Below are 72,089 nucleotides of genomic sequence, written 5' to 3' on the forward strand. Positions count from 1 at the left end.
ATTGTGAGTTGTTGGAGAAATGACAGGAAGGGATTCTGAGTTGATAGAGAAATGACAGGAAGGGATTGTGAGTTGATAAAGAAATGACAGGAAGGGATTGTGAGTTGATAAAGAAATGACAGGAAGGGATTGTGAGTTGATAGAGAAATGACAGGAAGGGATTGTGAGTTGCTAAAGAAATGACAGGAAGGGATTGTGAGTTGATAAAGAAATGACAGGAAGGGATTGTGAGTTGATAGAGAAATGACAGGAAGCGATTGTGAGTTGATAGAGAAATGACAGGAAGGGATTGTGAGTTGATAAAGAAATGACAGGAAGGGATTGTGAGTTGATAGAGAAATGACAGGAAGGGATTGTGAGTTGATAGAGAAATGACAGGAAGGGATTGTGAGTTGATAAAGAAATGACAGGAAGGGATTCTGAGTTGATAGAGAAATGACAGGAAGGGATTGTGAGTTGATAGAGAAATGACAGGAAGGGATTGTGAGTTGCTAAAGAAATGACAGGAAGGGATTGTGAGTTGATAAAGAAATGACAGGAAGGGATTGTGAGTTGATAAAGAAATGACAGGAAGGGATTGTGAGTTGATAGAGAAATGACAGGAAGCGATTGTGAGTTGCTAAAGAAATGACAGGAAGGGATTGTGAGTTGATAGAGAAATGACAGGAAGGGATTGTGAGTTGTTGGAGAAATGACAGGAAGGGATTGTGAGTTGATAAAGAAATGACAGGAAGGGATTGTGAGTTGATAGAGAAATGACAGGAAGGGATTGTGAGTTGTTGGAGAAATGACAGGAAGGGATTGTGAGTTGATAGAGAAATGACAGGAAGGGATTGTGAGTTGATAGAGAAATGACAGGAAGGGATTGTGAGTTGTTGGAGAAATGACAGGAAGGGATTGTGAGTTGATAAAGAAATGACAGGAAGGGATTGTGAGTTGATAGAGAAATGACAGGAAGGGATTGTGAGTTGTTCGAGAAATGACAGGAAGGGATTGTGAGTTGTTGGAGAAATGACAGGAAGGGATTGTGAGTTGATAAAGAAATGACAGGAAGCGATTGTGAGTTGATAGAGAAATGACAGGAAGCGATTGTGAGTTGTTGGAGAAATGACAGGAAGGGATTGTGAGTTGATAGAGAAATGACAGGAAGCGATTGTGAGTTGATAGAGAAATGACAGGAAGGGATTGTGAGTTGATAGAGAAATGACAGGAAGCGATTCTGAGTTGATAAAGAAATGACAGGAAGGGATTCTGAGTTGATAAAGAAATGACAGGAAGGGATTCTGAGTTGATAGAGAAATGACAGGAAGGGATTCTGAGTTGATAGAGAAATGACAGGAAGGGATTGTGAGTTGATAGAGAAATGACAGGAAGGGATTGTGAGTTGATAGAGAAATGACAGGAAGCGATTGTGAGTTGATAGAGAAATGACAGGAAGCGATTGTGAGTTGATAGAGAAATGACAGGAAGGGATTGTGAGTTGTTGGAGAAATGACAGGAAGGGATTGTGAGTTGATAGAGAAATGACAGGAAGGGATTGTGAGTTGATAGAGAAATGACAGGAAGGGATTGTGAGTTGATAGAGAAATGACAGGAAGGGATTGTGAGTTGATAGAGAAATGACAGGAAGGGATTGTGAGTTGATAGAGAAATGACAGGAAGGGATTGTGAGTTGTTGGAGAAATGACAGGAAGGGATTGTGAGTTGATAAAGAAATGACAGGAAGGGATTGTGAGTTGATAGAGAAATGACAGGAAGGGATTGTGAGTTGTTGGAGAAATGACAGGAAGGGATTGTGAGTTGATAAAGAAATGACAGGAAGCGATTGTGAGTTGATAGAGAAATGACAGGAAGCGATTGTGAGTTGATAGAGAAATGACAGGAAGGGATTGTGAGTTGCTAAAGAAATGACAGGAAGGGATTGTGAGTTGATAAAGAAATGACAGGAAGGGATTGTGAGTTGATAGAGAAATGACAGGAAGCGATTGTGAGTTGCTAAAGAAATGACAGGAAGGGATTGTGAGTTGATAGAGAAATGACAGGAAGGGATTGTGAGTTGTTGGAGAAATGACAGGAAGGGATTCTGAGTTGATAGAGAAATGACAGGAAGGGATTGTGAGTTGATAAAGAAATGACAGGAAGGGATTCTGAGTTGATAGAGAAATGACAGGAAGGGATTGTGAGTTGATAGAGAAATGACAGGAAGCGATTGTGAGTTGATAGAGAAATGACAGGAAGGGATTCTGAGTTGATAAAGAAATGACAGGAAGGGATTGTGAGTTGATAAAGAAATGACAGGAAGGGATTGTGAGTTGATAGAGAAATGACAGGAAGCGATTGTGAGTTGATAGAGAAATGACAGGAAGCGATTGTGAGTTGATAGAGAAATGACAGGAAGGGATTCTTAGTTGATAAAGAAATGACAGGAAGGGATTCTGAGTTGATAGAGAAATGACAGGAAGCGATTGTGAGTTGTTGGAGAAATGACAGGAAGGGATTCTGAGTTGATAGAGAAATGACAGGAAGGGATTGTGAGTTGATAAAGAAATGACAGGAAGGGATTGTGAGTTGATAAAGAAATGACAGGAAGGGATTGTGAGTTGATAGAGAAATGACAGGAAGGGATTGTGAGTTGCTAAAGAAATGACAGGAAGGGATTGTGAGTTGATAAAGAAATGACAGGAAGGGATTGTGAGTTGATAGAGAAATGACAGGAAGCGATTGTGAGTTGATAGAGAAATGACAGGAAGGGATTGTGAGTTGATAAAGAAATGACAGGAAGGGATTGTGAGTTGATAGAGAAATGACAGGAAGGGATTGTGAGTTGATAGAGAAATGACAGGAAGGGATTGTGAGTTGATAAAGAAATGACAGGAAGGGATTGTGAGTTGCTAAAGAAATGACAGGAAGGGATTGTGAGTTGATAAAGAAATGACAGGAAGGGATTGTGAGTTGATAAAGAAATGACAGGAAGGGATTGTGAGTTGATAGAGAAATGACAGGAAGCGATTGTGAGTTGCTAAAGAAATGACAGGAAGGGATTGTGAGTTGATAAAGAAATGACAGGAAGGGATTGTGAGTTGATAAAGAAATGACAGGAAGGGATTGTGAGTTGATAGAGAAATGACAGGAAGCGATTGTGAGTTGCTAAAGAAATGACAGGAAGGGATTGTGAGTTGATAGAGAAATGACAGGAAGGGATTGTGAGTTGTTGGAGAAATGACAGGAAGGGATTGTGAGTTGATAAAGAAATGACAGGAAGGGATTGTGAGTTGATAGAGAAATGACAGGAAGGGATTGTGAGTTGTTGGAGAAATGACAGGAAGGGATTGTGAGTTGATAGAGAAATGACAGGAAGGGATTGTGAGTTGATAGAGAAATGACAGGAAGGGATTGTGAGTTGTTGGAGAAATGACAGGAAGGGATTGTGAGTTGATAAAGAAATGACAGGAAGGGATTGTGAGTTGATAGAGAAATGACAGGAAGGGATTGTGAGTTGTTGGAGAAATGACAGGAAGGGATTGTGAGTTGTTGGAGAAATGACAGGAAGGGATTGTGAGTTGATAAAGAAATGACAGGAAGCGATTGTGAGTTGATAGAGAAATGACAGGAAGCGATTGTGAGTTGTTGGAGAAATGACAGGAAGGGATTGTGAGTTGATAGAGAAATGACAGGAAGCGATTGTGAGTTGATAGAGAAATGACAGGAAGGGATTGTGAGTTGATAGAGAAATGACAGGAAGCGATTCTGAGTTGATAAAGAAATGACAGGAAGGGATTCTGAGTTGATAAAGAAATGACAGGAAGGGATTCTGAGTTGATAGAGAAATGACAGGAAGGGATTCTGAGTTGATAGAGAAATGACAGGAAGGGATTGTGAGTTGATAGAGAAATGACAGGAAGGGATTGTGAGTTGATAGAGAAATGACAGGAAGCGATTGTGAGTTGATAGAGAAATGACAGGAAGCGATTGTGAGTTGATAGAGAAATGACAGGAAGGGATTGTGAGTTGTTGGAGAAATGACAGGAAGGGATTGTGAGTTGATAGAGAAATGACAGGAAGGGATTGTGAGTTGATAGAGAAATGACAGGAAGGGATTGTGAGTTGATAGAGAAATGACAGGAAGGGATTGTGAGTTGATAGAGAAATGACAGGAAGGGATTGTGAGTTGATAGAGAAATGACAGGAAGGGATTGTGAGTTGTTGGAGAAATGACAGGAAGGGATTGTGAGTTGATAAAGAAATGACAGGAAGGGATTGTGAGTTGATAGAGAAATGACAGGAAGGGATTGTGAGTTGTTGGAGAAATGACAGGAAGGGATTGTGAGTTGATAAAGAAATGACAGGAAGCGATTGTGAGTTGATAGAGAAATGACAGGAAGGGATTGTGAGTTGCTAAAGAAATGACAGGAAGGGATTGTGAGTTGATAAAGAAATGACAGGAAGGGATTGTGAGTTGATAGAGAAATGACAGGAAGCGATTGTGAGTTGCTAAAGAAATGACAGGAAGGGATTGTGAGTTGATAGAGAAATGACAGGAAGGGATTGTGAGTTGTTGGAGAAATGACAGGAAGGGATTGTGAGTTGATAAAGAAATGACAGGAAGGGATTGTGAGTTGATAGAGAAATGACAGGAAGGGATTGTGAGTTGATAGAGAAATGACAGGAAGGGATTGTGAGTTGTTGGAGAAATGACAGGAAGGGATTGTGAGTTGATAAAGAAATGACAGGAAGGGATTCTGAGTTGATAGAGAAATGACAGGAAGGGATTGTGAGTTGTTGGAGAAATGACAGGAACGGATTGTGAGTTGATAAAGAAATGACAGGAAGGGATTGTGAGTTGATAAAGAAATGACAGGAAGGGATTGTGAGTTGATAGAGAAATGACAGGAAGGGATTGTGAGTTGATAGAGAAATGACAGGAAGCGATTGTGAGTTGCTAAAGAAATGACAGGAAGGGATTGTGAGTTGATAGAGAAATGACAGGAAGGGATTGTGAGTTGTTGGAGAAATGACAGGAAGGGATTGTGAGTTGATAGAGAAATGACAGGAAGGGATTGTGAGTTGATAGAGAAATGACAGGAAGGGATTGTGAGTTGATAGAGAAATGACAGGAAGGGATTGTGAGTTGTTGGAGAAATGACAGGAAGGGATTGTGAGTTGATAAAGAAATGACAGGAAGGGATTGTGAGTTGATAGAGAAATGACAGGAAGGGATTGTGAGTTGTTGGAGAAATGACAGGAAGGGATTGTGAGTTGATAGAGAAATGACAGGAAGCGATTGTGAGTTGATAGAGAAATGACAGGAAGGGATTGTGAGTTGATAGAGAAATGACAGGAAGCGATTCTGAGTTGATAGAGAAATGACAGGAAGGGATTGTGAGTTGATAGAGAAATGACAGGAAGCGATTCTGAGTTGATAGAGAAATGACAGGAAGGGATTCTGAGTTGATAGAGAAATGACAGGAAGGGATTCTGAGTTGATAGAGAAATGACAGGAAGGGATTGTGAGTTGATAGAGAAATGACAGGAAGGGATTGTGAGTTGATAGAGAAATGACAGGAAGGGATTCTGAGTTGATAGAGAAATGACAGGAAGGGATTCTGAGTTGATAGAGAAATGACAGGAAGGGATTGTGAGTTGATAGAGAAATGACAGGAAGGGATTCTGAGTTGATAGAGAAATGACAGGAAGGGATTGTGAGTTGATAGAGAAATGACAGGAAGGGATTGTGAGTTGATAGAGAAATGACAGGAAGCGATTGTGAGTTGATAAAGAAATGACAGGAAGGGATTGTGAGTTGATAAAGAAATGACAGGAAGGGATTCTGAGTTGATAGAGAAATGACAGGAAGCGATTGTGAGTTGATAGAGAAATGACAGGAAGGGATTGTGAGTTGATAGAGAAATGACAGGAAGGGATTGTGAGTTGTTGGAGAAATGACAGGAAGGGATTGTGAGTTGTTGGAGAAATGACAGGAAGGGATTGTGAGTTGATAGAGAAATGACAGGAAGGGATTGTGAGTTGTTGGAGAAATGACAGGAAGGGATTCTGAGTTGATAAAGAAATGACAGGAAGGGATTGTGAGTTGTTGGAGAAATGACAGGAAGGGATTGTGAGTTGATAAAGAAATGACAGGAAGGGATTGTGAGTTGATAGAGAAATGACAGGAAGGGATTGTGAGTTGATAAAGAAATGACAGGAAGGGATTCTGAGTTGATAAAGAAATGACAGGAAGGGATTGTGAGTTGTTGGAGAAATGACAGGAAGGGATTGTGAGTTGATAGAGAAATGACAGGAAGGGATTGTGAGTTGATAGAGAAATGACAGGAAGGGATTGTGAGTTGATAGAGAAATGACAGGAAGGGATTGTGAGTTGTTGGAGAAATGACAGGAAGGGATTGTGAGTTGATAAAGAAATGACAGGAAGGGATTGTGAGTTGATAGAGAAATGACAGGAAGGGATTGTGAGTTGTTGGAGAAATGACAGGAAGGGATTGTGAGTTGATAGAGAAATGACAGGAAGCGATTGTGAGTTGATAGAGAAATGACAGGAAGGGATTGTGAGTTGATAGAGAAATGACAGGAAGCGATTCTGAGTTGATAGAGAAATGACAGGAAGGGATTGTGAGTTGATAGAGAAATGACAGGAAGCGATTCTGAGTTGATAGAGAAATGACAGGAAGGGATTCTGAGTTGATAGAGAAATGACAGGAAGGGATTCTGAGTTGATAGAGAAATGACAGGAAGGGATTGTGAGTTGATAGAGAAATGACAGGAAGGGATTGTGAGTTGATAGAGAAATGACAGGAAGGGATTCTGAGTTGATAGAGAAATGACAGGAAGGGATTCTGAGTTGATAGAGAAATGACAGGAAGGGATTGTGAGTTGATAGAGAAATGACAGGAAGGGATTCTGAGTTGATAGAGAAATGACAGGAAGGGATTGTGAGTTGATAGAGAAATGACAGGAAGGGATTGTGAGTTGATAGAGAAATGACAGGAAGCGATTGTGAGTTGATAAAGAAATGACAGGAAGGGATTGTGAGTTGATAAAGAAATGACAGGAAGGGATTCTGAGTTGATAGAGAAATGACAGGAAGCGATTGTGAGTTGATAGAGAAATGACAGGAAGGGATTGTGAGTTGATAGAGAAATGACAGGAAGGGATTGTGAGTTGTTGGAGAAATGACAGGAAGGGATTGTGAGTTGTTGGAGAAATGACAGGAAGGGATTGTGAGTTGATAGAGAAATGACAGGAAGGGATTGTGAGTTGTTGGAGAAATGACAGGAAGGGATTCTGAGTTGATAAAGAAATGACAGGAAGGGATTGTGAGTTGTTGGAGAAATGACAGGAAGGGATTGTGAGTTGATAAAGAAATGACAGGAAGGGATTGTGAGTTGATAGAGAAATGACAGGAAGGGATTGTGAGTTGATAAAGAAATGACAGGAAGGGATTCTGAGTTGATAAAGAAATGACAGGAAGGGATTCTGAGTTGATAAAGAAATGACAGGAAGGGATTGTGAGTTGATAAAGAAATGACAGGAAGGGATTGTGAGTTGATAAAGAAATGACAGGAAGGGATTGTGAGTTGATAGAGAAATGACAGGAAGGGATTGTGAGTTGATAGAGAAATGACAGGAAGGGATTGTGAGTTGATAAAGAAATGACAGGAAGCGATTGTGAGTTGTTGGAGAAATGACAGGAAGGGATTCTGAGTTGATAAAGAAATGACAGGAAGGGATTCTGAGTTGATAGAGAAATGACAGGAAGGGATTGTGAGTTGTTGGAGAAATGACAGGAAGGGATTGTGAGTTGTTGGAGAAACGGGAACTTCTTATGCATTTTAAGCCTGCGTTTACACAGGCAGCCCAATTCTGATATTTTGCCCAATCATTGGCAAAACAGCTGATCTGATTTTTCAAAAGACCAATTACTGGGGAAAATCATCAGAATTGAGCTGTCTGTGTAAACGCAGTCATTGATACACACACACACACACACATACATACACACACACATATACACATTGTAAAACACAGAAGAGGAGTATGTGGGCTGTTTGTTTTGTATACAGTGTGTATGAAGTGGTGTATAGAACTCTATATTGGCCCGGCTAGTACTAGTAAGAGGGTCGGAAGTGTTGAGTTGCAAAGTGACAGAGAGAAAATGATGCTGAAGCAAAATGGTGCCCCCTATTGGCAATCTGCAACAGCGCAAGAACTAATGAAGTGGAGCCTTTTATTGACTTTTACAGACTCATAGAATGACTCTATCGTGTGGATTTGTTTGTATCTCTGATGTTCTCTTGCACAGTGAAGACTCCTCAGTGTAGTTTTGGCAGTGAATTGGTTGCATGTCCCCCTGTACAGCTAGATGGCATTCATCCCTCGTACAGCTAGATGGCATTCATCCCTCCTTTAAACTCTTTGTTTTTGTCAGTTGGAATATCCCATGACAATACCTCTATACTCACACAGACTTCAAAGTCTCTACTATAGTAGCATCCTCACAACGTTCCACCACCCAGCCCTGTGATGACCATTGTGTAGCTACAGCTGTAGGTTCCTGGGCTGCCGGCATAGCCACTTGTCACCTCCATTTTCTCTCTCTCTCTCTCCTCTCCCTCTGGTTTTCTTTCCACATCCTCCTCCTCCTCTTCTTCCTCTACCTTTCATCTTTAATATGCTCCTTTCTTCTCTTCCGCTCAGTTGTAATCTTCCTCCCCTCCACCTTCCCCAAATCCTTTACCTCAACCCTCTCCTCCACTCACATGTCTGGGAGCATGCTTCCCCCTTCCTCCCCCCTCTGTCTCTCGCTCTCTGTCACTAATATGCTGTCTCACTAACCCTAGTGTTCCCTCCCTCCCTCTCACCTCTATACAGTTAAGCATCCTCCAGATGTGTCAGCCTCTGGGGTGTGATGGTGGAAAGGAGGGAGAGAGATTGAGAGAGGGAGCGAGACAGAGAGTAAGAGAGAGAGGGAGAGAGAGGGGGGGAGAGAGAGAGGGGGGGGAGAGAGAGAAGCAGAGAGGGAGCGAGTGAAGGAGAAAACGAGAAAATAAGATGGAGTTGGAGAGGCGGTTGGCTCTCTCTTTTCTCCTCTGTTTCTGCTCATGTTTTATGGATGCTTTGTATCTCCCAGGCAACCGTATGTATCCTGTTGTTGATTTTAATCAAAGCTCCGAGCTGCTGAATAATAAAAAAAGGGGGAAATTAAAAAGTCTTCAGAAGCTTCAGAAGGAATGGAGTAATTACCCATTACACCAGACCAGCTTAATCACACTCTACACCGAGAGAGAGCTCCCAGCAGGCCTGACTAATCGCACCATGACGAATTCCACTAGCTCACACACACGCATGCATCCACAAACACAAACACAAACACAGACACACACACACCAGAGGAGGCTGGTGGGAGGAGCTTTGGGAGGATGGATTATTGTAATGGCTGGAATGGAATAAATGGAATGGTATCAAACATATGGAAATTACAATGAGCCTGTCCTCCTATATCTCCTCCCACCCGCCTCCTGTGACACACACACACACACACACACACACACACACACACACACACACACACACACACACACACACACACACACACACACACACACACACACACACACACACACACAAACACAGCATCCCGGAGAGGATGCTACTGTTTAGCCAGAGAGGAAGGAGGAAGGTGCAGTGACAGACACCTGCATGCAGGGCTATTTTTAAATGTGCACAGGAGCCGTTTGGTGCACGTGTCGAGCCACTCCTTTGCTGGTGACATCCCGAAACCCAGAGAACCAGACTGTTCCTGTAACTGTTGTGTGGAGGAGCTTAAAAGCCATGTGCATTTACAATACCACATAGGGGCTCTGAAGTGGACCCTTTTTAACTGATGTAAACACTGAGTCGGAGAGAGGGAGGTAAATAGAAAAGAGGGAGCGCTCCCCCCGTCTCTCTCCGACTTAAGGCTCCCAGTCAGTCCCAGGGAATTGTCTGTAAAAGACCTCACATGGTGGGGATGCCTGTGTTGGCTGGCCTTCAATAATAATTATAGAGTGCTGTCAGGGATAAGACGTCCACCCACTGTGTGCCTCTTCTGTTTCCTGACAAAGCTACTGAGGGACAGATACCAGGGTAGGGCAGGGGTGGTACATAGGAACACAGGATGGATTTCCATTTCTATGTGTGGATTCGCAAGTCAGTCTTTTTAATGGTTGTCAATGTGATGAGGGGGCCGACAGGAAGTGATGTCGCTGTATAGGATCATCCCTGGCTCTAATCCGTCTCACTGTCAGAAGCAGGGCCAAAGATGCAAAGCTGTTATACACACACACACACACACACACACACACACACACACACACACACACACACACACACACACACACACACACACACACACACACACACACACACACACACACACACACACACACACACACACACACACACAGTAAAAGATAGAAAGCTCTCTGCATGGGTGGCAGTGCATTGCATGAGGCTGTAGGAAACGTCTGACAGCTCCTATTGGATCACAGACAACACCTGTCTCCACTGTCTCCAGCGCCAATGTGTCTCAATCCCCATTTATACCTACAGCTAGCATGCGTCCTTCTTCCTGATCTTGCCCGTTTACACTTAAGATCCGACCAAAAATCAGTTCACAGTTTGTCTTTTAATCATGTACACCTGTCTTAAAATGTGAGCACAATCAGAATGAGGACACGATCAGCACAAAGGAGGCATGTTAGAACCAGGTATAAACGTGGCTTCATACTCTGTCGATGGGGAGCTCAGTCACACTGTCTGTTTGTTATGCTGCACATCTAACCACAGGGCTTCTGTTTCTCTGTAGGCCTGTCAATCAAAGGCTGATAATTATGCATGTGCAAAATGGAGGATATGCTATCTAGATTCCATGATGCTATCTGTTGAAAAGACCACGGTGACTTGACGGTGACTTTCTGAAGGGAACACCTGGGGTCTAAACTATATAGTTAACGCCTTTCTCTCTCGCTGTTTGATTCAGAGCAACTCTTGTAATCCGCCGTTGCTGCATTTTCCCTCCAGTTCGAGCTATGACATTGATATCACTTACACTCTGATATCTAGCTCTCTCTTTTTTGTGTCTCTCTTTCTTTTTTCACTCCCTCTTTCATACCCGCTGATGAATCGAGTCATGTCAAAAGTCAACGTCAGTCTCCCAGAGGCATTCTATCAATGAGGAGTTATTTTCATAATCTCCCAGTTTCTATGTATGAATGAGTGTGTTTGTGAGTGTGTGGATGTATGTTTGTACGGAATGTGTGTGGATTTGTCCCACTCGCGAGTGTCTAAGACCACTTTCAGCTATTCTGTCACAGCCATTTCTCAGTTGCTAGGACTGCATTGTGTAAGACACCCGTACACCCGTAAACACACACACACACACACACACACACACACACACACACACACACACACACACACACACACACACACACACACACACACACACACACACACCCCTCCACTCCCTGGCATCATGTGGTTTAGATGTATTACCGCAAAGAAGGGACAGTGTCGGCTGCATTGACGCCTAATGGCGCAAACTAAGACACATGAGGTCATATGATTACAAATTAAGTTATTTTACCAACCATCATTTTCCCTGTCTCCTCCTCCTCTCATTTTCTCTCTCTCTCTCTCGCTCTCTCTCTCTCCTTGGCGCTCTCTCTCTCTCTCTCTGCCTGCCTGGAGTTGAGAGATAAAACAGCTACATCTTAATCTGTGGCTGGCACAAACCTACAAAGCAGGCAATTAAGTTCACATTTCCTCCTCTTTCTCCCTGCTTTACTTTTGTTCTTTCTCTCCTTTTCTCTTTTTCTCAGTCCCTCTTGCTGTCACTCGTGTTAACGTCAGTGTGTGTCATGTGCGTGTCTCTACAGAGCAGCGCGAGCGTTTGGAGAGTACCTGTCCCACACACACCCTGAGAACCGAAACGGATCAGGTCAGAGTCTCTCCCTCCCTGCCACCTCTTCTTCTCCCTCCATCTTTCTGTTCGTTTGCCTCTTTTACTTGTTCCTCTTTTCTTTTGTAATAGCGTATTTCATCCTCCTTCCGTATGCCGTTGACATAATGTATATGTGAACCACTGATGGCGAATGGATGATAATGTTCCTCTATTCTCTCTCGTCTTCTGCTGTCTGTTTCTATTTCTCTCTCTCCTTCTTCTTTTACCTGCAGCCCATCTCCTGTCTGACACGTTTGTGGGCCCAGACTCTGTCTCCCCTGGAGGTGTCCGTCACCACAACAACAACCATCCATACCCCCACAGGGGCTCTCCGGCCTCCCCGGCCTCCCCTGAGTCCAGCCTGGTGAAGCATCCGCTGGACCACCTCCAGCCCCCGCCCGCCTCCATCACCACCACCAAGACCCGCCTGTCTCTGGAGCGCAGCTTCTCGGCCGAGGAGGACCAGCAGAAGTGTGTGGAGTGCGCCCTGCAGCCCGCCCGCGTCTACACCATCACTGGAGAGCACGGTATGCTGGGTAGCAACCGCGGCAGCAAGGAGAGCCTGGAGCTGGAGCTGCTGAAGGGGGCGTCGCCCCTAGTCCAGCCCTCCACCTCCCCCTCCTCCACCTCCTCCTCCTCACCCACCCAGCACCACCTCCGTCACGGTCACCGCAGCAACACTCACCGCGATGACGGGAGCCATCGTCACGGCAACCCCGTGGCCGGCGGCAGTGGCAGCAACCATCACTCTCTGACTGTTACCGGTGGGGGAGCCTCCCACCATGGTCACCATGGCAGCCACCACCACCTATCCCAGCAGCCTCTGTCGAGCTCGGTCAGCGCGCAAAACATCCGCAGCTGGGGCGAGGGGGGCAAGGGGGACTCACGGGAGGACTGCAGCCTCAATGTGGTCTTGGACTCTAGTGGGGCCCCGTCCCGTAGCCAGGGCTCCCTGGATCTAGAGAGCTCCCGCGAGGCAGGCAAGCAACACAGGCGCCTAGAGAGGATGTGCAGTGTGGACCGGATGACTGGGCTGGAGAGAGGTGAGACGGGGGAGACAGAGAGGGAGAGGCGCTGAAATCAAAGTGGGGTTGTGGGGGGGTCGATGTTATTTGGATTGTGACGTGGTCTGTATTTCTGACTCTTCGTCTCTCCGTCTCTCCTCTGCTGTCTCTCCCTGTGTGTCTCCCTCTCTCCCTCTGTGGAGTGGACTGGTGCTGTGTCCTTTAAGGTTTCCTATTGTTGCTTTACAAACATACACACTCTATGTGGCTGGCTGGCTGCTACTGTAACTTCTATTCATTATATCTCTCTCCACAGAGGACAACAACTGGTACCCAAAAGACAATATGTTCAGCTTTCAGACTGCTACTACCACCATGCAGGCGTGAGTACCCAGTCCTAATGCTCTCACACACACACACACACACACACACACACACACACACACACACACACACACACACACACACACACACACACACACACACACACACACACACACACACACACACACACACACACACACACACAACCTTAGGGTCTGGTGCTTGTGCAGGTGCTACTGCTGCTAACCCCTGAATACCTGCCTCTCTGGGGACATGCTGACATGTCACGGGGACTCAGCGTCCACACTTTACCCCTTTCTACCCCCCCCCCCCCCCCCGCTGTCTCTCTCCTTATCTCCTACCCCTCCCCCCTCTCTGACCTCACTGACCTCGCTTCTTTAATACACACATGTTGTAATAGCCGTGACCTAAAGGATGTTGATATCGTTCATTTTCTTTCTTTTTCATGCACTCCTTTCTCTGACCCGCTGCAGGATATCGTGAGTATCTTTGACCTGTTGAATCCAGCTTTCCTCCCGCTCCTAACCCTGTGTCCCCTAACTCCATGACCCTTAACCCTTCCTTGGGGTGAGTGTTTGAAGTTACAGAGGAAACTGACTTTACTGTAAGTAGAGTGAACCAGGAAGCACATACAGGTATCAATCCAGGAGCTGTGTTTGTCAATGTTACTGTATGGGAGAGTGGGGTAGGTTGAGAGGAGAGTGGGGTAGGTTGAGAGGAGAGTGGGGTAGGTTGAGAGGAGAGTGGGGTAGGTTGAGAGGAGAGTGGGGTAGGTTGAGAGGAGAGTGGGGTAGGTTGAGCCATGTTTTACATTCAGCATCACTCCGTCAAGGGAAATATAGTATTATAGTATTCAAACATAGCTTGTCTCTTAGCACATCTTACCCTGGGTACGGGGTAGGTTGAGCTGTGGGACAGGGGAAGTTTAGCCGCCTGCAAATGTCTTTACTTAATTCAATATTACTACTACCTTTTTAAATGACAGGATAGGATTGAAAGTTTTCAAATTGTGATTTACAGAACTTGCAATGGGTTTCTAGCCAGAGGGAGGGTATTTTCTGGCTCCCCACATCACGGAGCTCATAGTGTTGGAAAATCATCAACACCTTTCAACTTTAGATCTTTTCCGAAAAAATGTCCAAATGCGCCGTTTTCACATACATGTATGTGGATAACGGTATTATGCTGGAGATAGTATTATGCTGGTTGAAAGTGGTGGAGTTGCCCTTTAAGTACAGTGGGGAAAGTACTCTGTCATACTTGAGTAAAGTAACAAAAAGTAAAAGTAAATTCTATGCATCAAATTCCTTATATTAAGCAAACTACACTGCACCATTTTCTTGTTCCTTTTTTCTTTTTGGACAGACAGGGGCACACTCCTGCTCACACTCCTGATCACACTCCTGATCACACTCCTGATCACACTCCTGATCACACTCCTGCTCACACTCCTGCTCACACTCCTGATCACACTCCTGATCACACCCCTGCTCACACTCCTGCTCACACTCCTGATCACACTCCTGATCACACTCCTGATCACACTCCTGATCACACTCCTGCTCACACTCCTGCTCACACTCCTGATCACACTCCTGCTCACACTCCTGCTCACACTCCTGATCACACTCCTGATCACACTCCTGATCACACTCCTGATCACACTCCTGCTCACACTCCTGCTCACACTCCTGATCACACTCCTGATCACACTCCTGATCACACTCCTGATCACACCCCTGATCACACTCCTGATCACTCCTGCTCACACTCCTGATCACACTCCTGATCACTCCTGATCACACTCCTGATCACACTCCTGATCACACTCCTGATCACACTCCTGTTCACACTCCTGCTCACACTCCTGCTCACACTCCTGTTCACACTCCTGATCACACTCCTGATCACACTCCTGTTCACACTCCTGATCACACTCCTGTTCACACTCCTGATCACACTCCTGTTCACACTCCTGATCACACTCCTGTTCACACTCCTGATCACACTCCTGTTCACACTCCTGATCCCACTCCTGTTCACACTCCTGATCACACTCCTGATCACACTCCTGATCACACTCCTGCTCACACTCCTGATCACACTCCTGCACTCAGACATCATTTACAAACGCTGTATTTGTGTTTAATGAGCCGCCAGATCAGAGGCAGAAGGAATGACAAAGCATTATATTGATAGGTACGGGTATTGGACCGTGTTGCTGTCCTGCCTGAGCATTCTAAATGTATGGAGTAAAAAGTTCACATTTTCTTTAGGAATGTAGTGGAGTAAAAGTAAAAATGTTCAAAAATATAAATATTAAAGTAAATTAAAGGTACCTAAAAAATTACTTAAGTAGTACTTTAAAGTGTTTTTACTTGTTAAGTACATTACACCACTGGGGGATCATGGCACATACCTACAGCTAATAACCCAGACCGGCTGTAAACTGTAGACTGGTCCGACTGCAGTACTGTTCTCCCTCCCTCACCTCTGGCTAACCCACATGGTCAACTCTTCAGCTAAACCCCAGCTGGCCCTAACTTCTAACGCTAACCTTCTTAACTAACTCAAACAAAGAGACAGCATCCCAAATCCCGATGATGCAAATCTAGCCATTACAGCTATACCCCCCCCCCCCCCCCCCCCCCCCCCCAGAGCTGACTAAACCCCGTACTATAGCTAAACCCTTCCCTAGCAATACCCCCCCTCCCCCCTCTCTCACTCTCCTCGTGATAAGCCAGCATTCCCCCTCTCATCTTTTCATTCTGTACCACGTCCCAGCAGGGCTTTCCGGGGACTTGTGCAGAGAAAGAGGGGAGAGAGGGAGCTGGATTCGGCTGAAGTCATCCAGAGGTATCTACTGTGTTCCTGGCTGGTCAGTGTGTGCTGCTGTGCTCCTGTACTCTCTGACTCCCCCATCCATTATCCATAGGATAGATATAGACTCCCGGGAGGGGTAAAAATAGCATGGCGCACAAGCAGATTGAAATGACGTTACTACCACAAGTGAGAGAAAAAAGCCCACTCAGAGTGTGTTGCGCTGTGCCACAGAGGTAGATGGTGTGTGCAACACAATGCCATACATCTGCACTATCCTCTCACTGCTGCAGTGGAAGTGTGATTCAGTGTGGTAAGTCAGCCATATGTGAGGTTGTACAACGGTAAGGAACCTAGCTAGTGCAGCGCTATCGTAGCTAAAATGCTATCCAGTTTATTAGGTTTACTCCGTTCACAAAAATGTTTCTGCTACAGACAATTAGTCACGTGGTCGTGGCTCGCTATATAAAACAGGCAGACAGGCATCGAAGCATTCAGTTACTGTTCGATGTAATGTAAGAATGGGCAAAACGAGTGACCTAAGCAACTTTGATCGTGGTATGATCGTCGGCGCCAGACACTCCGGTTCCAGTATCTCAGAAACGCCCTCCTGGGGTTTTCATGTACGATAGAGTCCATTGTTTACCAAGAATGGTGCAACAAACAAAAAACATCCAGTCAGCGGCAGTCCTGTGGGTGAAAACAGCTTGTTGATGAGAGGTCGAAAGAGAAAGGCAAGAATCATACAAGCTAACAGGCGGGCCACAAACAGACAAATAACGGTGCAGTACAACAGTGGTGTGCAGAACAGCATCTCGGAACGCACAACTCGTCAGTCCTTGTCACGGATGGGCTACTGCAGCAGACAACCACACCAGCTTCCACCCCTATCAGCTAAAAACAAGAAGAATCAGCTTCAGTGGGCACGCAGATCACCAACACTGGACAATTGAAGAGTGAAAAAACATTGCCTGGTCCGACGAATCCCAGTTTCTGTTGGATCATGCTGATGGCAGAGTTGGGATTTGGCGTAAGCAGCATGAGTCCATGGCCCAATCCGGCCTGGTGTCAACGGTACAGGCCGGTGGTGGTGGTGTTATTGTGTGGGGAATGTTTTCCTCGCACACGTTAGGTCCCTTGATACCAATTGGGCAATGTTTCCTTGCCGCGAAGAATTCAGGCTGTTCTGGAGGCAAAGGGGGGTCTGACCAAGTACTGGATGGGAGTACCCAATAAACTGTCCACTGAGTGTATATGAGGCATACGTTGCTATGCTTAATGAAGCTAAAGCTAACTCCTAGAGACATGTCAGTTGACATTGGTAGGCTAAAAACCCATGAGCAACTGCATATGGGGCCTAGTTAGATAGTTAGCGACGCTAACGAGGCTAAAGCTAACTCCTGGACAGCTGACTTTGGGAGTGAACCCATTACTGGCAGAGGCTTAGCGGAGTGGCCAACAACTGGATGCATCCGATTTTCAGGGATACAACTAATTCCTTTTCCTCTGAAAACCGGATGTGGGAACTCCACTCAGGCATTTTCTTTTACGCCTGCTACGTAAGGTTAGGCAGATTCAGATGGGCAGACGAACGGACAGATGTTTTCCCACAATGCCAGGCTGGTGCAGTAGAAGGTTACTGTGGCACGAAGCATCAACTGGTTAATGGAGGAGCAACAGACCACCCTCCCCTCTGTCTGGACATAGAGAGGTATGAAGAGAGGGAGAGAAGGAGAGGTAGACAGAGCTGGAGGAGATAGGGAGACAGAGGGATAGTGAGGTAGGGAGAAAGAGATGGGGAAAAGAGAGGACGAGAGGTGCATTGGAGCAGCGTACACAGAGGGAGAGAGAAGGAGGGAGAAAAAGGGGACATAACACCAGAGGAGCATCGGAGCAGCCCTTAACGCGTGAGCAGCATAGATAGATAGATAGATAGATAGATAGATAGAGAGAGAGAGAGAGAGAGAGAGAGAGAGAGAGAGAGAGAGAGAGAGAGAGAGAGAGAGAGAGAGAGAGAGAGAGAGAGAGAGAGAGAGAGAGAGAGAGATAGATAGATAGATAGATAGATAGATAGATAGATAGATAGATAGATGTCTGAGTGTGTAGAGGGGGGTCTCTCCTTCTCTTTCATCCTCTCATTAGGGGACATGCTGCGTGTCTCTAGTCTGTAGGCATGCGGGGAAAAAGAGGATAGCTAGACTTTGTTCCACTTCATTCTATCAGCTCACACTCCCGCCATCCAACACGTGAAGATAGTGACGAGGCCTGCTCTGTTTTAGGGTTAGGGAATGTTTGAGAAATAATTGTTTTAATCACAATATAAAGCTAGTCCGACTGAGTTTTGTTTGACTCTGTGAGGGAAATGAGGTGAAGATTGGATTATCATTCATTGTTGGTGAACAATGTTTCTGGGGGGTAAAACAAGGACTCTTTCTTTCTCCCTTTCGCTCTCTCACTCCGGCCTCCCCATGTCTCACATGCATCCACCCACACGCGGTGGCTATTTCTGACCCTTTCACCAACAGACATGTTGTAGCCGCGGAGAACAATCGCATGGCGTGTTGGAGAGATGTGACATATTGTATGAGGGGGGAGTTGGCCAGAGAGATCAGCTGTTTATCTCTTAGAAAATAGCAATTATACAGAATGGAATTAATAGGGAACGACAGGCGGACCATTAGTGAAATGTCACTCAAAGCTAATGCGGTTATGAAGAGTCGGAACACTTTAAGTTGATCAATGAAGAAGGCGTCTCTGTATTTTCTGTTTTTGGATCTAGGCCACTAAAGGAAACAGGTTGAAACATCTCTATATCAGGTCAGAAACTTTTTGGATCTAGGCCACTAAAGGAAACAGGTTGAAACATCTGGTCAGAAGCATCTGGATAAGGGCAGTGGTGTTGAATATACAGCAGCAGCAGCAGCTGACAGCAGGTGACAGATACTAGAGGGTATGCAGTAGCAGTTGAATTTTCCTCTGTTACTTAAAACACTCACCTGACTGATCTAAATTATGAAACAATTCAGTCGAAAATCTTTAATATTTTTTTTTCATGTCTGTGTCACTATTTATCTTATTATGGCAGCCTATTCCCTATATAGTGCACTGCTTTCCATAGTGCTGTGTTCCTGTGTGTGTCGAAAGTAGTACACTATTTAGGGTGCCATTTCGGAGACAGCCACTCTCTTTCCCTTATTAATTCACTTCTTCCTCTAAGTGATTTTGACTGTCTCCTCTTCTTTTTCTTCTCATGCCCAATCTGCCCACAGGAACTTCCGGAAGCATCTCAGAATGGTGGGCAGCAGGAGGATGAAGGCACAGAGTGAGTCACAGTGTTACTGTGTGCTGTGTGTTCTCCCAACATGTCCGCCCTCCATCAGTGGTTTTGTGTTTTGTTGACTTTGTGTTCATGCATGCTGGGGATTATGCATGGCCTTGTGTGTGATGTGTGTATCGGGGTGTGGCATGCCGTTGTGCACCAGTGAGTGTGTGTGTGTGTTGGCACACGTTTGATGAACCTACGTGTGTGTTTATGCTGGTGTTGAGGCGTAGGTGGTCTGGATATGTGAGACGTTAAGCTAACGAATGGGAGATCTCCCCAGTCTCTCATTTGTGAGGCTGGTCATGTTGCACTGAGCCAAAACTCACCCACCCAGTGTGTCCTCTGGAGAGGAGTATGTGTGTGTGTGTGTGTGTGTGCGTGCGTGCGTGCGCACGTGTGTATACGCGTGTGTATGTGTGCTTGCTTGTGTGTGACTACAACGGCCCATGTGCGGTGTGTGTTGGGTTGGGTGTTCAGGGTGTGTGTGTTCAGGGTGTGTGTGTTCAGGATGTGTGTGCGGTGCGTGAGTGTGTGACTCTCTCTCCCCACCTGCACTAGCATTTGCCGAGCGTAGAGCGATGAGTTTCAACCGCTCCTGGAGTGACCCCACCCCTGTCAAGAATGACTCTCTACATGACCCCAGAGACAGTGAGTCAATACAGTCACACATGTTACTAAACACACTCACTCAGACACTCACAAACTGGGCACAGGCAAACACACTCATACACAAGTACAAGTATGCTAAACAGAGTTTGGGGTGGTCAATTCCAGTTAATTCCTCTTCCAATTCTCTTCCATGCTTTTCATTGAGGAACATTTTGAGTTGGAATTTGGTTTACTTTCTGAACTGACTGGAATTAAAGTGGAATTGACCCCAACCCTGATGCTGAAGCATTGAAAAGCATTTATGATCAAATACACACGTTCATACAACACGCACACACACACACACACACACACACACACACACACACACACACACACACACACACACACACACACACACACACACACACACACACACACACACACACACACACACACACACACACACACACACACACACGTTAATCAGCTGTGTCTGCTGTTGATTCTGACACTGTCTGTCTTCCTCTGACCGTGGGTCTGTCTCCAAGTTTGTGATGCTCTCTCGCTTTCTCTGTGAGTATTTGTCTCAAATGGTCTGGGAGTGTGTCAAGCTCAGGTCTGGGAGTGTGTCAAGCTCAGGTCTGGGAGTGTGTCAAGCTCAGGTCTGGGAGTGTGTCAAGCTCAGGTCTGGGAGTGTGTGTGTGTGTACGCACTCTATGTGTATGTGTCGGCATGTGTTTTTCTCTGTAGTTTTTGAATGTTTGTGTGTTTGTTTTCTGTTTTTCCATCTACTTTGTGCCACAGTGTGTCTGACAGTCTGTTGATAGAGGTTACTGTTGATGACATTTGAAATGTCTATTTGTGTCATGTATTTCTCTCCTTCTCTGACAGTCCAATGTTTTTCCTCATAATGGTTGACACAATCTGTGTCTCTACCCTGTCACCTTTCCCATTCTCCTTTTTACCTACTCATTCATTTTCTTCTCTCCTTTTTGACTAGACGATGTTCCTTTGTTTCTCATTTTCTTCCACCTATTCATCTGGAAGGTTGTTATTCTCTGTCACTTCAAGTCTGTTTCTCTTTGTGCCTCACTGTCACTTTCTATTGACATCTCTCTCCTTCCCTTACACTCTCTCTCTTACCTTTCCCCTCTCTCTCTCTCCCTCCCTTCCACTCTCTCTCCCTCCCTTCCACTCTCTCTCCCTCCCTTCCACTCTCTCTCCCTCCCTTACACTCTCTCTCCCTCCCTTACACTCTCTCTCTTACCTTTCCCCTCTCTCTCTCTCTCTCCCTCCCTTCCACTCTCTCTCCCTCCCTCCCCCTCTCCCTGTCTCTCTTTCCTTCCCTCCCTCCCCCTCTCCCTGTCTCTCTTGCTCTTCCCTTCCTCTCCCGCCCCACTCTCTTACTCCCTGTCTCCCCTCCTCTCGTCCCATCTCTCTCCCGTCTCCCTCTCTCTCTCTCTCTCTCTAACGTTGTGCCTGCTCTTTGTGTCGGGGGGTCAGGTGGGGACCTGCCAGCTTCATGTGGGACCCTGAATGAGGGGGAGCGTGAGGAGCTAGACTGGGAGGAGGAGAGGGAGATGGAGAGACTTGCCTGTGAGGGAGATGACTTCATCCCACCCAAAATCATGGTGAGGGACTAGGGTTTGCAAAATTCCGGTGTAGTCTCTCTAGACAGACAGGTTGCCTTCAACAATGTACCAATGTTCCATCAGTTTGGCAGAGAGGAAAGGGCAGAGTTGGTACGCATGCCGGATATCCGTCCAGAGCACTATCCGCTCATGTCCTGCTGTAAACATTTCCGCTAGCTAGCTAGATGGAGCTCGCAGAGGATATTTTCAATGAGTGTATTTCACAAGTGAGTAGTTTGCATGCGCCATGACGTTACCGTCACAAGCTTACCACCACTGACTGGCTGTGGTTATCTGGGACCACATTGTATCCGCCTCTGTCCTGTAATTTGTAAGCCCTGCCTACCCAAACTTGTGATTTGGTGGGAGGGTTGTCTGTCTGATAGGGCTGTTATTTCCCGAGACTAGTCTGCATGTGAACATGTTTACTGAGTTGGAATAGCAAGGTTGTTGTGATTCTTCAACACATGAATGGAAATTAGGCTCGTGAATAAACCAAAAAATAACCTACAGAAATAAATGGGCTATTTTTAGATCCTTAACTGACTGAAATAAAGTGGAATTGACTCCAATCCTGTTGAATGGCAGTAAAGAGCCGTAGATATAATGCATCTTGGCTGCTCAGACATACTAGTATGAATAAGGAATGTTAAGGGCCCAGCAGGCATTGGTTTAGAGACAAAACACTACAGAGAGAGACACAAGTGAATGTGACCCCCCTTTCTCTTCCTTCTTCGTCTCTCTTCTTTCTCCGTCTCTCACTCTCAGCTGATCTCCTCCAAAGTCCCCAAGGCGGAGTACGTTCCCACCATCATCCGCAGGGATGACCCCTCAATCATCCCTATCCTCTATGTGAGTGGAAGCATTTATGATCAAGTACACACATGCATACAACAGCTGGAACAGAGCAGTAGCTAGCCAACTGCTTTGCTTTGGTCTTTGACACACACAAACACACACACACACGAACACACACACGTGACACCATCAACTTGTTCTCTATGTGTCTGCATGCACAGATGATAAATCAATTATCATGCATAATATTCAGTGAATGGATATTGAGTGGACATCATGTCTCTGTATCTCCAGGACCATGAACATGCTACGTTTGATGATATCCTCGGTAGGTAAACTGCCCTTTATGTGACTATGTCTTTATTAGTCCCAAATGGCACCTTATTCCCTATGTAGTGCGCTACTTTTTTTATGGGCTCCGGTCAAAAGTAGTGAACTATGTAGGGACTAGTTTTCCATTTGGGACGCATCGCGTGTTTGTGAGAATAATGCAGTGTTCCATACTGCTGGCTTTTGTGTGGGGAAATTCTGTTTTAACTGTACTCCCTGTCTCTCTCTCCAACCCCTCTCTCTGTCCCTCTCGCCAACCCCTCTCCCTGTCTCTCTCTCCAACCCCTCTCCCTGTCTCTCTCTCCAACCCCTCTCCCTGTCTCTCTCTCCAACCCCTCTCTCTGTCCCTCTCGCCAACCCCTCGCTCTTGCTCTCTCTCTAACCCCTCTCCCTGTCTCTCTCTCTAACCCCTCTCTCTGTCCCTCTCTCCAACCCCTCTCTCTAACCCCTCTCTCTTTCTCTCTCTCCAACCCCTCTCTCTTTCTCTCTCTCTAACCCCTCTCTCTTTCTCTCTCTCTAACCCCTCTCTCTTTCTCTCTCTCTAACCCCTCTCTCTTTCTCTCTCTCTAACCCCTCTCTCTTTCTCTCTCTCCAACCCCTCTCTCTTTCTCTCTCTCTAACCCCTCTCTCTTTCTCTCTCTCTAACCCGTCTCTCTTTCTCTCTCTCTAACCTCTCTCTCTGTCCCTCTCTCCAACCCCTCTCTAACCCCCTCTCTTTCTCTCTCTCTAACCCCTCTCCCTGTCTCTCTCTCTAACCCCTCTCTCCAACCCCTCTCTCTTGCTCTCTCTCTAACCCCTCTCTCTTTCTCTCTCTTTAACCCCTCTCTCTTTCTCTCTCTCTAACCCCTCTCTCTTTCTCTCTCTCCAACCCCTCTCTCTTTCTCTCTCTCTAACCCCTCTCTCTTTCTCTCTCTCTAACCCCTCTCTCTTTCTCTCTCTCTAACCCCTCTCTCTTTCTCTCTCTTTAACCCCTCTCTCTTTCTCTCTCTCTAACCCCTCTCTCTTTCTCTCTCTCCAACCCCTCTCTCTTTCTCTCTCTCTAACCCCTCTCTCTTTCTCTCTCTCTAACCCCTCTCTCTTTCTCTCTCTCTAACCCCTCTCTCTTTCTCTCTCTCCAACCCCTCTCTCTTTCTCTCTCTCTAACCCCTCTGTCTTTCTCTCTCTCCAACCCCTCTCTCTAACCCCTCTCTCTTTCTCTCTCTCCAACCCCTCTCTCTAACCCCTCTCTCTTTCTCTCTCTCCAACCCCTCTCTCTTGCTCTCTCTCTAACCCCTCTCTCTTTCTCTCTCTCCAACCCCTCTCTCTTGCTCTCTCTCCAACCCCTCTCTCTTGCTCTCTCTCTAACCCCTCTCCCTGTCTCTCTCTCCAACCCCTCTCTCTGTCCCTCTCGCCAAACCCTCGCTCTTGCTCTCTCTCTAACCCCTCTCTCTTGCTCTCTCTCTAACCCCTCTCTCTTTCTCTCTCTCCAACCCCTCTCTCTTTCTCTCTCTCCAACCCCTCTCTCTAACCCCTCTCTCTTTCTCTCTCTCCAACCCCTCTCTAACCCCTCTCTCTTTCTCTCTTTCTAACCCCTCTCTCTTTCTCTCTCTCCAACCCCTCTCTCTAACCCCTCTCTCTTTCTCTCTCTCCAACCCCTCTCTCTAACCCCTCTCTCTTTCTCTCTCTCTAACCCCTCTCTCTTTCTCTCTCTCTAACCCCTCTCTCTTTCTCTCTCTCTAACCCCTCTCTCTTTCTCTCTCTCTAACCCCTCTCTCTTTCTCTCTCTCTTTCTCTCTCTCTAACCCCTCTCTCTTTCTCTCTCTCTTACCCCTCTCTCTTTCTCTCTCTCTAACCCCTCTCTCTTTCTCTCTCTCTTACCCCTCTCTCTTTCTCTCTCTCTAACCCCACTCTCTTGCTCTCTCTCCACAGAGGAGATTGAGAAGAAGCTAACAGCCTACAGGAGAGGCAGCAGAATCTGGAGGATGCTCATCTTCTGTCAGGTGAGACAGGGAGAGAGTAGAGCGAGAGAAAGATAGGGGAGAAAGAGAGATGACGATGATTATGAAAGGACAAAAGAAAACCCTTGTTAGGTTGAATGATGTAAATCCCAGCGGGAAGATAGATAACAACTCAATTAGCGATTTGAAACTCTGGAGTGGAGGGGCTAATTATATGACTACTGTATTTCATGTGAGTGCCAGGTAGTGGTGTTGGTTTGAATCTTGACTGTAAACTTGAAAAGCAGTGGGTTTGTTATAGGGAGGTCCAGGGCATCTGTACCTGTTGAAGAATAAAGTGGCCACATTCGCCAAGGTGGAGAAAGAAGAGGACATGAGCCAGTTAGTGTCAACAGTCATACTCTTCATACAGCGGTCATACTCTTCATACAGCAGTCATACTCTTCATACAGCGGTCACACTCTTCATACAGCGGTCACACTCTTCATACAGCGGTCATACTCTTCATACAGCGGTCATACTCTTCATACAGCGGTCATACTCTTCATACAGCGGTCACACTCTTCATACAGCGGTCACGCTCTTCATACAGCGGTCACACTCTTCATACAGCGGTCATACTCTTCATACAGCGGTCATACTCTTCATACAGCGGTCATACTCTTCATACAGCGGTCACACTCTTCATACAGCGGTCACACTCTTCATACAGCGGTCACACTCTTCATACAGCGGTCACACTCTTCATACAGCGGTCATACTCTTCATACAGCGGTCACACTCTTCATACAGCGGTCACACTCTTCATACAGCGGTCATACTCTTCATACAGCGGTCATACTCTTCATACAGCGGTCATACTCTTCATACAGCGGTCACACTCTTCATACAGCGGTCACACTCTTCATACAGCGGTCACACTCTTCATACAGCGGTCATACTCTTCATACAGCGGTCATACTCTTCATACAGCGGTCACACTCTTCATACAGCGGTCACACTCTTCATACAGCGGTCATACTCTTCATACAGCGGTCACACTCTTCATACAGCGGTCATACTCTTCATACAGCGGTCACACTCTTCATACAGCGGTCATACTCTTCATACAGCGGTCATACTCTTCATACAGCGGTCATACTCTTCATACAGCGGTCATACTCTTCATACAGCGGTCACACTCTTCATACAGCGGTCACACTCTTCATACAGCGGTCACACTCTTCATACAGCGGTCATACTCTTCATACAGCGGTCATACTCTTCATACAGCGGTCATACTCTTCATACAGCGGTCATACTCTTCATACAGTACCTGGATGGATCCCAAATGGCACGGTATTGCATTTACAGTGCACAACTTTTGACATTGTGGAACCCTTTTCCATATACAGTACACAATTTTTTACCAGAACCCTAAGGGCCCTGCTCAAAAGTAGTGCACTATATAGGGAATAGGGTGTCATTTGGGACGTATACATACAGTACCTGTCTCTCTGTTAGTACTGTTAGAGTAGCAGGATTGTTGTAACTGAACCATGTTGTCCTCCTACAACAGGTTCTGGAGGAGGCTGAGTCGGTTTATGAGCAAAGTGAACCCTGAACCCAACCTCATCCACATTATGGGCTGCTACGTCCTGGGAAACCCCAATGGAGAGAAGGTACACTACAGTTCTCAATGAAGAGGGTAGAGAATCTCTCTTTTTCTTTTCTCTCCCTCTTCTCTCTCTACTTCTCTCCCTACTTCTCTCTCTACTTATCTCCCTCCTCTCTCTCCACTTATCTCCCTCCTCTGTCTCGTCATTGTTGGTAATGAGGCCTACTACTGTTGTGTCATCTGAAAACTTGATGATTGAGTTGGAGGTGTGAATGGCCACGCAGTTTTGGGTGAACAGGGAGTACAGGAGGGGGCTGAGCACGCACCCTTGTGGGGGATCAGCGAAGTGGAGGTGTTGTTTCCTACATTCACCAACTGGGGGCGGCCCGTCAAGAAGTCCAGGACCCAGTTGCACAGGGCAGGGTTCAGACCCAGGGCCTCAAGCATAATGACAAGCTTGGAGGGTACTATGGTGTTGAATCCTGAGCTATAGTCAATCAACAGCATTCTTACATAGGTATTCCTCTTGTCCAGATGGGATAGGGCAGTGTGATGGCGATTGCATCGTCTGTGGATCTATTGGGGCAGAAAGCAAATCTCAGTGGGTCTAGGGTGGCAGGTAAATGATCCTTGACTAGTCTCTCAGAGCACTTCATGATGACAGAAGTGAGTGCTACGGGGCTATAGTAATTTAGTTCAGTTATCTTTGCTTTCTTGGGTACATGAACAGTGTTGGACATCTTGAAGCAAGTGGGGACAGCAGAGTGGGATAGGGAGAGATTGAATATGTCCGTAAACACTCCAGCCAGCTGGTCTGTGCATACTTTGAGGACGCGGCTAGGGATGCCGTCTGGGCCGGAAGCCTTGCGAGGGTTAACACACTTACATTTATCGCATATTGACTGGGTGATACATCATAATTTACACTTCAAGTACTCGTATCCTCAGAATTCAGGATCTTGGGAACTGGTTCTTAGAATTCTCCCTCTTGGACTTGACTCAATACCCCCAGCACATTAGCATTCTATGTGTATTGGCAGGGTGTATTTACTGGGAGACAGATTGGCAGATCAGAAAAACAGCTAGGATGGGCTTGCTGCTGAGTGGAGACTGGTGTGCTCGATGAAGAGAAATCAAGCTAGCTTCAATAAAACACTAAAGCAAAGGCTCCCAGAATGAGAGTTGTCAACCAGCCCATTAAATTACAGATGAGTTAATTATTTGATTCTCCACAAGCGCATGTCTCCAGCGGTGAAAGAAGTGTGTTCCTCAGTGTCATCACAGAGTACAGCATCATGTTGTTTATACAGAAGAAGCAAAGCACAGAGACTGGCAATCACTGGGTGCCTTTGAAACGTTTTCTTCTACACACACACACACACACACACACACACACACACACACACACACACACACACACACACACACACACACACACACACACACACACACACACACACACACACACACACACACAGTCTCTCTCTCGCTCTCTCTCTCTCTCTCTCTCATTTGCCCTTCCTGTCACCCATCTTGGATGAATGAGGAGTTTGCCATAGCCTAAAAGCTTGGAGCTGGGTCCTTTCGAGGTCCAGGCCCCCCTGGCGAGGAGGGAGAGCCTGGCTGGAGGATTAATTGGTGTCTGTTCTTATCTTTGGCCAACAGCTGTTCCAGAAGTTGAAGAACCTGATGAGGCCTTACTCCATCGAATTCGAGTCGCCACTGGAGCTGTCTGCGCAGGGTGAGGACTGTCAGCGACACACACACACACACACACACACACACACACACACACACACACACACACACACACACACACACACACACACACACACACACACACACACACACACACACACACACACACACACACACACACACACACACACACACACACACACACACGCACATGCACATATACACGACCTGCAATAGCTTTTATTGATGGACTTGTTCCCTCAATCAAAATAGTCATTATTTCTCCTTCTCCTCTCTCTCTGTCTGTCACATTGTTCATTGTTCATTCATTAACTCTGATAAAACTATCTCTCTTTCTTCATTTGCTTTTGATTTCTTTTTCTTTCACTCCTTTGGGTCCATTCACTGTAACTGGACTATCTTGTCAGCCTCTCCCAACCTCCCTCTCTCCTTCCTCCCTCTCTCCTTCCCTCCCTCTCTCCTTCCCTCCCTCTTTCCTTCCTTCCCTCCCTCTCTCCTTCCTTCCCTCCCTCTCTCCCACCCTCCCTCTCTCCCACCCTCCCTCTCTCCTTCCCTCCCTCTCTCCTTCCCTCCCTCTCTACCTTTCCCACTCTATTTTGGTGTGAGATAGATAAGGTCTGCAAGGTAAATGGCACTGTGGAGAGGGTCAAACGAACCTGCCCAGCTAGCACATTTGGTTCCTTGGAAGTAGTGGGAACGTATGTCTTTGGTTTCACATTGGTTGTGGGAACGAAGCCATGCGTTTCTTGACCGGTAAAATTGAACTTTTTTTCAACATTCTCAGAACATTTAGCCTGTTATGGGAACATTTATTTTTAGGTTGCAGGGAGGTTCTTTGAACATTTTCCTGGGAGGTTTTATTAACTCTGAGAACAGAAATTATAGGTCATTTGGAGGTTTTTGATAAACTTCTTTAAAACGTTCACTAAATGTTTCAATAAGACTTTTAATAACACTGCCAGCTTATTTTTGGTTAACTGTTTTTATTACTCCAAGCACAGATAGAGAACAGAAGATTAGTTTCCATGTGTCCTATCTATGGAATTTGACAGTGTGCCACCAGGATGGAGCTAGCATGCCATTTTTTTACACATACAAAGCTGTTCATTTTAGTCTATTCAAACAGACCCCAAAACAAAGAAAACAAGCACTCATTAAGATCAGGTGTGGCCAATTAGTTTTGTTGATGCTGATAACGGAATGTATATGTTTTTAAATAACATTCTTAGAACGTTCTCTGAACGTTACTAAAGTTTTTCTTGTTGTTTTTATGTAAAGCTTTCTTAACGTTCTCAGAACAATTTGAAAACATGACTTTAAACAGAACCATGAGGAAACCTGCAGGAACTGTTAAGCTGAAGTACCAAAATTCCCACGGAAGAATGTTGTTTCTTAACGTTCTTGAAACAATTTGAGAACATGACTTCAGTAGAACCATGAGGAAACCTATAGGAAACATTATGCAGAAGTACTGAAATTCCCACAGAGGAACGTTGTTTATTAATGTTCTCTGAAATATTTGAGATGATTCCCAGTGTCAAACCAGTTGGAGAACATTCCTAGAACATTACCAACATTTAAATTAAATGTAACCATGTTTGAACCTTTAGGAAGTGTTCTGTTAAAGTAATGAAATACCAAGAAACAACTTTTTTTTGGTCAAGTTCCGTAAATGTGCTGAGAATGTTCCAAAGCCAAGCAACTATCCTGCACCATTACCAGAAAGTTATGGGAAGGTTGTATGCAATATAACCATAAGACAACCACTCTCACCAAGCTCTAAAAGCCATGATACACTGGCAATTCCTTTGAGGCAATATTGCCGAGCAATGTTGCTGGCAACAGAGTGGGGTATGAGACACTGGAGCAGTGATGAGCAGTGAGCAACATGGACATGAATAATAGATTTCATATGAAGCAGCATATATAAATATAAAACTCAATTTCCCCATTAATTTACTCATCTCTTATAGCTTGTTGTTGGCTGTTAACGCCCACATCTGAACTGGAATTTATCAGCTAGCAAACAAGCAACAAAGAGGTGTTGCCTGTGCCCTGGTTATCCACTCAAACCTACTGCCAATGCAGACATAAGGATAACTAGATTTAGGAAACATTTTACTTCACAATTCTAAGCACGGAAGTGTAAATGGTAAGCTAACCAGCTAGTTAAACATACAAAAACAATTTAAAACGAAAAATGAAATGTAAAATCTGCATGGCTAGCTAGCTAACGAATTAGCCTATTTGTCCCATTGACTTATCATGGGTTGCAGTTAGCATGCTAATCGATTAACATGCGCACCGCCGTGGATATTTTTGTCAGTTAAACATGACAAACTGAACACAGTATGTATGTATTAATAACGTACCATGATATAATATTGTAGTGAGAAACATAAGAGATGTTAATGGCCAACATCTCACTCCAACATGGGAGTAGATTTTTTCTCGCTTCAGCTCAAAAACGGTCGCCATGTTTTCCAAAATATTTTGGAACAGCAGACTGATCACATGACCAATATCTGTGCTCTGATTGGAGGATTCCTACAAATTGCCCAATAGGTGGCGCTGCTGATCAAGATTCCCCAGATAATAAAAAGTTGCTATTTTCCAATGTAAAATAGTTGCAGTAAACATTGCTGTAAACATTGCTGTAAACATTGCTGTAAACATTGTCAGTGTATCATGGCCTTAAGAAACATATGGTTGTCAGAACTTTATGCTCTAGCTGGGTGCTCCCTGAACAGTGAATGTCAACACACAACGATAGATGGTAGAAGTTGAACCATTCATTGTAAATGATATTGTTCTTGAGAATAACAAGTCAAATGCTAAAGAGATTATTATCACATTCGATATCTGTGTGTAACACATACAGTATATTAACTGGGCAATCAGCAGTTGCTACATCCATTTTTGGACTTATTAATGTATGATCTGTACCCATTGATTCTTGAAGAATATAATTTATAAATGCCATGAGCTTAGTTCAACTGTCACACCCCATCAGAACACAAAATATAAACTTGTATTACTCCAATGTTTGTAAATAAAGCAAATGTAAACAAACACTATATAGCCACAAACATGGTTAAAACTATCATTTTGATATCATGCATGGTCAGTCTTTGCATCCATAGCTCTGTCTATGAATTTGAGTGGTTACATTTCTCCAGCCCCATCCCTCAGCTTTTTACCAAAACAGGGGCGGGGAGGACGCTTTGCAATTGTTTCAACTGCTGATTGCCGCTTAACGGTGGAATCGCTTGAGGGCAACATATAAATGAGCAAATTCTTTGTATTATTAACTAGGTAAGGTACCCTGAAGTGAAACGCATAATTGAACCTTTACTGTATCTTCTTTTATCTAGGAAAAGAGATGATTGAGATGTACTTTGACTTCCGTCTCTTCCGTCTGTGGAAAACTCGCCAGCACTCCAAACTCCTGGACTACGAGGATCTTTTATGACGGGGCTCCAAGTCAAGTCAGTCCTGTAGCAGACATACAGTCTATACTGGGACAGGAGGACCTACTGAACGCCACTGCTCAACTCAACCCTACTGCTCAGCCCCACTGTAACATCTATCATACCTGCTTTCATCCAGGAGAGGACTGGGAGAGGGGGGTGATGAAGAGGAGGAAGAAGAGAAGAGGGACAGGAGTGATAGAGGGGTAGAGGAGGAGGTGAGGGGTGACATAGCGGCTGTCATGGTGCTGTGTGTCACCCATTATTTATTTCAACCCTCCTCTTCACCGCCTTCGCAACCACAAAGGTCGAGGGTCAAAAAGAGAGACACCAAGCAGAAGGGATGCTAGAAGGACAACAAGACCTGAAGATGGAGAGAACGAGTGAAAGAGTAGAACGGGAGAGAGAGCTTCTGTGCTCTTGCTCTCTCCCTTATGAAACGAGGAACAAAAACATGTATTGTCATGTTTGAGGTGCTCAGCACTTTAAAGGGCAATTGTTTGGTTCGGTTCTGGTTGGACCTCTCAGAGAATCTGGATTGGAAAAGCATAATTCAATCCATATGTAGGTGTGTATGTATACATCACATGAATATAGTCTAGCTCTAGTCATGCAAATTCTCACTCTGTAAGAATATGATACATTATTTATGTTCGCTGTTTCTTCTGAACTCTCTTCAATAACTCAGGTTTTAGCCATGAAATCATCTCTGTTTGTTTGATCCCCTAATGCACCAGATATTGTAATCCTCATTGCCATTGCTTGGGATGAATGTAGATATCATTTATCTTCTATCTATTTCAATTGATTCAGCTCCAGAGCCAAAAGTGTAGGGGCGATGTCACGAATACATATGTGTGTGTGCATGTGCGTTCGTAGGTCCGTGGGCGTGCGTGCGTGTGCCTGCGTGCGTGTGTGTTTTCCCTCTCTGATATAGCCATGCTGAACCATTCCATTTCACACCACAGAGTGAAGTCACTGACACACACTTCCAGCAGATGAGTTGTGATGTCAGGTCTGGTATCATGGCCAATAGCTCAAGCAAACCCCCTATCAGTGTTACCCGGTGAATCCCTTTCTACTGTCTCCATCGGAGTGATGCCATTTAAATGGCCCATGTCAATGCCTTCCGTCAGTAGCTGTACTCCATCTAGCCTCAAGCCTGTTGGTTGCTCTATCCATCAGCTAGGCCGCCCTGGCTCCCCCTCAGGACCTCTTCCTCCACTGGGCCTTAGTTCAGTCAGAAAATAGGCACTTAATAAATTGGTCTGATCTTCATCATTCCAAGCCATTAAGGAGCCATCTGGGGCTCAGCAGAGTTATGTGCTGTAATGTAATGCACGAGGGGAGAGAGAGTAGTGTGTGTGTGTGTGTGTGTGTGTGTGTGTGTGTGTGTGTGTGTGTGTGTGTGTGTGTGTGTGTGTGTGTGTGTGTGTGTGTGTGTGTGTGTGTGTGTGTGTGTGTGTGTGTGTGTGTGTGTGTGTGTGTGTGTGTGTGTGTGTGTGTGTGTGTGTGTCCATCAGCATCACACCATAAAACTACTGTATCAAGAACATCAAGAACACTGGGGGCAGGCAGTCAGATTGCCAGAGGACGGCCAGTGGACATCTAAAAGAGATAACTCCACACTAGTCAAAGCCACCCTGCTCACACACACAGCATTATTCCCTGCACAGCTAGCTCTTCTCTGTCGGCGCCAAGCTAACGCAACATAACACGTTTGTCTTCTTTTGTGTGGCTGTTCTGTTGTCCTTTTTCATGTTCATGAGGGTGAAGAGTTGAGTGGTGGATATCGATGTCATCCCTCAGATAGAGCAAAAGATGCCAACGTATTGTCTGCGACGGAGAGCGCTCTCCCTGTTGGAGTCTGAGTCATGTAACCCAGACTCTGACTCAGCAGTCAGCAGAAGTTCTATAGGTTCTGTTCTGTTCTCTGTAGTTCATATAAGCCTTCGTTGCTGCATCTAATGAAAGATGCAAACAGCCATACTGTCTCTCACTCCACCCGTATCTTCTCCTTCATGTGACACCAATTTCTATGACTGTACTGTTACCTTTTCAATATAAAGTGTGAGGGAAATATAAAGTGTTTGGGAAATATAAAGTCTTAGGGAAAACATAAGGATTAAAAAGAAATATATTTAAAAAAATGAGGATTTGTTTTAGCTAATCATTTAAGCTATTTGCTTCTTGCCTCTATCAATGTTACTGTATGTGGCATGGTATAGAGCGCAGAGTAAGAATCCACAAACATGTATTTCTCCTCCATCTGTGTTTTGTAGCAGCAACGTGGAAGAGATGGGGGGGGGTAAGAAAGTTGAGAATGCCATAAAATGATTGATGTCTCAATCTTTTTGAAACTCTCTTGCTAACAGGGCTTAATGTGCAGCGACTCACTGTACTGTACGCTTCAGAGTTCTAGGCACTGAGGGAAAACAAAAATGCTTGTTTTCTTTCATGTCTCATAGGAACTCAGACAGAGGAAGATGCTGTTTCTCATGCCTGCCTTGTTGACATGGACTTTGGTCAAAAGTAGTGCACTATAACGGAAAGAGTGTGACATTTGGGACGAAGCCCAGTAGGTGTGCTCTTCAGCCACGTCTTCCTTCCTCCCTCCGCTGCCCACTCAGAGATGGACGGTGGCTGGCTCAACGGGAAGATGATTGGCTTAGTTAGAGGAGGATCGCTTGATGACACACTGAGGAGGCATACAGCCCGCCCACCTGGTGGATTATGGCCGCGTTACTGGCTGACTACATTGCAGACACACCCATGTCAGATCTCACAACACCTGGATAGGTGTTTAACATATCAGCAAACAACATCATATGATACAGCAGCAATCTGATGCCCGATTGTACAGTCGATGGCCTGGCACACAACCATTGGTTGATGCAACGCAATGTCTGCAATGTAGTCGGCCTGGAACGCGACCATTATGTTTTGGGGAGGGGAAGGAAAGCCCCATGATTGATATTTAGTTCCATTAAGAAATCCACAGCCTTTTGTATGTCTGTTTTTATTATATAGCAAGTATTCTAAACTGAATTATAATCTATGAGTCATTTAAGATAATGTGATCATTTGTTTATTTTGGAGCACTCTGACTCTCAATGCGTTTTTTGAGGTAGATCAATGTAAATATCAACAATAAAATACACACTGTATATCTCTACTGGTGATAAGAATCATTTGAAATGACCAACATCGAAAGCAAATATGGGTAGTGAGCCTTTCATTGTACTTTACCCTCATGGTATTGGGAGGGAGAAAATGCCTTTTTGAGTAAAGTTGGCTATTAAGTCTACTGAGAGAAACGATGTACACAACTGACATTGACTTGTACATAATGGGTTTTAAAGCATATTTTCCAGTAAAGTGTTCTGTTGAAATTGAGATCGGTGTGGCTGTTTTTCTTTTCAATCGCGTCTTGTCATTTCATTAAAGCGAATATTAACGGCGTTGTGCTGAAGCTGGTTTCTTTGATCCTGAAAGGACATCTCCTACTCTGCTCACACCACGCTCCTAAGAGAAATGACAACTTCCAGTGACCCTGTGTCATGTCCATAGCAGGGTCGGGGAACAGGTCAATTTAACATAATTGAGTGATTTGCTTGGAAATGAAGTCTGAACTGACGACGCACTACGCAGACTGCACACTCCACAAAGCAATGGGAGTCTACAGAGACTAGCATTGATTTAGACGAGGGGGCTATAACTTTTTAAATGAAGGGGAGAAGGAGAGTAAGGGGTTGCTTCAACAAAAGGACTTTTACGTTGGATATTCTCAGAGAAAACTGACCGTGCCTTGCAGTATCCTTTCATCTGTTGGGCTGATGATGTGTATTACTTTGTCGAACATTGACGTTACACTCTGTTTGCCCCCTCTGAACTAGGCTACAATAGAACAAGAGGGATAGACTGACGTTAGACGACAACAAGCTCTAGTATGAAGCCTACTTTAGAGGAGTATCTTTTCAGGAGCTTACAGACAGAAAGATATTTCAGGTCCCTTATCTCTCTGTACCAGAGACACGTTTATCCCACGTCCACCCCTCCACCTGAGTGATCAATTCTTTGTACCCCCATCTTTCTCTCTCTCTCTACCTCTCTTACTCTCTATTTATCTCTCTCTCTCTCTGTCTGTCATATAATCACATCCCAAGGATTCATGTCTGTTGCAGTGTAAAGACAAAACCCGAAAATCTATAGAACGCTTGCCTGCCTGGGGGGAGAAATTGGAATTCTGAAGAACAGCAGATGGGAGGGGTCAGATAACATTTTCTGGGCTTGTCTGATGATGTTTTGCTAAAAAGTTTTCTGCAGGGAACGATGCTGTCTCAGATGCTATCTGATCCCCCATCTACAGTCCCTAAATTTGACTGAATCCTCGCTGGTCATCTACCATCTGGGGTAAAAACGCAGAACAAACATATTGCGTAATTGCATCAGATGTTCGATTAAGGACTGGATTAAATCCGTGTCGTGGAAGTATTGCGGAAGATCCTTGTTAAAAAGTAAATTTATTTTCCGGTTGAGCCGACATATGCAGCGTTTACCGTGACGAGTATCTTTGCGATACGGATTGAATCCAGACCTAAATTCTGAAATTCTGAAAGAAACAATACTAGAACTAGTAGCGTAAGCAGGACGGGAGCTCCACCCCCATTTCTTTGCAATTTATGGGCAAGTCTATCAAATTCAAAAGATGCGAAATCATGATTTGTCCAAATCTTTTCACGAGAACAAAGTTCCTCGTTAGTCGTCGCATCCCACAGTCTGTTGACAGTCGCTACGATACATTCCTACATCCTGGTTCAACCCAAACCCTAGCCTTAACCACAACTCTATAACCCTAGCTTCATGTCCACATCCCAGTTCAACCTTAACCCTAGCCTCAACCACAACCCTCCATAACCTAAACTATAGCTCCAACCCTAATTCTAATCCCGTCACCACCACCAAATAGGGCTCACCCGCCTCCCGAAATCTCAATTGAACTCCCTGTCACAAAACTATAATAATCACTGGAGAATGTTCCTTTAAACAGAAGTGAATCTTAGACCATCTCTCAAAAGTTGAAAGGGCTGAAAAGGAGACAGGAGGAGCGAGGACAGAACGTGAACAACGTGGTGAGGCAATACATCTCTTTGCGGATTGGTGCTCCAGCACGGGCATGGCATTTTGGAAAGAATTTACTTAATTCTTCTCTATTTATTTTTATTTAAATGTATTTGGGTACATCTTCCAATTCTAAATAAACTAATATTGTATCTTAATGACGTACAGCTTATTAGCGTACACCTAATATGTTCCCCCTGTTGACGATGCTCATTATATACAGTTGAAGTCGGAAGTTTACATACACTTAGGTTGGAGTCATTAAAACTCGTTTTTCAACCACTCCACACATTACTTGTTAACAAACTATAGTTTTGGCAAGTCGGTTAGGACATCTACTTTGTGCATGACACAAGTAATTTTTGCAACAAATGTTTACAGACATATTATTTCGCTTATAATTACTGTATCACAATTCCAGTGGGTCAGAAGTTTACATATACTAAGTTGACTGTGCCCTTAAACAGCTTGGGAAATTTCAGAAAATGATGTCATGGCTTTAGAAACTTCTGATAGGCTAATTGACATCATTTGAGTCAATTGGAGGTGTACCTATGGATGCATTTCAAGGCCTACCTTCAAATTCAGTGCCTCTTTGCTTGACATCATGGTGAGGTGAAAATCAAAAGAAATCAGCCTAGACCTCAGAAAAAAAATTGTAGACATCCACAAGACTGGTTCATCCTTGGGAGCAATTTCCAAACGCCTGAAGGTACCACGTTCATCTGTACAAACAATAGTTTTATATACAGTTTTATAAATAATAGTTTGTTAATTAACAAGAAATTTGTGGACCGGTTGAAAAACTAGTTTTAATAACTCCAACCTAAGTGTATGTAAACTTCCGACTTCAACTGTTCATGCCAAATGGATAGGTTACCCTCACGTATCTGAAATGACATGATCAATTGATGTTAATGGATCATGAAAAGCATGCAGTGACTGCTGTATAACTCTGATGATATGAAATGTGGAAATGTGTATTTCTGATTATGCTCTTCATGAAGTGATGATATTAAAACAAAATAGTTCAAACATTTATTTAACAATCCCTTAAAAACGCCAAGTAGTTGTCAATCGTTTTAGCGGAGCTAGGGGTCTCCTTGCTTCCCAGCAGCCAAATCGAACACAATGCACTGCATTGTGAGGCATAAATACTTTTGTTCACTGTCTAGCATTAAAAATAACCGATAAATATCTCTGAATGCCCAAAACATGTCACTACACAACACCAATGGGACAACCCAATTTGCTAGCCCTCAGTAGTTTATACAAACTATACAAATACAAACATATAAAGGCCTAACATGTGTTTTGTTATTAAATAACAGTTCAATGAAACTGAAAATGTATTATATGTCATGTTTTTGTAATTTTCAAGTGTTTTTACATGGTGCCAAAGGCAAGGTACAGCATTTACCACCACAATTCAAGAATGACCCGCCTACACATTCTAGTTCATTGTTAAACGTCCAGGTTGATGCCAGATAGGTACATGTACCAACTACCAAGTAAGTATATCACAGGTTGAAGGAAGAATAACCTAAATCAGACAGTAACGGAAATAATCAGGAGGGTTTTCTCCGGCAATAGGTCATTATCAATAAAACATCCCAATAGGGAGCAGAGCATTCGGTTTGACTGCTCGGGGCATATTGACATGATCGGTTATTAGCTAGCTAGCCAATTTGATGTCAATCAATGTAGCCTTTATGTCTGTCAGCAGCAATCGTGATTGAACACTTAAAAACAATGTTGACAAGGGGATGTTAGCTAACTAGGTACCACTATATACTCACGTGCCAGTTTATTAGGTACACCCATCTAGTAACGGGTCAGACCCACCCCTTTGCCTCCAGAACAGACTGAATTCTTTGGGGCATTCGACAAGGTGTCGGAAACGTCCCACAGGGATGTTGGGCCATACTGACGCGATGGTATCTAGCCGTTGCTGCAGATTGGACGGCGGTACATGCATGCTGCGAACAGCCCCTTCCATCTCATCCCAAAGATAATCTATTGGGTTGAAGTCGGGGGATTGCGCAGGCTACTCAAGTTAACTAAATTCACTGTCATGTTCCAGGCGATGTTTTTCCAGTGTTGGTCATCGCGTGCCCACTGGAGCAGCTTCTTCTTGTTTTTAGCTGATAGGAGTGGAACCCGGTGTGGTCGTCTGCTCCCATCCGCGACAAGGACAGACGAGTTGTGCATTACAAAATGTCGTTATGCACACCACTGTTGTACTGCACCGTTATTTGTCTGTTTTGGCCCACCTGTTAGCTTGCACGATTCTTGCCAATATCCTTCAACCTCTCTCATCAACAAGCTGTTTTTATCCACAGGACTGCCACTGACTGGATGTTTTTTGTTTGTCGCACCATTCTCGGTAAACGCTAGACATTGTCGTGCGGGAAAAGCCGAGGAGGCCGGCCGTTTCTGAGATACTGGATCCGGCGCACCTGTCACCAACGATCATACCACGCTCAACGGTGCCTAGGTCCATTCTAACGTTCTATCGAACAGTAACTGAATGCCTCGATGCCTGTCTGCCTGCTTTATATAATAAGCCACGGCCACGTGACTCACTGTCTATAGGAGCAATCCATTTTCGTGAACGGGGTGGTGTACCTAATAAACTAGCCGCTGAGTGTATGTTTATTCAACTACACAATGTTTCTACCAGTAGCTTGCAATGTAAACATTACCAGCAAACAGTACATCGGCAAACGCACCCTTCTGCTGCTTGACAGGCAGAGCCCACAAAGGATGGGAAATAACCTAAACCATAGTTGTCAGGTATAGTTCATTTGATTTTATATCACTCAAATATCCAGTTAATGGTGGCCAATATTGAGAGATATTGTCAGGCTACCCTCACGTATCTGAAGTGACATGATCAATTGATGTTTATTGATCATGAACAGCATGCAGTGACTGCTGTATAACTCTGATGATAGAGCGACTGTAAATGTGCGCAATTGTTTTGAATGGAATAATCGGAACTGTGTATTTCTGATTTATGCTTTTCAAGAGGCTATGATATCACAACCAAATAGTTAACATTTATTTAACAATCCCTTGAAAATGGCACGCAGTTGTCAATGGTTTTAGCGGAGCTGGGGGTCTCCAATCGAACGCTCTGCAACTTACTGTGACATTTTATTGATACCGACCTATTGTTAGCTACCTGTGATTCTCATCAGTAGGCCTAATGATTACATCACATTAGGCCATTATTGACAGGGTGTCTGCTGGGTGAAGATAAGGAGGAATTGAGCTTTTTAATATCCTCTCTCCTTCTCTTACTAACTCTGTTTCTCTCCCCCCCCCCCCCCCCCTCTCTCTACCCCCCTGACTTTTCACTGGGTTGAACTCAGAAATAGAGAATCGTCAAGAACATAGCCTGATGCTCTAAACATGTCATCCATCACCATTTGGAGCATTTGGAAACAGAGGAGTGTGTTCCGGTGAGTGTGTGCGTCTGCATGTGTGCCTGCCAGTGTATGTACCACCTACTGTTCACAGGTGTTATTGAGATGACTGAGCGTAATGATAAGGCAGAGCAATGAACCAACCAGAACACACAGAAAGAGTCATTTGGAACGAGCCATCTGCAGTGGCAAGCTGTCTGTCTCTTTTAGGTCCGTTTTCAATGCCAAATGCTAGCTGTAACATATGAATCAGCTCAGAATAATGTACCAAATGCTTCCGTTACCTTGTGGTGTGTACAACACAGGGTCTCCGTCACTGTGGATGGAGCAGCTGCCTACTGCTGATGAACTATTGACACTGGAGGTGGAAAGTTAGGCCTTTCCGGGGGATTTAAATTGTTTCAGTAGAAAATACTTACGTTTCGTAAGTTGTAAAATGGAGACTTTTGTGTATATATACAGAATGTACAACACGGTAGGAACACCTTTCCATGACAGACTGACCAGGTGAATCCAGGTTTAAGCTACGGTATGATCCCTTATTGATGTAACTTGTTAAATCCACTTCAGTCAGTGTAGATGAAGGGGAGGAGGCAGGTTAAAGAAGGATTTTTTAAGCCTTGAGACATGGATTGTATACAGTATATGTGCCATTCGAATGGTCAAGACAAAAGATTTAAGTGCCTTTGAACGGGGTATGGTAGCAGGTGCTAGGTGCACCGGTTTGAGTGTGTCAAGAACTGCAAAGCTGCTGGGTTTTTCACACACAACAGTTTCCCGTGTGTATCAAGAATGGTCCACCACCGAAATGATATCCAGCCAACTTGACACAACTGTGGGACGCATTGGAGTCATCATGGGCCAGCATCCCTGTGGAATGGTTATGAAACCTTGTAGAGTCCATGCCCTGATGAATTGAGGCTGTTCTGAGGGCAAAAGGGGGTGCAACTCAATATTAAGAAGGTGTTCCTAATGTTTTGTACACTCAGTGTCTATAGGACATGCACTTTGCCTTCAAACCCCACTAATTGCCCTCAGTACACTTCAGAAGGAAGAGCCCATGTTATGATGTGTCATTGTAGTTGAAAAAACAGGTTGTGGAAATGTCAGCTTCCATTTATCAGCTCCCATGATCTGCCTGTCTGTCTGCCCACTAACTTACTCTCGAGGAATTCTTTCCCGGACCAGCACCCCTATTACGACCCTTTGCCCCCCTCTCCCTAGATTCCACTGTCATTATATCACTCCAGAGGGGCACAGGGGGTTGCAGGGTGAGGGAGGGGGTGAGGTGTAACAAATGGCCCCTTTGACCATTTGGGCCAGGATTAAACACCTTGGAGAGTCCATGCCCTGACAAATTTTATTTGTATTTGTATTTTATTTCACTTTTATTTAACCAGGTAGGCCAGTTGAGATCAAGTTCTCATTTACAACTGTGACCTGGCCAAGATAAAGCAAAGCAGTGCGACAAAAACAACAACACAGAGTTACACATAAAGAAACGTAGAATCAATAGCACAATAGAAAAGAAAAATAGAAAAATCTATGTACAGTTTGTGCAAATGTAGAGAGGTAGACAGTAAATAGGCCCTAGAGGCGAAAATAATTACAATTTAGCATTAATACTGGAGTGATAGATGTGCATATGATGATGTGCAAGTAGAGATACTGGGGTGCAAAAGAGCAAGAGTAAGAGTAATAATATGGGGATGAAGTAGTTGAGTGTGCTATTTACAGATTGGCTACGTACAGGTACAGTGATCGGTAAGCTGCTCTGACAGCTGATGCTTAAAGTTAGAGAGGGAGATATAAGTGATTTTTGCATTTCGTTCCAGTCATTGGCAGCAGAGAACTGGAAGGAAAGGCGGCCAAAGAAAGTGTTGGCTTTGGGGATGACCAGTGCAATATACCTGCTGGAGCGCGTACTACGGGTGGGTGTTGCTATGGTGATTAGTGAGCTGAGATAAGGCGGAGCTTTTCCTAGCAAAGACTTATAGATGACCTGGAGCCAGTGGGATTGGCAACGGATATGTAGTGAGGGCCAGCCAACGAGGGCATACAGGTTGCAGTGGTGGGTAGTATATGGGGCTTTGGTGATAAAACGGATGGCACTGTGATAGACTGCATCCACTATTGGGGGCTATTTTGTAAATGACATCGCTGAAGTCAAGGATGGGTAGGATAGTCAGTTTTACGAGGGTATGTTTGGCAGCATTGGTGAAGGAGGCTTTGTTGCAAAATAGGAAGCCGATTCTAGATTCAATTTTGGATTGGAGATGCTTAATGTGAGTCTGGAAGGAGAGTTTACAGTCCAACCAGACACCTAGGTATTTATAGTTGTCCACATATTCTAGGTCAGAACTGTCCAGACTAGTGATGCTAGTCGGGCGGGAGGGTGCGGGCAGCGATCGGTTGAAAAGCATGAACTTAGTTTTACTAGCATTTAAAAGCAGTTGAAGGCCACGGAAGGAGTGTTGTATGGCGTTGAAGCTCGTTTGGAGGTTTGTTAACACAGTGTCCAAAGAAGGGCCAGATGTATACAGAATGGTGTCGTCTGCGTAGAGGTGGATCAGAGAATCACCAGCATCAAGAGCGACATCATTGATGTATACAGAGAAAAGAGTCGGCCCGAGAATTAAACCCTGTGGCACCCTCATAGAGACTGCCAGAGGTCCGGACAACAGGCCCTCCGATTTGACACACTGAACTCTATCTGAGAAGTAGTTGGTGAACCAGGCAAGGCAGTCATTAGAGATACCAAGGCTATTGAGTCTGCCGATAAGAATGCGGTGATTGACAGAGTCGAAAGCCTTGGCCAGGTCGATGAAGACGTCTGCACAGTACTGTCTTTTATCGATGGTGGTTATGATATCGTTTAGGACCTTGAGCGTGGCTGAGGTGCACCCATGACCAGCTCTGAAACCAGATTGAATAGTGGAGAAGGTACGGTGGGATTCGAAATGGTCAGTGATCTGTTTGTTAACTTGGCTTTCGAAGATTTTAGAAAGGCAGGGCAGGATGTATATAGGTCTATAACAGTTTGGGTATAGAGTGTCTCCCACATTGAAGAGGGGGATGACCGCGGCAGCTTTCCAATCTTCGGGGATCTCAGACGATAAGAAAAAGAGGTTGAATAGGCTAGTAATAGGGCTTGCAACAATTTCGGCTGATAATTTTAGAAAGTCCAGATTGTCTAGCCCAGCTAATTTGTAGGGATCCAGATTTTGCAGCTCTTTCAGAACAGCAGCTGTCTGGATTTGGGTGAAGGAGAAGCTGGGGGGGTTTGGGCAAGTTTCTGCAGGGGGTGCTGAGATGTTGGCCTGGGTAGGGGTAGCCAGGTGGAAAGCATGGCCAGCTGTAGAAAAATGCTTATTGAAATGATCGATTATCATAGATTTATCGGTGGTGACAGTGTTTCCTTTGCTCAGTGCAGTGGGCAGCTGGGAGGAGGTGCTCTTATTCTCCATGGACTTTACAGTGTCCCAAAACTTTTTGGAATTAGTGCTACAGGACGCACATTTCTGTTTGAAAAAGCTAACCTTAGCTTTCCTAACTGACTGAGTATATTGAAGCTGTTCTGAGGGCAAAAGGGGGTGCAACTCAATATTACGAAGGTGTTCCTAATGATTTGTACACTTAGTGTTTACCCAGAGCAGTGATGTGCAGGAGGGAGGGAGAGGGCTAGTAAGTGGGATAACACATAGTTAGTGAGAGAAGCAGTGAGCTTGTTGGGCTCATGGGCCAACACGTGAGACGAGACGCCTGTCTAAGGAGAGCTGACTACAGTACAGTCTGTCTCTGCTAGAACCCCTCACTGCTCATCTCTCTCTCTCTCTTTTCTCTCTCCTCTTTGCTCAGCTGATGAAAGTGCTGAAAAGGGGCTTCCATGTTTATATGAGCATCTCAAAATCAGAGTCAGGAGTGTGGAACTCTGAATTTACAGAATGAATTTGTTACTTTTCCACTCTCAGAGCATACGTTTTTAACATTTGTCTGATGCTGCGAGGTGAGGTGCCTTGTGATTTGAAGATTCTACATAGAGATTAAAAGGTGTGTGTGTGTGTGTGTGTGTGTGTGTGTGTGTGTGTGTGTGTGTGTGTGTGTGTGTGTGTGTGTGTGTGTGTGTGCGCGCGCGCGCGTGCGAATTTCATAGAACCACACTATTAATTTTTCAAACAAGGTGAGGGTTATTTTCATTGTGAAGTACTTTGGGAGATTGGAATCAATTTTACATGGCCTAAATTCCCTGTAGCATCTCCGATGTCCCTAGACTCCTTACACAAAACATATTCAGGAAATGGATATCTCTTCATCCGACAGTAATGCTAAAGTACCACCAGACTTTCTCTTACATTTACAACACAATCATTTATTTACTTTCTCTTAATATTTTATACAGACTGCGGTAACCCAGCTTCTTGCACTACAACAGATCCCTCCTCTAATTCAAAAAAATCCTCTTCTCCTTACATCCCTCTCTCTTTTCCTCCCTCCCTCACCTGCTTCGTCAGCTCCTTCCTTCTCTTTAGAGGCCATCTCTCCAAATGAGGAGACCAGGGAAGGGCAGGGAGAAACAACAGAAGCGGACGAACAAGACAGGAACCAGTACAATTCTAAAACTGCTGACCTTTATCCTTTGTTTGTTTGTGTTTTTCCCTCACTCTCTTTATTCTCTCCGGTAAACAATTAAAAGTGGATCAGGAGCGAAGGTTCACCATCCCCTCGCAATCAGCCCTTCCCGTCTGCTGACGTGGGGGTTTGGTCCCCCCCCCCACCCCATTCCCCCAGGTGCCCCCCGTTGGCTTAGCTATACCACAACACCTAAAACAGCCTTTGATCTGAATTGACTGTGTGCAGTGCTGCCTGGTAAACAATGCTTTGTGATGAAATGAGCGCTGTAGTGTAAATCTGGTCCAAGTTGATCAAAGACTTTTTACGCTTTGATATGTTGTTTGCCCCTTGGGATTTGATCGGCCATCTTGGTCATTGTTTATAACAGAACTGGAATGGTTCACTTTAATATGCCTTGGTTTAGGTAAAAATCTGTCATTCTGCCCCTGAGCAAGGCAGATCCCACAGTTCCCCGGGCACCGAAGACATGGATTTCGATTAAGGCAGCCCTCCACACCTCTCTGATTCAGAGGGGTTGGGTTAAATGCGGAAGACACATTTCAGTTGAATGCATTCAGTTGTACAACTGACTAGGTATCCTCCTTTCTCTTCCCTTTCCCTTTTTCATCAGTTCCTACTAATGTTTAGTGGGTTATGGTTGTAGATATCAATTCCACCTGTGTTTCTGCTGGAAACAGACTGGTCAAAGGACAGTTTGGGCAGTATGATGTACATATCCACTCTTCAGAGATGTCTCATTATGAATGGTAAGCAGAGCAGCAAAACAAAGAGCTGGAACCAGGGACAGACTGGGACCACAAATCAGCCCTGGCATTTTCTAACACACCGGCCCATTTTTTGTGTCAAGGCCCTTAAACTGGCCCATTTGTTTCCTTGAGGCCCACATTATTAGCCAAATCATTATAATTCAGTGCAACAACTCCAATACAGACAGACCCACTGGGCTAAAGATATCCATCTTTAACCCAGTGGGTATGTCTGTATTGGGGTTGTTGCACTGAATTATAATGATTTGGATAATAATGTGGGCCTCGAGGAAGAAAATGGGCCGGTGTGTTAGAAATGCCAGGGCTGATTTGTGGTCCCAGTCTGCCCCTGGTTCCAGCTCTTTGTTTTGCTGCTCTGCTTACCATTCATAATGAGACATCTCTGAAGAGTGGATATGTACATCATAGAGTTGTTTTGCTTCCCTGGCTTTTTCTCATTTGCACTTCACATAATTTTCCTCTTTCACACAGAGGGAGTGTTTACTTGCTTGGAATGCTAACTAATGCTGTTTTCCACAGTTTGAGTTTCACCCAACTTCCTCTTCCTTCATCATCCTAACCTCCTGTTTCACCCCCGCTCTCTAGCACCCCAATGCAACGAGGCTGAGCCTTGTTCCGATCACTCCACATCCTTTTCCCAGTATTACACACACATTGTAAATGATTAGCCTACCTCGAGTGGATTATTACCCTTCTCCCGCTGTGCTCCTCAGCCCCAAATAGATTTTTGATCTGTGTTCATCAATTATCCGATGAGCGGCTTGTCGCCCCAACTGTACTCAGCCCATCCATGGTGTCCGCTCGCGTTTTTCAAGCACTAGATCAGTAGCCATAGAATTGCAGGGGATTAGCTATCTCTCTCAGAGCAGGAGAGCCGAGTGCTGTCAAGTTCATTTAGAGGTGGGGAAAATAGGTCTTTCAAATGCAAGTGATTTCCTTGCCGTTTTTCTTGCCTTTGACAATGTCCTATTGATTGGCACAAATCAGGGTCAAAAGAAAACCCTTCTGTTGGACAAAAAGCAAACATTTTCAAACCATTATGCTGTTAACCCTCAGGAAATTACGGAAGTCCAGAGAGGACATATGAATGAATAAAAAATGTGCTCGTTATGTCATAATCACGACAACAAAAGTTGTTTTGTTGAGATCACGAGAGAAACTCTCTAGGAGTAGACATATTAATGATAATTTAACAGCAGTGTCATAGTTAACCAGTTGCAGTATGACTCTACAAATATCTATTAGAGCATATCTGTTGTAAGAAGCCATGTGCTACTACTGTACAGACCGTGGCCTTCTTATCAAAGCTCCAGCAATTAAAGGCAAACAATGGCAAACTGAGGAATTACAAATTCCAAACAAACTGCATGCGTTACAGTATGTGTCTAGTCAATGAGATGATTTTATAACTAAATGAATTGCGAAGCTGTCCTTCAGCACCACATTTTGCCCACCATTTTTGGCTGAAATGACAAATAGACTGTAGCCTACATGAAGTGTTGTAGTATTTACAAACCACAAGTGATTCACTTCACCTGTTCTTCTATTTTTATTTGTATGTACTACTTGTTAATGTTGTATGTGACTGTTTTTGCTGCTATTGACAGGCCAACCTCCCTGTTAAAACTATTAAAGAGATTTGAGAGATTGGTAGTATGCAACCGCAGACCTCAATGTTAACTTTTCTTGCACTGAACATTCCACATTTAATCCATTTAAAATGGAAGTGCAACCACACGTTTATATCTTTCAAATTGGATTGTATTGGAGCCAAAACTGGAAGCCATCTATAGCTGACAGACATAATGCCATTTTTGCCTGAGTTAATGCCTGATCAAAATAAAAACAGAGGCACTGATGGCTCTGCTGCTTCAGCCATACCGTCAATCTATCGTCAATATGTCCACTCCTTTTTGTAGAGGTTATCTCGTGATTAAGCAACTTTTGTTATGTCGCGATCACGAGAAAATGATCTTGTGATCTCGCCAAAATGAGGGAATAATTGTTTTAATTCATTTGCCCTCTCTGGACTTCCTTGGAAATAGCCTCCTTAATTTTAAAGAGCTTTTTCCATTTTTATTGCTTCCACAACAACAAGGGAGTCAAACAGCCATGGCTTGACATACAGTCCCTTTGGAAAGTATTCAGACCCCTTGACTTTTTCCACTTTGTTACGTTACAGCCTTACTCTAAAATTGATTAAATTGTTTTTTCCCCTCATCAATCTACACACAGTACCCCATAATGACAAAGCAAACAAAAAACTGAAATATCACATAAGTATTCAGACCCCTTTACTCAGTACTTTGTTGAAGCACCTTTGGCAGTGATTACAGCCTCGAGTCTTCTTGGGTATGACGCAACAAGCTTGGCACACCTGTATTTGGGGAGTTTCTCGCATTCTCTGCAGATTCTCTCAAGCTCTGTCAGGTTGGATGGGGAGCGTCGCTGCACAGCTATTTTCAGGTCTCTCCAGAGATGTTTGATCAGGTTCAAGTCCGGGCTCTGGCTGGGCCACTCAAGGACATTCAGAGACTTGTGCCGAAGCCACTTCTGCGTTGTCTTGGCTGTGTGCTGAGGGTCATTGTCCTGTTGGAAGGTGAACCTTTGCTCCATTCATCTTTGCCTCTCTCCTGACCAGTCTCCCAGTCCCTGCCACTGAAAAACATTCCCACAGCATGATGCTGCCAAGACCATGCTTCACCCTAGGGATGGTGCCAGGTTTCCTCCAGATGTGACTCTTGGCATTCAGGCCAAAGAGTTCAATCTTGGTTTCATCAGACCAGAGAATCTTGTTTCTCATGGTTTGAGAGTCTTTAGGTGCCTTTTGGCAAACTCCAAATGGGCTGTCATGTGGCTTTTACTGAGGAGTGGCTTATGTCTTGCCACTCTACCATAAAGGCCTAATTGGTGGAGTGCTGCAGAGATGGTTGTCCTTCTGGAGAGTTCCTCTCCAAAGAGGAACTCTGTCACAGTGACCATCAGGTTCTTGGTCACCTCAATGACCAAGTCCCTTCTTCCCTGATTGCTCAGTTTGGCCGGGCGGACAGCTCTAGGAAGAGTCTTGGTGGTTCCAAACTTCTTCCATTTAAGAATGATGGAGGCCACTGTGTTCCTGGGGACCTTCAATGCTGCAGAATGTTTTTGGTACTCTTCCCCAGATCTGTGCCTCGACACAATCCTGTCTCGGAGCTCTACGGACAATTCCTTCAACCTTATGGCTTAGTTTTTGCTCTGACATGCACTTAAATAGACAGGTATGTGCCTTTCCAAATAATGTTCAATCAGTTGAATTTACAGGAGGACTCCAATCAAGTTGTAGAAACATCTCCAGGATGATCAATGGAAACAGGATGCACCTGAGCTCAATTTCCAGTCTCATAGCAAAGAGTCTGAATACTTATGTAAATAAGGTAATAACATTTCTAAAAACCTGTGTTCGCTTTGTCATTATGGGGTATTGTGATGTCATTATGGGGGTATTGTGTGTAGATTGATGAGGAAAATGTTTTATTTAATACATTTTAGAACACGGCTGTAACGTACAAAATGTGGAAAAGGTCTGAATAGTGAATACTTTCTGAAGGCACTGTATCAATAGTCTGGAGTAAGTAAGATGGGTATCACCTTTAGATTCCCCTGTTGCAGTAAAAAGGAAATATGAGAATTGCATAATGAAGTAGGATCTCCAAGCCCATTTTCTGAGTGAATAACCACATATTGTTTTGAATTATTCAACAGATTGGTTTTAGCCAGACACCAACTAAAGACCTTAAGCTAATGAGGCTAACGAGCAAAATTGTGTCAATCTTTTTCCACCCATGGAAAGTCCAGTTCAAGTAAATACACACAAGTCGTTTCATGCATTTTATTACAATGCTTTAAATCTTCTAAGCAAGATCCTAGTTTCCCACCAAAAATCACAAAATATAAACAGAGTACTGTATGGATTTGATATGGTAAACAAAATGTATCTCCACAAAAATGGTGAAGCAAAATCGTTATTGTACAAGCATGACAAGACAAAGGCATTTCACATAAACTGATACACAAACTGCAGTTAAAGTCTTGCAGAGGTTAGTGTTTCATTGAGTTTAGTACTATTTCATTCACATCCTGAGAGGGAGGGATAGTGCCCCTTCCTCTGCCTACTTAACCCTAGTACTGAACACCACCGAACACCAACCCTTACCTAACACCGGCCAACTCTGTTCATCAACAACAGAAAATATGCGACATTACAAACCAGAAAGGATGAGAGGGAATGAGAGAAAGAAAGTGTAGTTTGGTCCTCACCCAGACAATGGCACAATTCCACAGTCAGTTCTAGTGCAAAGTCATCCTGACTCCTGTAATCCTGACTCAATGTAATCGTAACTCGTCTCCTGTCCCATCAGCTCCACTGCTAAATGACGTCATTCAGATGACTAGTTGGACAGAGAGAGGAATTTCATGTTGCTTGCGTCGCCACGTGGCTGATGAAAGAGAGGAGAAGCAGTCCCTGTTCAATGATGATAGGAGGCAGCTTTGAAAGAGAAGAGAGAGTGGACAAATCCTTATGCACTATTTACAATCAAAGGCTTCTACATCCTTAACTTCAAGTGGAATAATACAATAATATCATACAATTTCAGAGCCGGGATGGGGGGGGTTGAACTTTCGGTCAACCGGTTCTGTTTCAGAGAGTCACACAGAGTCAGCAGGGAGAGCTGCAATGGGAGCCCTGCATGTGTTACTGTAAAGCGGTCCTGAAGTATAAAGTGCCTCTGCTGTATAAGACTTTGGAGTGGCTGCCTGCTGCAGTCCACACGCTTCTGGAGGGGTTTGGGGGTACACGGTGACCCCACACCCTCACCCCGTGGTCAGGTCTGAGTCGGGGGGTTCCAGGCTCTCAGCGATGTCCTCTAACTCGTCCAGCAGCTCTGAGAAGGAGGGTCTCCGAAACGCATCCATCTGAACCACAGGACAAGAGGACAACAAGCGTTAGCTTCTGCAGTAGATCGCACATGCAGGTCTTCCTCACACTCTTGTTATTGAGGTGGATTCTATTACCTGGATTCATTCAAAGCATGTTCAGATGCTGTCAAAGTGCATTCTAGCGCTACGCACAGGAACACAGACGCCTTTTAAATGGGATTTTCCAGACGATCATGGAGATGATAAACGCTGCGGATGTTGGTTCAAACTTAAATGACTTTTAAAAGCGACACCTAAATAAACGCAATGTGTTGGTCGGTCATACAACGTGTTTGAAATGAATCCTAAGTCTCTCAATTTCGTACAGGTGTTCTCACATTAACGCTCTCTCTCTGTCTCTGTCTGTCTGTGTCTGTCTCTCTCCCTCTGTCTCTCTCTGTATCTCTCTCTGTCTCTGTCTGTCTCTCTCCCTCTGTCTCTCTCTGTATCTCTCTCTCTCTCTCTCTCTCTCTCTCTCTGTCTGTCTGTCTGTGTCTGTCTCTCTCCCTCTGTCTCTCTCTGTATCTCTCTCTCTCTCTGTCTGTCTGTGTCTGTCTCTCTCCCTCTATCTCTCTCTCTCTCTCTCTCTCTGTCTGTCTGTCTGTCTGTCTGTCTGTCTGTCTGTCTGTCTGTCTGTCTGTCTGTCTGTCTGTCTGTCTCTCTCCCTCTGTCTCTCTCTGTATCTCTCTCTCTCTCTCTGTGTCTGTCTGTCTGTCTGTGTCTGTCTCTCTCCCTCTGTCTCTCTCTGTATCTCTCTCTCTCTCTCTGCCTGTCTGTGTCTGTCTCTCTCCCTCTGTCTCTCTCTGTATCTCTCTCTCTCTCTCTGTCTGTCTGTGTATCTCTCTCTCTCTCTCTGTCTGTCTGTCTGTGTCTGTCTCTCTCCCTCTGTATCTCTCTCTCTCTCTCTGTCTGTGTCTGTCTCTCCCCTCCCCTCCAGTCCACACTGACCAGACAGCAGTTGGCTGACAGCTCCAGGATGTGTCGTGGACAGCCCTGCACCATCTTACTGAAGGCCTCCATGTCTAGACCATAGTCCTGCAGAGAGAACAAACACGATGTCAAAAGCATTGTACACCATTTGTACAACAGGTGTGTGTATGGGGCCATAGATTATCACTAAGTAGTTACAGGTTAGAGAGCTAGATCAGATAACCAATGTCATGGCAAACAAGGAAAGTTATGAGACCACAACTATTGCTGTAGGCTACTGTTCACCCCACTTTTGATAACTGGGGACTACTGACGAATTTGCAGAACAAGTACTGTATGGATAGGATAACAGGGTGACTAACTGACCCTGCGGTCCTCCCACTTCCAATGACAAATGTCACAAAACAAAACAAATTTAAGTGAAACCTCAATGAGCACATTAAAGTCTCTCTCTGCTCCCGATGTCGACAGACAGGGACAATGTTACTGTCACTAATGGCCTAGCAACTGACAGTGCTATCAAGTCACTAGACTTGTGGACGTGTTTAACTATACTTGTGGGGACCACAGGAATAGTAAACATACCAAACTTTGACCAACTGGGGACATTTTGTTGGTCCCCACAATGTCAAATGCTACTTCTAGGGGGGTTAAGGTTCGAATGAATGTTAGAATTAGGTTTAAGGTTAGTTTTAGGGTTTTAGAACTAGGGTTAGGTTTAGGGTTAGGGTTAAGGTTAGGTTTTTGGGTTAATGTTAGGGTAAGGGTACAGGTTGTGTTTAGGGGTTAAGGAAGTGTGTGTGGGTTTGTGCGCCTGCGTGCGTGCGCCAGTGTATGCGTGTGTTTTGTGTTCACCCGTGTTCTGGGAAGGATCTCAGGATCTGCTGGGATCCGACCCAGAATCTCACACAGCATGATCCCAAAGGAGAAGACGTCCACCTGGAGAAAAGCAGTTATCTTGTTTACTCAAGTCCTACTTCCATTATTACATTGTTATGAATTACTACATGTGTTAAATGAACGTTAAATAGACAGTACAAAGTAGTGTACTAAACTGGGATGCAGAGAGTGTGTGTAGGCTACCAACCTTGCGGTCATAGGGTTCCCCTCTGAGCATCTCGGGGGCCATCCAGAAAGCAGATCCCACCAGAGACATCTTCCTCTCGGGGTCGTTGACCGGCAGTTCCACCATCACCTCTCTGGCCAGACCAAAGTCTGTCACCACCGCCTCCCTGCCCCGATACGTCTCCCGGATCAGACAGTTCTGAACACACAATGTTCAGACAACCGTTATATATATATATATATATATACACACACACGCACACAGTTCAGAATATTACTCCCAGGACTGGTCACTACTATCAAATCTATTTAAATTGACTATAAAGTTGACATAAAAATGTATACTTAAAGATGCACTATGCAGAAATGTTCTAGTTAATTTCAGTTTCTGTGACAAAACATGCAAGTATAGTGTAGAAAATCATTCTAGCATCTAAATCGCTGAGAAATATATTTTCCATAACCAAAAATATTGTATTTTCAGCTGTTAGAAGCTGGTGTACAAAACCGAAAGTAAAAAAGACACAAAAACGGGAAGCATAAAAATAGAGCACATTGCTTTCAATGAGAATGACAGATCAATAACTCACATTTCTACGTGAATTTTGTCAGGTCGCCCTAAAAGTTACATATTGCAGCTTGAAATGTACAGTAGATATTCATAGAGCTGGTGTTCACAAGAAACACAATCATTGAAGTCATACAGTAGTCACACCGCAGTGCAACATGTTGACCACAAGAGGTCAGTGTAACACTTCTACGTCCACATGACAAGGCAATATAAACATCATCCATTCAATAAACGTCTCTTTGCATTTGAGCCTAGAGGTAGCAACCTAATTCCATAGAAAGTATGTGTGTGTTTCTACAAAACACCTCTTTATTCAGTGTTGGAGTGCTGACAGGTATGACTTATCACTGTACTGGAGATCAAACCACAAGATTCTCAAATGTACAAAGAGGCACAGGGACGGAGAATAATAGAACACAGTCATAACATTGGATACAACTGTCAAAACACACTTAAGATGACTGATCTGCCTATGGCTCCTGCATTAAACAGTACCCATATGAAACCAGCTGGTTTAGCAGGCTGCCTCATAATCCGCTCTGAAACGTCCCTTCACCAGCCATCCTCTCTGAACATTGAATTATTGAGATGTGACCCGGGGGCCGAGGTGGCCATTTTGTTGTCCCGATACTAGTGATGACAGAGCGGAACAGTCATTTTCGACCAATAAGTCTGTGACAGTGATTTAGACTGTATCCGTATGTAGACCTATGGGTCAGTGGCTAGACAGAGATGATCAGTATCTGTGCTATATAAAACAGAGTATAGAGATCTCCATAACCTCTGTCCCTGATGCTGGTGGAGAGACTTGGCTGGTCCTAGTTAGAGCATGCAGGGTGTTTCCTGACACACCGTGGGCCTGTAATGACACAGCAATGGGAGGATCACAACCAAACAGCCCATCGTTATCTCACCACTGATGTGTTTTACCACCAAAGAGAGGAGTTTGGACTGTGATGGACAGATAATGAGAAAGAAAGACGTGTGTGTGTGTGTGTGTGTGTGTGTGTGTGTGTGTGTGCTTTGTATATAAACAACCCCCCTTTCATCGTGTTCACATACAGGGTTATCTAGGAGGTGGAATACACCCAACCTTAGCCCCTTCTTACTGGTACTATAGACTAGAGTCCTGTACAGGGGGTGTACTTGTACATCATGGTGCCTCACGCTACAGAAACAGGAGACAGGCTCCTGCCCTTTGTGCTGTTTTGGCTTGGACAAGGCTTACTTACTGACTGACTTACTGTATAATGTACATGTGCAGGAGTTGGGCCTGTCTGCAGCATGGTGGAACTACCTAATGAAGTAGGAATAGTTGCCATTTGCGATGCAGCCTTTGAGAAAGGCTTATTCTTATCCTTTCACATAGTTGTCCAGTGGAACTAAAACTGGCGATGAAGAACGCAAACCCTGGAGCTTGGCATTTGCGTTGTATACAGTGAAACAGTGAAAGGTTCAGTTCCGCGAAAGCTGGTGGAGGTCAAATCGGCATTAGGTTAGGTCCCTATCAGGAGGGTTTGTGTAGAGGGCAGATAGAATGGATATCTAAGGTGGCTCCACGGCTACGTGCTTGAGAAAATAGTCGGCTGACCCTAGTTATCTGATTTACAGATCAAGAAATAATCAGAAACATTTACTTTACTTGTCCTTGATACCTTCAATCAACTTCCAACTCACGTCTGATACATGGGAAAAAATGACGTCAAATGAAAGTGACGTGCTTTTTAAAAATTTTGGAGCCCAGATTGCATTAGTAAGGTACTTTGCTCTGGCACCACTGTAGTTATCTGTCCAGACATGACCCGAGCCCGACCGTGGTGTGTCTGTGTGTGTGTGTGTCTGTGTGTGTGTACCTTGGAGTTGAGGTCTCTGTGGTAGATGTTCTTGTAGTGCAGGTAAGTCATGCCTCTGCTGATGTCACAGGCCAGATCCACCTTCTCCCTCCAACCCAGAGACACGTCCTCCTGGGCCAAGAGGTCCTCCAGACAGCCCCCACTCACATACTGACAGCACAGAGAGAGGCTGCGTAAGAACCATAGATATCCTATATCCAAGGGTTATACATATACATGGCAATCTATTCCCTACAACAACCGTGACTACTGCCAGGTGCACAAATACAGAGGAGGGAATGTGCCCTTGAGATCCCTTACGTGTTTATATGTGCTATACCATATAGATCGTGTTTCTATGAGTTTTACACAGGCATACCAGTCTCTTCCCTTCCAACACTGCTACTATGGTGAGATGCACACATTTACTGAGAAGAAAACACATCTGCAATCGGTGATTATCAACACGATCACAACAAACAAACTGACAATCTTACCTCCAATATTGGATACAGCTTATCCTCCCGCACGCAGATTCCAAGATACCTAGGAAGAATCAGCAAACAGATGATAATAATAATAGTTAGCATTAGTATCACAATGTTAAGCTGTTTTTGCAACAACTACACATCTTCCTCTAAAAACAGGCATTTGTCATATATGTTGGACAGGGACTGACTTGACAATGTTGGGGTGTGAGAGCTTCCGCAGTAGACTGATCTCTCGTACGATGCTGTCCTGGTCCACGTCGTTCTTATAGATCTTGACCACCATCACCTTTCTTGTGGTACAGTGTGAAACCTAGACAACAGAGGGCGATATACTGTATTTTTACAGTGCCGTCCTTGCTCAGGTTTGATTGACAACAGTTGGCGCGATCTCACTATTCTGCATTTGTACAAGTTGTAAACAAGGCTGGATCTCTATGAACTGGAGCGAACGAGCAAAACAAACAGTGAATCGCTTCTTGTATACCAGCACAACACAAAAGCGTGCTAAAAATAGAACGACTTAAGCAACAGCCTTAACTTCCTGAGGTGATTAAAGTTTACTGCATCCTATTGTCTCTCTGTAAGGCAATACTGGTTCAGTGGTTCACCATGTGGCCTCCACAGTAGCATCCTCCACAGTAGCATCCTCTGTCTGCATCCCAAAAGGCACCCTATTCCCTATGTAGTGCACTACTTTAGACCGGTGCACTACATAGGGAATAGGGTGCAATTTGGGATTCAGCCTTTGACTGTTTGGCACAGGTTCTAGGAACCATCACTGGCTGACTGACTGCAAACTAATTACGCTCCTATCAGGACTGGGCTTTATATCGCCAAATCAAATAAATTTTTATTTGTCACATGTGCCGAATACAACAGGTGTAGACCTTACAGTGAAATGCTTACTTACAAACCCTTAACCAACAATGCAGTTTTAAGAAATAATAAGTGTTAAGAAAGTATTTACTAAATAAACTGAAGTAAACAATAAATAAATAAAATGAAAAATGAAAAAAATAAGAAAATAGAAAACGGGGTACCGGTACAGAGTCAATGTGCGGGGGCACAGGTCAGTCGAGGTAATTGAGGTAATATGTACATGTAGGTAGAGGTAAAGTAACTATGCATAGATAACAGAGAGTAGCAGCAGCGTAAAAATGGAAGGGGAGTGGTCCAGGAAGCCATTTGGTTAGCTGTTCAGGAGTCTTATGGCTTGGGGGTAGAAGCTGTTAACTTCTTTGGGTATCTGATATGGGCAGAAAGCTTAAATTCTTGTTAATCTAACTGTACTGTCCAATTTACAGTAGCTATTACAGTGAAAGAATACCATGCTATTGTTTGAGGAAAGTGCACAATTTTGAACATGAACAAATTATTAATAAACAAATTAGGCAATTTGGGCAGTCTTGACCGGAAATGCAATGGTTCATTGGATCAGTCTAAAACTTTGCACATACACTGCTGCCATCTAGTGGCCTAAATCTAATTTGCACCTGGGCTGGAATAATACATTATGGCCTTTCTCTTGCATTTCAAAGATAGTACAAAAAAAATACAAAACGGTTGTTTTTTTCTTCGTATTATCTTTTACCAGATCTATTGTGTTATATTCTACTACATTCCTTTCACATTTCCACAAACTTCAAAGTGTTTCCTTTCAAATGGTGCCAAGAACATGAAAATCGTTGCTTCAGGGCCTGAGCTTAAGGCAGTTAGATTTGGCTATGTCATTTTAGGCAAAATTGAAAAAAAGGAGCAGATCCTTAAGATTAAGAAGCCTTTTGGACCTAGACTTGGCGCTCCGGTACCGTGTTCTCTCTGTGCGGTAGCAGAGAGAACAGTCGATGACTAGGGTGGCTGGAGTCTTTGGCAATTTTTAGGGCGTTCCTCTGACACCGTCTGGTATAGAGGTGTGGACTGAGCACGCACCCCTGAGGGGCCCCTGTGTTGAGGATCGGCGTGGCAGATGTGTTGTTACCTACCCTTACCACCTGGGGGCGACCCGTCAGGAAGTCCAGGATCCAGTTGCCGAGGGAGGTGTTTAGTCCCAGGGTCCTTAGCTTAGTGATGAGCTTTGAGGGCACTATGGTGTTGAATGCTGAGCTGTAGTCAATGAATAGCATTCTCACATAGGTGTTCCTTTTGTCCAGATGGGAAAGGGCAGTGTGGAGTGCAACAGAGATTCCATCATCTGTGGATCTGTTAGGGCTGTATGCAAATTGGAGTGTGTCTAGGGTTTCTGGGATAATGGTGTTGATGTGAGCCATGACCAGCCTTCGAAAGCACTTCATGACTATAGACGTGAGTGCTACGGGTCGGTTACCTTGGTGTTCTTGGGCACAGGGACTATGGTGGTCTGCTTGAACCATGTTGGTATTACAGACTCGGTCAGGGACAGGTTGAAAATGTCAGTGAAGCCACTTGCCAGTTGGTCAGCGCATGCCCAGAGTACATGTCCTGGTAATCCGTCTGGCCCTGAGGCCTTGTGAATGTTGACCTGTTTAAAGGTCTTCTCACATTGGCTACGGAGAGCGTGATCACACAGTCGTCCCGAACAGCTGGTGCTCTCATGCATGCTTCAGTGTTGCTTGCCTTGAAGCGCGCATAGAAATAATTTAGCTCGTCTGGTAGGCTCGTGTCACTGGGCAATTCATGGCCGTGCTTCCCTTTGTAGTCCGTAATAGTTTGCAAGCCCTGCCACATCCGACGAGTGTCGGAGCTGGTGTAGAAGGATTCAATCTTAGTCCTGTATTGACGCTTTGCCTGTTTGATGGTTCGTCGGAGGGCATAGCGGGATTTATTATACGCGTCCGGGTTAGAGTCCTGCTCCTTGAAAGCATCAACTCTACCCTTTAGCTCAGTGCGGATGTTGCCTGTAATCCATGACTCCTGGTTGGGGTACTGTATGTACATACGGTCACTGTGGGGACGACATCATCGATGGACTTATTGATGAAGCCAGTGACTGATGTGGTGTACTCCTCAATGCCATCGAAAGAATCCCGGGACATATTCCAGTCTGTCCTAGCAAAACAGTCCTGTCACTTAGCATCTGCATCATCTGACCACTTCCGTATTGAGCGAGTCACTGGTACTTCCTGCTTCAGTTTTAGCTTGTAAGCAGGAATCGGGAGGAAAGAGTTATGGTCAGATTTACCAAATGGAGGGTGAGGGAGAGCTTTGTACGCATCTCTGTGTGTGGAGTAAAGGTGGTCGAGAGTTTTCTTCCCTCGGTTTGCACATTTAAACATGCTGGTAAAAAATGTAAGTTTCCCTGCATTAAGGTCCTCGGCTACTAGGAGTGCCGCCTCTGGATGAGCATTTATTTTTTCTTATGGCCTTATACAGCTTGTTGAGTGCAGTCTTAGTACCAGAAACGGTTTGTGGTGGTAACTAGACAGCTATGAAAAATATAGATAAACTCTCTTGGTATACAGTGTGGTCTACAGCTTATCATGAGAAACTCTACCTCAGGCGAGCAAAACCTAGAGACTAAATGACATTTTGTGCAACAGCTGTTATTGACAAATAGACACAGACCACCTCCCCACTGTTCTATCTTGCCGATGCACGGAAAACCCAGCCATCTGTATGTTATCCATGTCGTCATTCAGCCACGACTCGTGAAACGTAAGATACAGTAGTACAGTTTTTAATGTCCCGTTGGTAGGATAGTCTTGATCGGAGCTCATCCAGATTATTATGCAATGATTGCATGTTGGCTAATAGGACTGATGGTAGAGACGGGTTACCTACTCACTGTCTGATTCTCACAAGGCACCCCGACCTACGACCCCTATATCTCTGTCTCTTCTTCATGCGAATGATGGGTATTTGGGCCTTGTCCTGTGTCTGAAGTAAATCCCTTGCGTTCGACTCGTTAAAGACAAAATCTTTGTCCAGTATGAGGTGAGTACTCACTGTTCTGATATCCAAAAGCTCTTTTCGGTCATAAGAAACAGTGGCAGAAACATTATGTACAAAATAAGTTACAAATAACACGAGAAAAAACACGCACAACAGCTCAATTGGTTAGGAGACCGTAAAACGGCAGCCATCTCCTCCAGCGCCATTATCTCTGATCCTTATCTGAGCATCTGGGAGTTCCAGCTCAAGACAAACACGCTAACAATAGCAGGAAAGCCACGGTGGCCCTGCTACAATTGTGACCTGACATGGCCTCCAAGGAAAAGGACTAGGACTGTTGAAGACGCTGCCAGTGTTCAGTCATGATAATTTAAATGTTGTTCATTTGACTCTACAGACAGTACCTCACACCTAGACAGTATTAAGGGAACTTAAATTGTGTTCCTTTGTCTCGTGGGAATATGAATGCAGAGAAGAACATGTTTGCAGTGTAATTACTTGGGCATGTTGTGTCTGATGCTCTGAGGGGTGTTTAAGGGATCAGCCAAGGCATAATGTTGTCAGTTTTGACACCGGAGTTGGCAGTAGACAAAATGTAGGTTGCTCTTTGTATGGGACTGTATTGTATGTACAGTATGTATTCTGTTAAATATGTTGTAGTACACTTATCTGGATATGTGCCATATAAAGCTTGATGCCACTTTTGAAATATGCTGATTTAATGAGGTAATTGTAACTGAAACAAACATGGTAATTAATGGGAAGTAAATCATAGACTTCCACGCACACAAGCATACACATAAAAAAATTCCCAGCCATTTCCAAATGGAACAGGTCGTACCTTGTACACCTTGGAGAAGAAGCCACTCCCAATCAGCTCAGCACTGAAGTCTTCCCAGAATTCCAGCTTGCGGACGGCGGTGCGTAGCTTTTGCCATCGGTCCACCTGGCAGTAGGTGTCTGCTGCCTCTCCGAGCAGTGTGGGGCTGCTGGGTTCAGGGGTCACCTCCACCTCACACCTCATCCTAGACAGCTCGTCTGGTGAGGCACAGGGTCGCAGGGTCAGACACTTAGTCTCACTCACTATCCATATCCCAGTGTTAAAGCAATCAGGCACTAGAAATATCTCCACGCTCTCCTTCAACCCAATTTAGAAATCTTGGAGACTAGTAAACATGAGAGAAAAAGGCTTTTGAAAAAGAAAATAGATTTCATCTTTAAGTAAAGTGGGAGCGATTTGAAAGATAAATATACTAATTTAAAATGCAAATGAAACAGATTCAGAGGAAAGTGAGAACTGTTAGGTGAGCTGAAAGACATTCTGAGACGAAAACATAATTTGCACAGAAAATATATTTTGAATGCATTAGAATTAATTCCAAATAACTTTGCAATTTCCATCTAAGAACACCAGTGATTTTTGACTTGTATCTTCAAGACTGATACAACTTGTAATCTAACTGCCGAGTATAAGTCAATATGGTACTTCTGTAAGAAATCTAGTTTCAGAGGAAATTTAGTCAAGGTAATCTACTATTGGCTGACCTAACTGTGTCAGGTTTAACACCCAGTTGGAGACGCACAATCGCGGTTTAGATTGATTATTCTTTGCTTTTGCGGTGCGTAACCTAAAACTACAAACACACACGTCAGTAGAGGTCTATGACACCATCACAACAGCATATGTCATTGGTGCATTCAGCTCCAAGACAGAAAACACAAGATTAAAGCCTTGGTTACTGTATGTGACACCTGCTCAAGGCCAAACAACCTCCTACTTGTTGTCTCCTCACTGAGAGAGGCTTGTTCACACAGATTTAATCAGACAAGCTTCTCATAGCTTCTGCAATGGTGCAGAGTTGAAAATGGTTATGCTAAATATTTTCATCGCGATGATCAGATAAGGTAGGCGTGACAATAATGTAGTGGGAAAGTACACATGGTGACATAGATGTAATATGTCACCATGTGTAGAACATTGTTGTGTAGAACATTGTTTGTTATGGCAATGTCACCATCTAGGCCAAGGCAACCATTAACCAGGAAGAAACCATGAGAAACTAGATTCTTAAGTGTTTACAAATCCTCTAGGGTCAGTTTAGCGTACTTGTAAAAATGTTCTAAACGTTTTCCATTTGCAAGAGCAGGAACGTCTTTAATGAAAAGTCTTCAATCACAAGTGACAAGTGGCCACAATATGGCTGCAGCTATCTCTATTCGGTTTCTGGCAACATCTGATGTTGTCACTTTGACATGGAGTGGATTGGGTGGGGAATTCACCCTTGAGGCAGATAGTCTGTCACATCAAGGCTGAACTGAGTTAAACATGACTTCCCAGACTGCCAAGTTCCCTAAAGTGAACTGACAGATTTCTCCCTTCATCCCAAGGTCCCTCTTTATCCGCAGCAAAAACAGAACACGCTTTCTATTTTCTTCCCGAGGGCCTTGAGAGGGCTTATTTTTGCTCCATTCTCACTGTTTTCCAACATATCTGACGCCATAAAAGAGACAGATATTGGTCGAGCCCCAGTTGGAATGTCATGGTTGGGTAAGAAAGTGGAATGACGATGGTATCTTTGCGGAAAGACGCTACGGCAAATTTCCAGTTAGGCAGCCGTGGCCGTGTGCCCAGAGTGGAGATGAGAAAGTCAGTGAACTCTGACCAACTACCAGGCTACACACAGGTCACCAGTGGAGGCTGCTGAGGGGAGGACGGCTCTTAATAATGTCTGGAACGGAGCAAATGGAATGGCATCAAACACATAGAAACCATGTGTCTGATACCATTCCACTAATACCGCACCAGCCATTACCACGAGCCCGTCCTCTCCAATTAAGGTGCAGGTCAAATACAGGCCCCTGTATTACACCTCCCTGCTATGTGTAAACACAGGCCACTGGCAAGACAAGGCCTCTGGGACAGGGACTTCATCTGAAAGGTCAGAGAGTCTTACAAACAAAGGCCAAGAGTTCAGTACTCCAAGCAATGTCATAATCCACAATCATACAGTCATGGCCTTCTGGGCACACTCTGGTTGAATCAATGTTGTTTCAACATTATCAATGTATTGTCTAATCACATATAACATTCAACATAATTTCAGCCACCCAATATACTGTATATTGAATACAGTTCAGGATGAAAAAGTAGAATTTCTAAGTAGAAGTTTCTATGCAATTTCAACGTATACATACTTCTGATGATTATGATGAAATGACCTTGATGTAACAACCACAAATATAAACGCAACATGTAAAGTGTTGGTCCCATGTTTCATGAGTGTAAATAAAAGACCCAAAAATGTTCCATACACACAAACATATTATCTCTCTCATCAGATTTTGTTCAGAAATTTGTTGACATGCCTGTTAATGAGCATTTTATTCTTTATCAAGATAATCCATCCGCCTGACAGGTGTGGCATATCAAGAAGCTGATTAAACAGCATGATCACTACACAGGTGCACCTTGTGCTGGGGACAATAAAAGGCCACTCTAAAATGTGCAGTTTTGTCACCAACACAATGCCAATGCCATTGAGGGAGTGTGCAATTGGCATGCTGACTGCAGGAATGTCCACTAGAGGTATTGCTAGAGAATTTAATGTTCATTGCTCTACCATAAACTGAATAGTATTTCTGTTTGTAATAAAGCCCTTTGTGGGGATAAACTCATTCTGATTGGTTGGGCCTGGCTCGCCAGTGTATTTAACCATCTACCAATAGGTGCCCTTCTTTGCGAGGCATTGGAAAACCGACCTGGTCTTTGTGGTTGAATCTGTGTGTGAAATCCACTGCTCGACTGAGGGACCTTACAGATAATTGTATGTGTGGGGTACAGAGATGAGGTAATCATTCAAAAATCCTGTTAAACACTATTATTGCACCCAGAGTGAGTCCATACAGTTTATTATGTGACTTGTTAAGCACATTTTTACTCCTGAAATTATTTAGGTGTAACGGATGTGAAATGGCTAGCTAGTTAGCGGGTACGCGCTAGTAGCGTTTCAATCAGTTATGTCACTTGCTCTGAAACCTATTAGTAGTGTTGCCCCTTGCTCTGCAAGGGCCGCGGCTTTTGTGGAGCGATGGGTAACGACGCTTCGTGGGTGTCAGTTGTTGATGTGTGCAGAGGGTCCCTGGTTCGCGCCCGTGTCGGGGCGAGGGGACGACGTAAAGTTATACTGTTACATAGGCTTGTCATAAAAAAAGGGTTGAACACTTACTGACTCAAGACATTTCATAATTTTTTATTAATTTGTAAGCATTTCTAAAAACATAATTCCATTTTGACATTATGGGGTATTATGTGTAGGCCAGTGACACATTCCAAATGTAATGTATGTTAAAGTCAGGCTGTAACACAACAAAATGTGGAAACAGTGAAAGGGTGTGAATACTTTCTGAAGGCACTGTATTTGTTGGGATGGATAGGGGTTTGGAGATGTCATTTCCATAGACTTTGACAGTCTTTCCCAAACTGGGTCAAAATACCTCACACAACCTGCATCACCTACCTCTAACATGCAAATAAAGTTGATTATTAAATGTAACATACTTGTGGTTCCTAGTAAACCACAATCACTTGTTGACTGTCCTTGTCGATTGTTCTTTGTTTACTTTCGATTAAGGATTCTACCTTAAAAACAAGAAAATATTTGTCTTGAGAAATGAGTCATGACTTGTTGAATGGATGAGAGAGAGATTGGGAAAGTGAATGTCTTAAGCACAAAGAGTCTGTGCACATGTGTGTGTGTGTTATGTGCCGCAGGGCCATTGCGTACAAGACAGATATTATTTAATCAACAACAGATGAACATGTCAGCGTGGATGAGAGCTTGTAACGTCACCCCAACATTAAAAAGCCATCACGGCTCAATCCTTAGCCATCTATGACTTGGGGGCTTGCCAGTAATGGCTTTCTTTCTCTTTAACCATCCTTTTACAGCAAAGGCTCAATCCAAACTCCCATGGGCAGTCCAAGCAGCCTCCACTCTGCACAGCCATCAGTCCAATGAGTCTATCAGTCTACCCCTTGGCTCTCTTTGCAACCCCGGTCATCCTGACACATCCTCTCACACAATCTGCTTACCAGCCACACCCCCCCCCCCCCTCCCCCTCACAGTGGCGCAAAAACACACCACAATAGACAGATGATTGACAATGTTATAACAGACAAAAAACTAAGGGGAGTGGAATAACCTCCTCTCACTCAGCGACTGAGCTAAACAAGGCGTAATGTTGTGTACAGACATGCAGACCGGGCTTGGAAGGAGGACATGTTAGTTAACTTACATAAGGGCTAAAGCCCTAACATGGGAATCATAATCAGCCCATTTAGGTCCCAGAAGGGATTGAGGGGTTAAGGGGTTTACATAGAGAGATGGATCTGAAATCCTTTACCCCACACTTCCTGTCTCATGTCAACTAAAGATCAAATCCTGCTTTTTCTCTGTCAGATTTGTGAAACGATTGCTTCTGCTCATATCTGCATACAGTGCCCCTTTTATTTCCTTCATTCCAGCATCAGCCTTTCAGCACTATGGGATATGTGCACCATGCATATTTCACTGCACACAGTCAATATCTCGTCATATCCAATAATCTTTCATTGATAGGCTAACGTTTCCTTTCCGCACCCATCTTTTGCTTTGTAATATATTGCTTTCTAACAACCATGGTGTACAGTACAGTGTAGTACAGTGTCATATCAAAACAAACAGGCAATTACCTGGTGAAATATTCATTTTCTGCTTCCATGAGCTATCACCTATTGTACATGACACACACAGACAGAAACCTGCTTGGCTGGTCCCTTACCGTAGCACATTTATTCTCTTATAGGACTGAAACTGTTCTGCGCTTCCTCCTCACATTCTCTCCCACTAAAACTCTCAAAGCGTGCAGGAGAGTGGGCAGAAAAGCCTTCCTCATGTGTGTGTATGCATGACTGTGTGCTCATGCACGAGTGTATGTGTGAGTGCGTGAGCATGTGTAGATTCATGAGAACTAGTTGAGTTGGTGTGGGCTAAACTGTCTGCCCGAACATTATACCGTATGTGTGAGGGCAGGGGCGCAACTTTCACTTGGGACGGGGGGGCATGCCATTCTGAAGTGATACAAAAAGAGGCAGCAGTGTGCTTTAAGACCATGCGGACGTCTCCGAGCGGTCGCATAGGCTGTTTGGAGTGTTTATCCGACTGGATAAAGATAAATATACAGTACCAGTCAAAAGTTTGGACACACCTACTCATTCCAGGGTTTTTCTTTATTTTTACTATTTTCTACATTGTAGAATAATAGTGAAGACATCAAAACTATGAAATAACACATATGGAATCATGTAGTAAACTAAATATATTTTATATTTGAGATTCTTCAAAGTAGCCACCATTTGCCTTGATGACAGCTTTGCACACTCTTTCTGTATATATATATATATGTCCCCCCCACTTCTAAAACCAAAGTTGCGCCCCTGTGTGAGGGTTTATTCGGACTCTTGCAGGGGTTTGCACTGAGTGGTCCTTTGGAGCATTACGCAAACTCTGTGCCAGTCTTTGTCTGCCTGTGTAATTCCCAAGGAGAAATGAATGTGTGAGTACGACATATCTGAGTATACGAGCTACTGAAAAGAGGATGTGGTTGCGCTAATGGGAGTACGGTATGTACCCTGTATAAGTATGGACACAGAGAGAGAGAGAGAGAGAGAGACAGAGACAGAGACAGAGACAGAGACAGAGAGAGAGAGAGAGAGAGAGAGAGAGAGAGAGAGAGAGAGAGAGAGAGAGAGAGAGAGAGAGAATCACGATGCAAGCTGGGTTAAGCGTTGTTGGACATGTGGAGGGCCACCCACCACCAAACAATCCCAGAGCCACTCAGCCCTGATTTCATGAGAGGGCCAGAGAGAGGCAGAGACGGGGGAGTCAAAAAGAACAAGGCCTTGTGTGGGTGATGTGATGAGCATAACAATATATACAAATAAACCTGATCAACAACAACCTTACACTGACCAGCAGCACAGGCTGGCTCAGACTCAATGCGTTATTTAATACGCAATTTGCAAGTTGATATCACTCTCGTATGCAATACAGTTAGTCTAAGATCCTTATAGGCGATGCAACAAATGAGATCAGGTTGAAAAGAGACGGAATAGAGCTTTTCTAAATAGGCCTCCCACTCGTGGATAATAATTCATTTATGCTCCTGTGTCATGAGGCTGCATGGAGAGCTGGCAGGGTTTGGAATTGTGTTGATGGAAAGAAGCATCGGGTCCTGACCTGGTTGGGCTTTGCTGTGCTGGGTAAATAATTCAGTCTAGTGGAACTCTAGAGCTGCTGCTGGCTCTCTGCTCCCTCACTTTCTGGCCCCGTCCCCTGTGACATGGCTCTCTGCTCCCTCCCTCTCTGGCCCTGGCCCCTGTGACACGACTCTCTGCTCCCTCCCTCTCTGGCCCCTGTGACACAACTCTCTCAGGTTACTTACCGTCACCCTAGACGGTCTGGCTCCCGGGGTCACGACCTGCTGCTTCCAAAAGGTCGGCCTGTGTGTATGTTTGGGGAGTGTGTGTGTATGTTTGGGGAGTGTGTGTGTGTGTATGTGTGGGGAGTGTGTGTGTGTGTATGTTTGGGGAGTGTGTGTGTACGTGTGTGATAAACTGCTGGAAAAGACTATGTAAGGAAACCACCCAGGCAGAGTTGAAGGTTCATCATACAAAACACTGACTCCATCAGGAAGTTATTCAGGGTGTGGGACTATAGATATCTTCATGCTGAATGGCTAAGCGTCTTGGGCAGGGTGCTCTAAGCTCCTAATGCCGTGATCATTATATTTGTCATGAGAGACCTACAGTTGAAGTCGGAAGTTTACATACACTTAGGTTCGAGTCATTAAAACTCATTTTTCAACCACTCCACACATTACTTGTTAACAAACCATAGTTTTGGCAAGTCGGTTAGGACATCTACTTTGTGCATGACACAAATAATTTTTCCAACAATTGTTTACAGACAGATTATTTCACTTATAATTCACTGTATCACAATTCCAGTGGGTCAGAAGTTTACATACACTGAGTTGACCGTGCCTTTAAACAGCTTGGGAAATGGCTTTAGAAGCTTCTGATAGGCTAATTGACATCATTTGAGTCAATTGGAGGTGTACCTGTGGATGCATTTCCAGGCCTACCTTCAAACTCAGTGCCTCTGCTTGACATCATGGGAAAATCAAAATAAATCAGCCTAGACCTAGAAAATTGTAGACATCCACAAGTCTTGTTCATCCTTGGGAGCAATTTCCAAACGCCTGAAGGTACCAGGTTCATCTGTACAAACAATAGTACGCAAGTATAAACACCATAGAACCACACAGTCGTCATACCGCTCAGGAAGGAGACGTGTTCTGTCTCCTAGAGATGAACGTATTTTGGTGCGAAAAGTGCAAATCATTCCGAGAACAACAGCAAAGGACCTTGTGAAGATGCTGGAGGAAGCAGGTACAAAAGTATCTATATCCACAGAAAAACGAGTCCTATATCGACATAACCTGAAAGGCCGCTCAGCAAGGAAGAAGCCACTGCTCCAAAACCGCCATAAAAAAAGCCAGACTACGGTTTGCAACTGCACATGGGGACAAAGATCGTACTTTTTGGAAAACTGTCCTCTGGTCTGATGAAACAAAAATAGAACTGTTTTGCCATAATTTACCATTGTTATGTTTGGAGGAAAAAGGGGGAGGCTTGCAAGCCGAAGAACCATATCCCAACCGTGAAGCACGGGGGTGGCAGCATCATGTTGTGGGGGTGCTTTGCTGCAGGAGGGACTGGTGCACTTCACAAAATAGATGGCATAATGAGGAAAGAAAATTATGTGGATATATTGAAGCAACATCTCAAGACATCAGTCAGGAAGTTAAAGCTTGGTCGCAAATGGGTCTTCCAAATGGACAATGACCTCAATGACTTCCAAAGTTGGGGCAAAATGGCTTAAGGACAACAAATTCAAGGTATTGGAGTGGCCATCACAAAGCCCTGACCTCAATCCTATAGAAAATTTGTGTGCAGAACTGAAAAAGCGTGTGCGAGCAAGGAGGCCTACAAACCTGACTCAGTTACACAAGCTCAGGAGGAATGGGCCAAAATTCACCCAACTTATTGTGGGAAGCTTGTGGAAGGCTACCTGAAATGTTTGATCCAAGTTAAACAATTTAAAGGCAATGCTACCAAATACTAATTGAGTGTATATAAACTTCTGACCCACTGGGAATGTGATGAAAAAAATTAAAGCTGAAATAAATAATTCTCTTTACTATTCTGACATTTCACATTCTTAAAATAAAGTGGTGATCCTAACTGACCTAAAACAGGGAATTTGTACTAAGATTAAATGTCAGGAATTGTGAAAAACTGAGTTTAAATGGATTTGGCTAAGGTATATATATTCAACTGTATATCCACAGATTTTATTCCTTTAATCACATGTACTGTACAATTTGTTCTCCATTGTCATTCTTCAGGTCACATTATCTTGTCAAGTGCCGGTGGTGGGAAGAGTCAGACTTAGGGAGTATCAATCAGACGTCAGTGACTGAAGCCTGATAGCACTATTACTGGATCAGCTTTCTGACAGACACTTGACCAGCCAAAGACAAATTACAATCTTGGCCCAGCATTTATTGAAGGGAATGAATATATGGAATGGGTGAGAATGGTTCAGTACCAGGCTAACAGGCCAGGTGCCTGGCTATCAGGTCAGGTGCCTCCTCACAGCTCTGCCACATTCCACAACCCTGCCCAGGACAGCTACCTTCCAACCTAGCTACTGCTGGAGCACAGTCTGCTACTGGTGGTGAACTCTCTACTCTCTACCACTGTTACCCTGGCACACCATCAGAGAGCCCACAGAGACTGGTTAGAAGCAGCGGGGGGCACTTACTATACAATGCAATGGATAGGATATTACTGGGTTCTACACCAACTAAACAAACAATACCCATGAAAACAGTTTCTTGGGAATTAACATTTTCCCTGACCAGAACTATGTATAATGCAGCAGCTTCGTGTGGGATTCAGGTTGTTTTCAGTTCAATTGTGTAGGCAGGCTTTTTAAGTAGATACGTTTCAAGTAAAAGTGTGGCCAGTCATGCTAGTTACTTTTATGAAGGATTAACCTTGGCCAGGAGAGAAAACGGGGCTGTAGGGAGGATCTTACTTAGGACGGGGGAAGGATCTACCTTGCCTGTGTGTCATCTAAAACAATCCAGGATGTGAGAAGGCACAGCATCGCAGTGATAGAGGTGTCACTACAGACTCTGGTTCAATCCCAGGCTTTGTCTTAGCCGGCCGCGACCGGGAGACCCAGGTGGCGCACAATTGTCCCAACGTCGTCCGGGTTGGGGGAGGGTTTGGCCCGACCGCGCTCTAGCAACTCCTTGTGGTGGCTGGGCGCATGCTCGCTGACTATGGTCGCCAGCTGTACGGTGTTTCCTCCGACACATTGGTGCTGCTGGCTCCCAGGTTAAGCGAGTAGTGTGGCTTGGCCCGGGTCATGTTTCGGAGGACGCATGGCTCTCAACCTTAGCCTCTCCCGAGTCCGTACGGGAGTTGCAGCGATCGGACAAGACCGTAACTACCAATTAGATATCACGAAATTGGGGAGAAAAAAAAGGGGTAAAAAGTAATAATAATTTTTAAAAAGAGCTGGTCACCACGTGGCAGGGTTCAGCCAGCAATTGCGTGCCAGCGTTGTGGCACACAGAGAAAGGCTAACTCGTGTGGCTAAGCCCCTAATGAATCGACTCCCTTGTCCATGGACAAACCCCCACAGATGACCTACGCACATTCATTCAGCTACTTTGCTCCAACTGAACAATCGACTGCAACCACAAAAATGTCCCAGTAGTGAAACACCACAGAGCAATAATATCAATATAACCAAGGACGGTACATGGCAAACAGAAAGCACAGACAAAACGTACATCACTCCTAGCGGGAGAGAACATTCTTAAGAGCATTTCTCATTCCTTCTCTAAGTGAGTGAGAATGACTTCTAGATCTGATGAATGCTTTGTACCTGCAGAAAGGACACTGGGTAAGAGATCTTATCTTGTCATTGAAACGCCACAAGAGACTGTGCTGTTCCTCAGGCTCAGAGACAAATTACCACGGACTAGCTTGACAGTCATATTGTCTTTGTCTAATGCACAGTTGATAGATCCGTAGGCTACCTTGCGCACCTCTTACAAAGGCTGATGCAAATCATTTCATCCATACAATATTTCTACCAAGTGTGCTGATATTTCATTAAATCTTCAGGTATACTGTATGTGCATCCAGTCAGTGTAAATATCATTACAAAAATACAGTATGTGAATTATAATAATGTAAAGTTAATTTTCTGTCTTACCTGTATATCAAGCACTGAATCAACTGTACCCCCCCCCCCCCCCCCTCCCCCTTTACAGGCCCACAATGCATGTTCTGTTGTCTGATATTAATAACTGATTTATGACTTGTCCTCCTCTGTCCTCGTTCAGGGGGGCAGTGGCACAGTTCCTGTTCTTGCCCTGCTCCTGGACAAATCTAATAAGACCAACTACAAGCCACAGGCAACCAAGGCTCTCCAACTCTCTGATTCCATTGATGCCTAGCGAGCTCATAACCGTAAAAGCAAGAGAGCACACTTTCTATTCAAACAGGCACAAAACATTCTCCCAAATCGATTTCGTGCTATTATCTACTCTTCTATTTCCTTTAATCAAGAAAATAGACATTTGACCTATCTGATCATAATGATTATTACTGCCGGATACACATGTCAGAATCTCCTAAAAGAGCCACAAGATGATGCTTGTCCTTACTACAAGAGATCCTACTCTCTGTGAACAATTTGAACTGAATTGAATGAATTCAAAATTATTACCAAAAATTCTGTCGATGATCCTCGGATTTTTTGGGACGCCATGAATAAAATCACAATTAAAAGAAGATATCAGAATTGGAAAAGATTTTTACCGATGTTAGAGTGTTCTCAACAAACACTTTTTTCAAACCAGGTAGCAACTACTCTTTTCAAAGTCACGAGAGAACTAAATCTATTGATAAGACAATGAGCATAATCTGCCATCCATCGAGGTAGACTCAACCATTACTTCCATGGTAATCGACCCAGTCGTCTACCGGCCAACAAGCTACGCAGTAATGATCAATTAGCCAATATTGCAACTATTGAATTTGAATCAGGTGAATTACTATTAGAACCAAAATGTATTAACCAAAGATTCTCCCCATTTTAATAAAGAATTGTACACCTCTGATTGTAAATCCACACCGAGCCAGATCAAATAAAATTAAATGTTATTGGTCACATACACATGGTTAGCAGATGTTAATGCGAGTGTAGCGAAATGCTTGTGCTTCTAGTTCCGACCATACAGTAATATCTAACAAGTAATATAACAAAAATGGAGTCGTTTTTAAAAAAGATATAAGAACTCCTCTTCTCTCAACTGAGGAAGCCGGCTTGCTGGAAGCCCCACGTCTCTCTCCATGAAATCAAAATGGCATTGGATAGCATGAATAAAGGCAAATTACCTGGTTGTGATGGTATTCCTCCTGAGGTCTATTTCACATTTTGGAAACAATTAGGTCCACTGTTACTTGAAATCAACAGTGAAGAGGCGACTCTGGGATGCTGGCCTTCTAGGCAGAGTTCCTCAGTCCAGTGTCTGTGTTCTTTTGCCCATCTTAATCTTTTCTTTTTATTGGTCAGTCTGAGATATGGATTTTTCATTGCAACTCTGCCTAGAAGGCCAGCATCCTGGAGTCGCCTCTTCACTGTTGACGTTGAGACTGGTGTTTTGCGGGATTTA

At 44.3% G+C, this 72,089-nt stretch overlaps 2 protein-coding genes across 2 annotated transcripts; one reads left to right on the forward strand and one right to left on the reverse strand.

Annotated features, from left to right (window-relative positions):
* Window positions 1-11,606: 11,606 nt before the first annotated feature.
* LOC120021893 (NMDA receptor synaptonuclear signaling and neuronal migration factor-like) lies at window positions 11,607-31,564 on the forward strand. Its single transcript, XM_038965732.1, has 16 exons — window positions 11,607-11,611; window positions 11,934-11,995; window positions 12,232-12,684; window positions 12,772-13,041; window positions 13,319-13,385; window positions 13,821-13,826; window positions 19,437-19,489; window positions 20,048-20,137; window positions 21,584-21,711; window positions 22,480-22,563; window positions 22,804-22,837; window positions 24,748-24,818; window positions 25,078-25,157; window positions 26,335-26,437; window positions 28,039-28,114; window positions 31,467-31,564. Exons 1-16 carry the CDS (start codon window positions 11,607-11,609, stop codon window positions 31,562-31,564), a joined length of 1,680 nt encoding a protein of 559 aa, XP_038821660.1.
* A 17,822-nt stretch (window positions 31,565-49,386) lies between these two features.
* LOC120021733 (dual specificity testis-specific protein kinase 2-like) lies at window positions 49,387-60,257 on the reverse strand. The gene is made up of 8 exons (XM_038965577.1): window positions 60,067-60,257; window positions 55,547-55,668; window positions 55,365-55,413; window positions 54,889-55,038; window positions 52,487-52,663; window positions 52,255-52,338; window positions 51,418-51,504; window positions 49,387-50,466 (listed from the first exon to the last, which is right to left on the reverse strand). The coding sequence occupies exons 1-8, from the start codon at window positions 60,247-60,249 to the stop codon at window positions 50,365-50,367; spliced, it is 954 nt and encodes a 317-aa protein (XP_038821505.1). The 5' UTR covers window positions 60,250-60,257; the 3' UTR covers window positions 49,387-50,364.
* Window positions 60,258-72,089: the final 11,832 nt, after the last annotated feature.

This window comes from Salvelinus namaycush, chromosome 26 (genome assembly GCF_016432855.1).
Source record: "Salvelinus namaycush isolate Seneca chromosome 26, SaNama_1.0, whole genome shotgun sequence".
NCBI classification, from domain to species: domain Eukaryota; kingdom Metazoa; phylum Chordata; class Actinopteri; order Salmoniformes; family Salmonidae; genus Salvelinus; species Salvelinus namaycush.

Excerpts from the sequence above, each read along its gene's own strand:
- LOC120021893 (XM_038965732.1), top strand. Across the intron at positions 13,042-13,318 it reads GATGACTGGGCTGGAGAGAG|AGGACAACAACTGGTACCCA; the intron begins GTGAGACGGGGG and ends CTCTCTCCACAG. Across the intron at positions 21,712-22,479 it reads TCATCCCACCCAAAATCATG|CTGATCTCCTCCAAAGTCCC; the intron begins GTGAGGGACTAG and ends TCTCACTCTCAG.
- LOC120021733 (XM_038965577.1), bottom strand. The coding sequence starts at position 60,249 with ATGAGGTGTGAGGTGGAGGTGACCCCTGAACCCAGCAGCCCCACACTG. Across the intron at positions 55,669-60,066 it reads TCTTCTCCAAGGTGTACAAG|GTTTCACACTGTACCACAAG; the intron begins GTACGACCTGTT and ends TCTGTTGTCTAG. Across the intron at positions 52,339-52,486 it reads GGGAACCCTATGACCGCAAG|GTGGACGTCTTCTCCTTTGG; the intron begins GTTGGTAGCCTA and ends GCTTTTCTCCAG.